The sequence below is a fragment of the Struthio camelus genome, chromosome 4, assembly GCF_040807025.1.
Source record: "Struthio camelus isolate bStrCam1 chromosome 4, bStrCam1.hap1, whole genome shotgun sequence".
In the NCBI taxonomy this organism is placed as follows: Eukaryota; Metazoa; Chordata; class Aves; order Struthioniformes; family Struthionidae; genus Struthio; species Struthio camelus.
In genome coordinates this window covers 29,377,923-29,450,011 of record NC_090945.1, presented here as the reverse complement: position 1 = coordinate 29,450,011, position 72,089 = coordinate 29,377,923, and the positions used below count along the sequence as shown (strand labels likewise).

The following is a 72,089-nucleotide window of genomic DNA, read 5'->3' as shown; positions in this document are numbered from 1 at the left end:
TAGAAAATCCTTTTGACAACATATTAATACATAGAACAGCTATAATCCAGTAGGTTAAACAATTTAAAGTGAATTAAAGTTCTTCATTCACAAAGAAGCTCATTTTCCTTTTTTAAAATGCCATGCTATTAAGTATTTGACTACACTGTTTGCTGATATAGTGTATGTTGCAGTAGAAGGACTGCTGAAAAATAAAATCCAAATAACATATGCTTGGGATTCTATGGTAAAGCACCAGAGAAGTTACTCAAGCTCATATCTCCACCAGCCTGTGCACCTTCTTCACAAGGTCAGTGCAAACTACTCATTTCCATCTACCCATAAAAATATGAGCACTCATGCCTATGAACAGCACTACAGCTTCTGTCTCCAATTTTTGGCCCTCCAGAACCCTGGGCCACTTTTATAAATAAGATCTGAAAACTACTTTAATTCATCCAAATCACACACAAAAACTTGCTAACACTGCTAACACATGCTATATAATAGATGCTATATAATGCTATATAATAGATGAATGCTATATAACAGATGAGTTAATAATGTAACCATTCTGCTGCTAGGGCCAAAATATATTTTGGTAAGGTGTTTAGCTAACAGTAAGCAGGGTAAAATTGAAAATTCTCTTCCCTAATCTGAGAGCATCATCACAAAAATCAAGAGAAGGATCAAGTTTTGCAAATTCTTTTTCTTTACTGTCAGGTAAATATAAGCAAGAAAGTATATTATATACTCCAAAAAAGTAGGCAGCTCTTTAGAAAAAGGTGAATTAAGGTGAATGAATTAGTGGTCAACAATGGAAGCAAACGTTCTCCAGAAAATACACGCGAGAAATAAGGAATGGGTTTTTTTTTTTATTTCTTCTGTTGCCTATAAGGCTGATAACAAGGATCACAGAAAGCGCAAAAGGAGCCCTTCACACTACATAAAATACTTAAATAGGTTGTTGGGAATTAGGTTCTGCTACTATTGTATCCCTTGATCATTACAAAAAGGATTTCCAGATGACTTCTCTAGTAGGAGAAGTGATGGCGAGACCAGGTTCGCTGAGGGTTAGTGAAGACTCACGTAGCCCACACCTGAACATTCAAGTATCTGCAAAGATCTGGGCTTACTTCTCCAGAAGTGTGGCGTGGCTGTGACACAATACGGGGAAGACCAGATGTAGAGGCAAGAGCATGTATTTCATGCCATCCATACTTCAGCCAATACAGCTTGATTCTTAAGGCTTATGTGGATGAAGTAAATTATACCTTTATTCAATAAAATTCTTATTCAACTTGAAAATCTCATCTCTCTCAGTTTCTCAGTGACAGCTGTCAGAATCCATCAACATCCAGCGCAAGAATATAAAGCTAATAGGCTTCTCGTAATATCAAAACTAAATGGACTGGTGAAACTCAAAATGAAATACTATTACTGAAAAGATTCTTTTATCTGGTGCTTTGTGCAGTGGGGAAAATGATTTTAATCTTGTCTCTTTTAAATGTTGGTTTGTAAATTAATGCTGACAAGATTAAATAAATGTACTTTTGACTTGAGCCCCTGCCTGCATTTTATTTTTAACTAGCTGAATGTACACTACTTGATTTTCTGCAGGTGTGGGTTCTTAACCCAAAGCTATTGGTGGAAGATAGCAGACTGCCCTAAAGCTACATCATTCTGAATTTAGCCCTTGTAATGTCAGTGAATTTCAGCTTGTTTTCTACACCAGCTGAATCTATGTAAAGAAGACTGACTAAACCAAGGAAAAGTGTGGAGTCTAGCGGTAAGAATGATCATGACTTCCATATTAAGTGAAGCTAAATAGACTGAGAATCATCATCCTGGAAAGAAGAAAAATGAGGGAAAATACAAGATAGGTCTCTAAAATCACAAATACTATGAAAAGGTGAATAGGGAATGGCTATTTACTCTCCTGTGAAAACAAGCCCTGAGTAGCTCTAAAAGATTTTTGCATCTCTTACAGTATTTGTAATATATACCTTATTTCCTCACTAATGTTATGGAATTGTTACAATTACTAGAAGTAAGAGATGTTGTCTTCCACTTACACTTGAGGAAACAAAAAGGAAATTGCTGTTTTCTCCAGTACAGAAAAACCAATCATATGGCTAAGATTAAACACTTTCTGCTACTTCTGACACAAGACATATGAACAATTAAACGTATTCCAGGAAGGATAAGCTTATTTACGATACGATGTGAAAGAATCCATCTCTCTCAGGCAAGCTTACAGAATCACAAAACCAGAAAATGTAGGCTTAAGGCACTAATGTAGAAAGAGCTTACACAGGTAACACTGAGCATCACCTGCCCTAATTTGTAAGCATCTGGCTAAAAGTGGAAAACTAGGATGCCTTGTTCTTCTTACAGTGAACTGAAGGAGAGAAATGCCTAAAATTAGGATTCACAACAACCCTCACCTTATGTGTAGAGGGTAAGGACACATAGAGAACTACTAAAGAAGCCAGTGGAAAATGCCATAAAGAACATGTCTAAAACCTCTTGAATTTAGGTACCTACCTGCCTAAGCCTAGATTTCACTGCCTCTGTGTGACTGACGGTCACAGCCTGGAACCCCCTCCTGGATCTGGGCATTAGCTCAGTCTTTGGGCTTATCATATTAGGGATGGTGAGATTAGTTATCTTTTTGCACAATGCTGCTTATACCAGTTCTCCAGGATGTCAGAAAAATGCAGGAACTCTTGGAACAGAAACTAGCAGCAGTACCTTCTCCCTTCAAGGGTGAGTGGGTGTAAAGCGGCTTTCATTATTGTTTAGCAGAGAGAGGTATGTATTTGCTTGCATTTCTTTCACTCTCACCTTGCTTCAGAGCAACAGAGGAATGGACTCGTCTACTTCTATCTGTTTCCAGCCCAGCCCTGCCTGGTGATTAGGGCACTCTTTTGTGATAGAGGCAAAATGAGGGATGGAAAAGATACATACTGAAACCACTTGAGGGTGAAAAGTCCTACTGCCTGAGGAGTGCTTAATACCACTAAGTTGTTATCTAAAAAGGTGACCATCATAGGCCACGGTTTTGAACAAAAATGACTAGACGCCGTGCCCAAATAGTGTGCTCCTGGGATTCTAGGCAAGCTCAGGAAGACTTGCCAGATCTGTCCTCTCAAAAAATCTCAGATATGGAAAAGTTTAACTTATGTATCCCCTGAGCATTTATCATTTGAAAATTGTATACTATACGAGCTGACACTGGAGGCAGTATTATGGCAAATGTAGAGGAAATATTTAAAATTTAAAAAGCTTTTTCTTCAACAGCTGAGATACTATCACTCTCTCTGTGAGCACGTCTAATGTTATTCCATGTAAACCGAAACAGATTAATGCATATAATTTTTAGCTAGGCCCTTCTATATTGGTAAGATACTCAGCGTTAACAAATAGGGAAAAATTTGCCTATAGGAAGTAGCAGAACTTTAGGTACCCAAGTAGCTGTGCAGGCGAAAATTGACTTGCAATCTAAGTGCTTATGTGGGTTTTCTCACCAGGCTACAACAGTTGTAGCTATTCTAATTTTCTTCTCAAGTCCATATTTGAGGCCTATGTGTTTTAGTCTTTTTTTAGATTACTTGCTGCTTAGTGAAGTTTCACTGGAGTACTTGTATAAACCAATGTCTTTTTTCTCTCTCTTTTTCTCTTTTAATTTCATTAATACATACTTAATTTGGACTTCCAAATTTTCTGCCACCTCAGAGAGGTGATATAAAAGTGACTAACTCCTACTCTGAACACTTACGAGGGGTATAAACCATGATGTTATCTCATTTCCACCTGAGACTGTTTGCAGAGAAGAAGAAAGGTGATCGACATCCAGAGAAGGAAAAGAGAATGAAAGGAATTAAATGAATAGATATTTGAAGAAGCATTTGCTGTTATGGCAGCCAACTTTTTAAGGTGATGTAAAAACTAAATAACATACAATTAAGTCTCCTTATTACATTATCCAGAGACTTTTGAAAATAAATAGATACTGAATTTTCTCCATCCATTCACACACATATGCTAAAATGAGAAAGTAACCAAGAACAGGTAAGATGAGAAAGAACTAACAGGTACCAGAAAGTATTCTGTAACATTACTTATGGCATGAGCTTCCATAAAGACCATGTTCTGCCCTGTAGGAAAAAGGATGAATAACAGAATTAACATTCCTGGAAGGAAGTTAAAAATGATGGACACTATCCAACTGCTACTGCAGGTATTTTGCTGCTTTTTCTAGCTTGAAAAACAATATACACCATCTAAACTCCAGTGACAACACTCTGTTGATTTTCCTAATATAATTTCTCTGATCTCATATTAGACAAATATATATTATGTAGTCTTACTTTGAATTCACTATTAGAGGAGAATACCGGGAATTCTCCAAGACAATTTAGTCTGAGACATCAGCATCTTCAGGAAATGATCACACACCTAAAACTAAATGAAATTATTACTCTTAGTCAAAGAGAATTCTTCCTATAGGGCAAGCTTGCTGAGAAACAGTTCCCTCTTTTATATATTCTTGCCACTCTAACTCAGGAAAGTCATAGGCTTCTCACTTTTACCACTTTCATATCCATTTTCTTGATTGGAATAACTGTTAGCAATTCAATAAATTGAAGATAAGAACAAAATTAAGCATAATATGAAGAGTGGAGGTTCTTCATGTTTATGGTCTGACATGATCCCCTGATTGTGCTCTACAAAACTAGGCACAGAGTTAGAAAGATCCCCTCTGTAATTAAGGCTATGTCAGCGAAATAAGTCTGCTATGAGTAAATGGAACAATGGTGACACTTCTCTCTCTCCCACCTTTGGAGACCTACCCAGTTACAGACTGGCAAAGGAATCAAAGTTATAGACAATACAGCAAGACGGAAGGAAACATTTCTGAAAGGACCAAGAATCAAGATAATGTAATTTCACTTGTGCATCTGTGCCTCACCTCTGTGTATATGAACAAAGAGTCTGCCTACTTTTAACACCATTTGAGTTAAAAACAAAGCACTCCAATATTACTGACATCATACCCTGATTCCCAAGAACTGTGAAAAGAGAAAGCATACAGAAAACACAGAAAGACTATATTAAAAATTGAGAGTAAGAAAAGGTAGAGATTTGAAGAGAAACTGTACAAAAGAGTCAAAACTAAAAAACACCAAGGAATAAAATGTAAAGGTTTGTTTTTTTCTAAATTGGAAATTCAAACTGAAAAACCCATATTCCAAAAAAAGGTCACTATTTTGGGCCATCTTAGATTTTAACTGAAAACCATAACATTGCCATTAGCTAAAATTTTTTTTTCTTTTTACGTGTACAAAAAACAATTAACGTCCAGATATCACTGTGTCCTTTAGAAAAAATTACCTAACTGTGGCAACAACTACTACTAACACGGCAACGTTGATGCAGTGTTGCTTTCAAGTGGCACTCATGACCACTAATGACTTGGGAATGAGCACGCAGGCCGTATCCTTTCCAACCTTTGTCTGACCAAGGACTTGTCTGAAAAAACAGCATTCAGCTCACACCAAAGATAAGATGATAGGAGCTTTAGTCTGAAAATCATGTTTGGTTTTAGCTCTTTTGTCGAAACAAAGCTGTGCAAACTTCAGTGAAAGCATGCCCCTTCACGGTGCAATGGCCAAGTGATTTAGTGATTTAGAAGTCCAGCAACCAGACAAAATCTGCCAAAAATATATCCATAATTTAAACCCCTGTGCTACATTTCCTGGATGCCAGGCAGAAGGAGAAAAACAAAATGCAGCTGTTAACCAGTTTTGCTATAGAAGCATCATCTCATCTGTGTCCCAAAACTAGCCACCTGTATTGCCAACAGTAATGAGGGTAAGGGTAGGAATGAAATACAGAGCCTCCATCGATTGATCAGTGTAGGCATCATGCTATCAGCCCTTCAAAATCCTTAGGCAGGCCCAGTCACTGAACCTCAGTTCCATATTCACTGACCGGTGACAGAACAGGGCTAATGAAACAGGCTTCACATTTTAGTCAAAGGCAGCACACAACATCCACCATTTCTCACTTTGCAAAGTGGGGCAGAAGGAGAAAGGGCAGAAAGAAACACAACTACGGAAAGCAGTAGGCAGACAAAAGATGGACAGAGAAAAACAGAGAAATACCTCACAAACAGCTTGTTGAGATTTCTCCCTTTCCCAGACTTTACAAAGGATCTTTGTTGTTCCCTGCCCCATGAAACTTGCACCCTGGCTATCATCTGTTTTCACGTGTATTATAAAAAGTAAATATTATGATTAAGGCTATAAAAGAAAATTTCACAAGTTTCATGTAAGCTTACAACCTTTTTCCTGCAACGGCACAGTCTAAAAATCTGAATATGGTCTTGTTTATCTATCTTCAAATGTAAGCACATAAAATGAATAATTACTATTAAGTACACAGATAGTCCTCTGAAAAGCAGAACTTCATCCTGCATTCTATATTTTAATTTTCAGCACTTCTGTCAAAACAAAACAGTTTTCTTTTTCACTCCATTTGTTTCTTTGCTATCGGAAAGATTTACATGTATCTTTCCCATGGAGAAGGTCACAAAATGATGGATTAAGCATTAAAAATAACCAGAAAGCAGAGCTGAAAGACAGCAAATATATGAAAATAATGGATCTTTTTGTGGCGATGTTTGCAGATGAACAATTTGTATTCAGGATGAGTACTTCTTAAAAAGTGTATTTAAAATCACATCACTGAACTCAAAAGAGAACAGTTAAAAGAAATTTGTGGCACTTCAGTTAATGCACTAGGTTTTCATAATTCCAGGTAAAATCAATTTTTAAACATAAGTTTAATGTGCTTGGTAGTCTTAGTATCATACCACATTAATATAGCATTTTTAAACTGAAAGAGATTTACAATATGAAGAATGAATAGACAAAAACAGAGCTTGCAGCTGGATACAAAAACATGGGCCAATGCTAAAGAGCAGATACCAATTTTAGGATGCCCCTTGTGGGGTATGTAGGTCTAATGGCTGTAACTCATGACGTGAAATATCTGATCAAGCAGAGGCACAGAAATATATATTTGGCTTTGCCCAGCTACAACAGAAACTCTGCTATTCTAACAAATGGTCCAGTTCTGACTTGGAATCACTCTTTCAGTCCAACGTTTGAACTACTTCTGAAGCTAGAGCATTTCACATGAATTGTAGCTCCCATAGTTCATTTCAAAGACTTATATCTTTCACTTTGAAATGGAAATTTGTCTATCTATCTGGGAAGAAAAGCTAGGCAAAGATATATATATTTCATGGTATTTCCAAATTAACTTGTAAACAAGGAATACTCAGCTAGGCCATTATTCTCCGGTTCATATTCAGCCTGTGCAAGATCAGCTTATTCAATCACTTAACGTATGAAAAGAATTTAATCATGTTTCGATATAAGGCAGTTTGAAAATAGCTTGCATTTAGGTTACTATTAAAAAGCTAGGATCTGACTTTTCAGAAGGTTGCCAATCAGTACCTTCTTTAAAAGTATTAGATTTTCAGTATCTGGAGCGAGAGACACATCTGTACGTAACACAGAACTGAAATCTCACTTTGTCTCTCCCACACCCACTTTCTCTGTTTTAACTGCACTTCTCATCTTCTATGGGATTGATCTAACTATTCCTAACATGACTGGGAACTAGACATAGTACAAAGAAAAGATGGGAAGAGGTGTTCTTTTGCTCTGTTCAAGTATAAACATTATGAAATCCTCAAAGATAGACCCTTCACTTATTCCAGGGGTTCCCTGCATGAACATAATAAAAATAACAAACCATGTATTTGGTGTTGGATCACTCCACTTATATCGCATATTTTCTGAGAAATCATCTTCTCTCTTGCTTTCTCTTTGATTTTTTCTCTCCTCATCTTCTTCCCCCTGTCTTTACAGTTGTTGGACATCCTTACATTTTCATGAGATAGATACAGTAAGATGTAGCTATTTAAAATTCTTTAAGTATGCCCTAAGACTTAAAGGCAGTAATCACAAAGTTATATGCTAACACCAAAAGAAAGTAACTAGTGCAAACTACTGGGATTATTGCATCAGTTCTTTTAGTAATCATGACTGTTAAAATACTCTTATTTAGGCTTTTTTTTTTTTATCCAATTTTTTCTTTCCCGCCATATAGAGGTATATTCCTAAACTGTTCATGATGAACAATTGTTACTGTATTTCACAAACCAGCTGGAAAAAAAAAGCATTCATGTACATAACAAAATACAGATATTTCAATAAACTTATGTCACAGGATCAGTGTTTCCTAGTCTGAAAATAAATTTGTTGATTTAGAGTTGAGGTTTAACTCTAGGTGAAGGCAGAAAGACACCATTATCCTGTTCCAACTTTGTATTTTACTATTTCTGTTTTACATATAGCTAAGTTTAGCTTAATTTAAACAAGCCTACAAAGATTACAATTTGTGTTTGAACTATCATCACATAAAAGGCAGATGTCATGGACCTGTTTTATTGGAATACGATTAGAATAAAGATCTTCAGAAGCAGATACTTGTATTCTAATGATAGTTAAGTGTACATATTATGATTACATTTATGATTAAATATAAAGAAACTAAGCAGACTTTTTCAATACCTGCCAATGCAGCAGATATTGGCTGACAGCTACAAGCCATCACAACAGATACGTCTAATTTTACTCAAAGGTGGTTCTACCCTTACCTCTGGAACCATAAAATATTCAGGATTATTTCATGTCTGTGAATATTTGTAGGAGTACTGGCTCTAAGATTCAATAGTTAGGTTACATCTCTTTGATAATCCTGGCTTTCTGATGGTGCGGGTTTAAAAAAAAAACAAGTCATTCTTTCCTTAAGAATGTTTTGTAGTTAATTAATGATGTATATAAAAAATAAGTGGCTTAGAAGAACCCTAGAGGCAGATATACAAAGACAAAAAAGTAGCCTAGCTATGCAGACAAGAACCAGTGGAGAGTCGGAGCACTTAGGTCCCCTATATGCATGTTTGACAGAGACTAAAAAGACTCTGAGAGACAAGTCACGGAAAGTCAAGTATAAGCTTAGTCATTTATCCTGAATATGTCCCTAAATCATATGATGGCACAAAGATATTTAGACAAGTTGCAAGAACAGGTCAGGGGAACCTTCCAACTATACTCCAAATTCTTCAGTCTTATGGTCGAGACAGGCACTGAGATGATCTGTTCTCCAACATTGATGTTATCTACCCTGGGACTTATAAAAGTCAGTGTCCCTGTCACCTGGGACCAGTTCCCTTGGGATATGCATGAATGCCACCACGGCAATTTGGACTAAAAGCTTCTTTCAGTCAATCACAAGGCATCAGCCCGTCCAAAGCTTCCACAATCCCAGAGAAATCTCTGCTGTGCAATTACATGAGCAGAATAAAATCATGGGCCTGGAACCAGACAATCTGAGATTTCCACAAGAGAGGCCTTAATCTCAAGTTAATACAGGCAGTCAAGAGGATCTACCTAAACATTATGAAAACTCCTATTATATATCACCACCTGCCCCAGCTAACAACCTGTATCACAAATATAAGTGAGAACGAGGTCAGAAAGTGATGGTTGTGTTGAAACTAACGCTAGAAGAGATCACTGACTCATTTCACTGACATTTGCATCATGCTTCCAGGGGTCTGTAAGTGATATAATAACTAGTTTTAATCAACCTCACCAGAAGCTTCAAAAAACGACCCTTCAGCAAATTCCTCTCCTTCGACCTCTGGCGTATCAGGCCGTTGCTTGGAAGAGTATCAACCATTCCCTTGCAAAACACACTCTTGATAGGATGAGCCTTTTTTATTATGCCACCTTAATAATCTGCATCCTGGCACAAAAAGGACTGGCTGTATCTTTGTTGAACAGCTACTTTCTGAGTAAAATAACTTGACACCTTCCTTTCACAGAGAACTTGGCAAAGGAGTGGGGGCACATACCTGCAGAGGAAGGTGGAAAAAATGCAAGTGAGGATGAGGATGTAGGTAAGGTACTCTCTGGGACTTAAGCATGACAGACATGCTAGAACTACCATAGATATCTCATCCATGGCAGATGTCATCTGCAGACAACAGCAACCCCTCAACAAGAACAAGGTGCCAAAAGCCACTCACTGTGATCACTAGCTGTTGGAAGAGTTGTTGGTACAGTTCTCTAAAAAGCGTACCTCATCAAAACGCTTCTAGTGAATATGGCACAACGGATTGGTAAGTAATAGGGAAAGGAGCAGGAACGGAGGAAATCAAACAATTCATTTACAATTTACAATTCCTAAAATATCTCAGAAATGGAGATGTGGGGAGGCATAAAGACCAACAGGTGACAGAAGTTAGTATTTGCCCTCTAGGTTGTCAACAGTTCTGGTATGGTGCAGCCAATGATGCAGCTCTGTCCATACACTGAAGTCAGTAAGAGGTAGTGGCACCAGGGGTGTCAGATGAGATTGCTTGTACCTCCGTGGATAGGGGCTAACCGGTGAATGCAAGCTGGGTAATGAGTAGGGAAACAAGATTCTGAATTCCCTTTAAGAGGAAGAATGTATGCAAGCTTATTCAATTGTTAACAATCATGCCACCACAGATCTTTGATCATATCACTGTAGTGGCTCAGTTCAACAAAAACATGCTGCGTGCATATGTAGTTATGATGCTGTCGATGCTATTTAAAAACTTATATATCACTTCAGTGATACATCCTCCCAATAAACAAATAACTCATAAAAAGTATCCTGTTTTCCTGTTTATTCTTCCAGGGTTTGGTTTTTTTTTTTCCTGACAATACCCATGCACAGCTGGAGCCCATTAAATCTAACAGCAGCACAGCCACTTGCAGAGACCTTAGAACTCCTCCTGCAATAAACTAACTTAAAAAAAAGAAGACATAAAAGCAATTGGCTTCCACGTAATGAGATTATAATGTGAAATGATGAAAAGGTGAATACAAGCACTTATTTTTACTCCTCTCGAATTAGCAAACATTGTTCATTCATGAATATTTGAAAGTGATATGATCCATCCACATCCTTGAAAATAAAAAGCTCTGTTTCACTTCCCTCTAACATCTCATGTTTAAAAGTTCCAAGGCAGTGTATGAATGCTTGTTTCCCACTAATCTGAATAAAAAGGGGGTGGGCAGTTTTTTGGCACCTAGCAAGGCTAACTAGACAATGAATGTATCTGACTGTCATAAACCTAAGTTCAACATTCACAGTTTAAGAATGAATAAGGAGTTGCATGAGAAGAGAGGGACTGACGTTCAAGTCCATCTATCAGTTACTTTGCCTAACTACTTTTATAATCTGTTTTCAGTAATCTGCTAGCGTTAGGAAGTTACTATCTTCTGGGAAGTTACTATTAATCTGAAAATTCTTCAAAGCTTAATGTGGCAGGACTCTGAGTTGCCAGGAGCTTTCAGGTAGAATATCATCTTTTAGAAGGAGATATGCCAAAAGGCTTCAAAATTCTAAAGCAGGTTGTTGTTCTTTCATATTACAGAAGAAAAGAAGTCACATCAGCATAGCCTTTTAAAACACAGAAAACTCCAATCTGATAGACAAGAGAGTATACTAAAGAGAACTGAAAACCAGTCTCTCCCCTACCACCTATTTCCTTGTTTTCTACTCTACTAAATAACTTTCAGAAGCTTTCTGAATTGAGCAAACTCTACACAACCTTCTCTTAACTCTCTAGACGTCTGTCCTTTCTATCTATCTTTTCTCAGGTTTGGCATTGGGCCTGCTGGAAACGAACACCCTGCTGGGCTCAGTCATGCAGCAGTATGCAGTTATGCTGCAAGATCTCTACTTGCCACGTCTCTGCCAATTTTCCTGGCTGAGCCCAGGGAGCTCTGCAATATTTTCCACCCAGAGTTCAGTTGTTCCAGTCACAGAAATACGCAGCCTGCTGCACTTGCACAATAATCTCTGAACAATCAAATCAAACAGTTCATTCTGCTAGTCATTCTATTACATACTACTGTTCATCACAAAAGGATAGTTTCTTTATTCTTTCATTGTATGTGGACCACAGGCATCTAGTAAAAGATCCCTGTTAGGGAGTCCAGGTCTCAAACTTGAAAAGGTAAGGGCTGGTTCAGCTGTTTGGACATCACATATTAAGACCAAAGTTTAAATGAGGATGGTTGGAATTCTGAAAATCTGAAAAGGCAGCCCAATAAATAACACACAATCATCCTGCAGGACACATCTTATAGTACGAAGATATAGCTGAAAAAACTAAATTCTGACCAGGCCCACAGAGAAACTGTAGTTTAAATACAGTTCATATAATTTCCCACTTTTTACTTCCTGTTGCAGTGTAAACAGGTTTATAGCACTTCTGATGGATGTTATTTACCAAAGTAAAATGCGATATGGCAGAATGCCCTGCTAACAGACTTTCCTAAACAGTCTTGTTTCTCAGGTGTCAACTTATGTCAAGAAGAGAAAAGGCCAATGAAGACAAATAGATAGCTACAGAGTTGACAAGGAAATTCCTCTGTTATAGTAGCAACTGAGGCGAGGGTTAAATACCTCTAGCTATACAAATACTATACTTCTATTAAAGATATTTAATTCTCATTTATATTAGCATATACATAATATTTGAAGTATAGAGTGCTTTTGAGAGAAATACTGTTAGAAAGTGTGAACTCCTATTTTAATGCTGTGAGGTTATTAGTTACAGTTACCAAAAAATGATAATATAACACAGGTTAGAGCCTGTTCATTAATCATACCAAATTTACTCTTACTGTTTTCCAATTTGTATTTAAATTGGTCCTGGAATCTCGACTGGAATTTTTAATCTGTATTTTTATTAAAATATCAATAATAATTAATTTTGCAAAAGCAATCCTGATGCAGGCAGAGGCCACAGATATGAGTGTTAAGTGTGGTTACAGGCTACATGATGTTTCATAGGCTGTTGAAAAATCATAAGCAAAAAAATATTGTAGATTGTATAATTTTCAAAAGGCTCTGTGATTTTCCAGTGTCTGATGTTTCAATTATTAAATCTGCTATGATTATAACAACTTTGCCATCTTCCATGTTGCTGAACAAGACACCTTTGCCATCTTCATGGCTATCAATCTTGATTTAATAGTCAAAGAAAATGTGGGTTTTTCTAGTTCATTCTGATTGAGAAGCCAAAAACATGAATTGAAAATAAAATATTGAAAATAAAAAAGAGAAACTCAAAGAGTGAAAGAGAAGTGAAATAAAGAAAAAAAAAAACCTTTTTTTAAATTATAGGCAATGTTAAAGAGACAAACTGAAACATCATTATAACAGCAGAAGAGAAAAAATAGGAAAGTTTCAGACCTTAACATCCAAAATTCTTCTCCTCTCATTATTCATCATTAGTAAGCTATTCGTTACAATTACCCTGCCCCACAAAGAATGAACCTTGTGGTCAAAAAGAAAATTTTAATTTCGAGAAAAAATATTGCCATATTCAAGAAAAAATGCCGTATTCAAGAAAAATATGAAAAAGTCCATCACCCTTAGTAAAAAGTAAAAAAAAAAAAAAGTACTAATAATGATGTAAGTCAGTGACAGAATCCTTGGTATTCATCACTTCTTCTCCAGTTGATTAAACATCTCATTGACTGGGCTTTCCTGCTGCATGTTGCTTCATTTAAAATCATGAAAGCTAATCCATTCTTGTTTCTTGTTCAAAGCTGAAATTCCTTATCCCTCCAGATACTGTGTATAGAAGCTCACCTTGGGTATTTTAAGGCCCTACTGAACAACATGGAAACTTCCAAATTGTAAATTGGATAGTAAACTTTGTTGGAAATTGTATTTTATCTAAAGGAATAACTTTTCTAGATCTACAAGAGTCATCAAAAGATTAATTCATAAAATAAAATGTACACTGTAAAATTATAACTATGAAATAAAGCATCAATTTAAAAAACACACAGCAAGAAATACTGAAAATTAATATTTTAAAAAACTTCACATTCATAAATGGTTGCTAAGTGACAAAGGTGTACTAATATCCTGTCTCCTTCACAAAGGAAAAAGGGGAAACAGTCTCAAAGAGAAAAGTAAAAGGGATGCTTAGCTGACAAACAACATCTGATTATCACATTAAGAGAAGTAGTTAACTAGATGAGGATGACTTGAGGAGACAACTGACTGCTGTGTTTGGCTAAGGAACCTTGCTAATCTATAAGACCAAAGACTTTTCCTCTGATGGCAAATTTAGCCAGTGAGCAAATTGCAGGTTATACCTTCATTACCACAGTATTTACTATCTGAAGGATTGAACTAAGTAGTAGAAATCATTTACTTTTCATAAAGTCAGTACATACTACATACATCGTGTGTGTGCGTGTGTGTGTGTGCGCGTGTGTTGATACGGTATTTTTGTTCATAAAAGCTATATGCCGAGGTGCAGTCCTTTATCTATATGCAGCTCTTGAGGAATTCAAATGGAGCTCCCATTCTGGAGGTAGATTGTATGAAAGACAGCAGACAGAGACTGCTAGCAAAATCTGAATTCTGCAGCAGGAGAAGGAAGAAAGGGCTGTTGGCACTCATACTGGTGCCCTAGCTCTCAGCTGAACTCTCAGTTTTATCTTAGAAGGAAGCAGAGGGGTTTCTCTGGACAGCCACATTTCCTGCCTGTAAACTCAGGAAATTGAAGCCTGATCCCGACCCTTTAAGACAGATACAAAATCTGCAAACTTCAGACAAGGGAAGATTTTCAAATGTGGCTCATAAGAGTCCTGATGGATGGTCATTCCGATTTCTAAACTGTAATGATTTAAGATGACATACTTCAGAAATTAAGGGGAATTGCTATGAAAAGATCCATTCCAGTCATCCTAAAAAAAAAAAAAAGGAGACAAATACTCTTTCTGGTATAATGAATTGTCAGTTAGTCTAAAGCTAAACCTAGGTAGACAAATCTTGTGCAATTTAAGATTCATCCCAAACATTTTAGGCACACTTAAAACATAAGGAAAACACAATAAATAATAAGAGATTTACATACATTATTAGTAAATATGCTCATTTAAGGCTTTAGGAAAAGTAAATTTCAGTCAATGAAACATCTGTTCATTTTGCATATAGTGATTAAAATAAAATAGGCAAGAAGTACAGTGAGCACTCTTTCTCATTATAAGAATACTTTAGTTATGAGAAGTTTCAGAAACTGACTTCTTTCTTCCTCTGTTCTTAGCTTCTTTTTAAAAAGTCTACTGATGCATATTAGAATTTAATTATATCAATTAGTACTGCCACATCAGACATATGATGTAGCTTCAATTAGGAGGTACCTAATGGATATTAGTACAATTTAGCTTTGTAATTAAAGTTCTAAGAGCAGTGCAAATTCAACATTTTGATTACCAAACATTAAGACAACATTGATGGCACTGAAATTGAGTATTTTTAAAATGACCTTATAAGTTAATGTCTTTAAAGAAAAGAAATATATGAAATGAATACTGGGCTCTCTACATCTGAATGCAAAAGAGGATGTTGCTATCTCTATTGGCAAAGCCATTTTTGACATTTAAAACATTCTTTGCTAAATAATGATTTTTCATGATTAAATCATGCCCACTGTAAGATATCCTGTCAAGTTGTACTTCTATTGAGAGGTTTCTTAGACACCTTTTGCATTTTCTATTATCTCCCTGTTAGGAATCAAGGGTACTGATGAAGTTCCCTCCATCAGAATCACGAAAATTTTACCCTTGATAGAACTCTGTTGTGGCAGTGAGAACAGGGAGGTCCAACTCTTCTGTTTCTCTAGCTTCTTCTCCTAGCACTTTCTAGAATCCACCTCTACAATGTTCTGTGATAAAGGAGTATTATGATTTTCCTGCTGTTGGACAAGGCAAGAGTGGGGACAGCATGAGATCAGTACTACCGTTCAACAACTTCCCTTGATAAAACTAATACTAAATTTAAAAAATGCCATGCATTGATTGTATTTCCTTATAAACAAGGAGCAACTTAATTTCAATTCTAATTGCTGATCAAATTTCTCAAGACATTATAGTGCATGACATTATTTTATAAGAACGGCATATACGTTGTCCATTCCAAAGTAACATTTTGCCAAGTGATACTAACTCAGAGACGATTTGACAAAAGCATTTAGAGAAGCCATAAATGTTACGGTAGTAATAAAAAAAAAAAATCACTGAAAAGGTGAATTATTGCATTATTACTGAGCTTGGTTGGTGTGGTCTTAAAAATTAAAATCAAGTGATAAACTGCAGAGGCGCTGCTAAACATTCAGTCTACCAAAGGTGTAGCTACTGGTGATGCTGGAATGGGATTGGTGGTTCTGTGCTTTCAGCTTCCACTGTCACCCCATATATGATAAAAAACAGTAGTACGAGGGAAGGCATGATGGTACGAAGCAGCTAAGCATGAACAACAAGGAGTCATCCTGGATGTGACATTCAGAAAGGCTAAGTTTAGAAACTTGATGGGGTAACACCTGGTATCTTAGTCACCCATACAAGAACCTGAGAGTTAGCACTGCAGCTTCCCTCTAGCCCACATGCCCACAGATTTCCTATGTGTGAAAACAAAGTCACAGAGGAAAAAGGCAAGGGATGCTTGTTACCATGCCACAATATGACATGGAGTTGGGACATGCTGGGTACTGGTGAATGTATCACCATCCTGTTTACAGAATAGCCAAGTGGTAACATCACAGTGATGCACCTCATATAATCTAGAGGATTTGAGGAATCTGAAGTTTCATCTTGTTTTCTTAAGAGCTCTTCTGTATCTCACCTGGTTCATGAGCAGAGGAAAGACACTCTCCTTAACTCCATCAGTCATAAATAAGGTTCAGGAGAAAACCGAGATCAAAGAGCTTAAAGAGCAAGAAAATCCTCCTGCAGTATGAAATGTTATGTAGGAAAGTTCATGACCTATATTCCCATAAAAACAGAAAAGTTTTCCCATAAAAGCAGAAAAGTTTCTCTAGGCTGATGCGCTGCAACACTTTTTAATGAAAGCATGGAACCACAAGTTTTATAATGGCAACCTATTCTTGTGGTTCAGAGTTAAGCTGTGCTTCCTAATTATGATATAATTTAAGTTTTTTCACTCAGATGTTGCATGATAAGCATATTAAATTGCCATGATGGGCTACAATTTATCATGATCATTAAAAATGAGAAATTTAGGCTGTGGTTGGTCATTAATCATGGTCAGTAGTACAACAAATAAATGGAGTGTAGTGCATCTTGGGAATCTATGAAACAATTAATTTGAATTGCCAGAAAAACAGAATAAATGAATATTTACATATGAAAGTAGAACATAAACAGATAAATACCATAAATGCTCTTAAATATAATTTTGGAATATTTTCACTGCTGTCAGTGCAATGTGTCCTTGCCTCTCCCCAAAACATTTACGGATACACTATTAACAGCTCTCCCAATAGAAGAATACCAACTAAGGTAGTTATCATTTTGCAAGGCGGCATTTTTACTTCAAGTCATTCTGCAAATTTTATTCATGATTAGTTTTCTCTTCTTCAAAATAGGAATACCATGTGGCAAGTTCTGCAGTTTAATTAATACTTATCAAAGGACTTTAAGATCTTCTGAAAATGGCAATTAAATTTTACGTGAAGACATTGAGACTTTAGGCTGGTATGATAGCTAAATGGGGACGTTACAAGTTCATTAACTTCAAACTACACTTTAACAAGAGTGAAAACTTGAAATTGTGCAAGCCATTGCATTGAGAATGTTTGGCAGATTTTCTCGCAAAATTTCCAACCTCCTCCTCCTCTGCTATGCGATGTGGAGAGAATTTCGATATAGAAAGACATACTTGCACAAGTAATTATTAAGAATATTGGAAGAATCAATATTTAATAGAGACAGGATTTAGTTCATTTTGGCCAAGAAGCCTCATATGAAAAATGAGATTAAAAATACTAAGAATAAAAAAACTTTAACAGCTCCCAAGGCATCCAGTTTGCATCCGCAATAAAAAGAGAAGCTGCCACAATCCATGGCTAAGACAGTCATTCCCATGTCTGATGCACAAATCCCAGGGACCCTAACATTTTTGGTGTCCATTAAATAGATATTATTCCACAGAGGCCTGAAGTATATCCAAGATCTAACAACCTACTGATTATTGGAATAGGCCGATTATCATTAAAAGAAACTACCAGGAGTGTGTAGTTTGGTTTAAAACTCATACTTTTTTGTGTTTTCATGTTATGTACATTGTTGTTGGGTTAGGAAGTAGGGACTTGTACAGGAAGGTTCTCCTTTCTCATAGAAAATAAACAGAGTAGTGGGTGTTCTAAGATTCTTCTTCTTTCTCAAATTTAGGTTATTATATCCAATTTTCAGAAAAGGATGCTACTGTAATTTAAACTTTATAAGATACTAGTCATTACTGTCTTTTACCCGTATTTGCATACATAGAACCCATTCTTAGATTATCTTTACTTTTAAATTACAGTATTTTTTACATTATATCCTCTGATAACGTGAAAAAAATCGGAGCAGAAATGGTTACTAAAGGAATAGGATCCGCTCACAAATTTTCACTTTATATTCCTTACCATGCATATAACATGCTCAAGCCAAACAAATTTCTACTTTTCTTAAGGGTAATGTGTGGGATACAGGGTGAAGAGAAGGGGCAGGGAAAGGTGGTGCCCTATTTTGAAAAGAAAATAACTTCTACACATAGAATTTGCCACCTAACCTGCAGTCCTGTGCATCCAAGACAAATGAACTGGGCTGTACATAACTGTTTACCTAATGCTAATTCACTGTCCAGTTCGGGACTGTGATGTTTGTGCAAGTCCAAACAAGACTTTTCTTTTGTAATATAGAAGTATCAAAAAATACGTAGTTCGTATTTGTATATATCGCAGAGCCACACGTACTGAGACTCAGCTTCTCAGAAACAATCATCTTGGGGTATGCAAAACATAGCAAGCAGGTTGCAGGCGTGCAGGTCGTGGAAACGTTAACTATTAACAGAATTCTCCACTGCTCCAGTTAAAAAACTAGCTACTTTCACAAACACGAAAACCACTCACCCTCCAAAAACTATAATTACCTTTCAATCAGTTATTGAAACCTTGTTCAAGAAGCAACGTTAAAAGCCGATAGCCATTGTTTTTTAAAAAAATTCAAATGCTGCTGTTTTGCAGATCAGGGTTATTTCTGGATATACAAAGATTCTCACTGCCTAGTTGAAAGTAAATGTAGTTGATACTGTAAAAAACAAAGTATTTGTGGTATTTTTTGGAACATTTTATGAATAGTTATGGGCTGTGCTCTTTTGACCAATCTAAGTGAATGCAGCTATTGTTAGAAGTTGAAGGCTTAGTGTAAAAGATAGCTTAATAATGACTGAGAGTACAAGTTCATACAAAAGGAGTCCATTCTATTGTCCTTTCCGTTGAGAAGAAAAATTGCTTCAGACTTTTGTTAAAGAAACATAGCAATGAAGCATATTTTCGCAGGTATTATATAAGCATGAATAAAAGGTTGTTTTCTAAATGGTGACGTGACATCTTTTTAAAGCACAAGAAGACATTTGTCTTTTTGAATCACACCCAATGCAAAACGATGTCATGCAGAAGTAAATAGAAGTGAGCATCAGCCACGTTTCAGACACGAATACAAGGTGTTCTAAAGTAACAGCTGTTCCTTGATGAAAAAACTGATGAAAAAATGGCCAGCATTTGCAAAGAAAAAAACAACATTATCACCCCCGCAAGAATTGCTGGAGACCAGATGTTAAAATCCAGTACGGTCTGTTTATTTCAGAAGAGAGTGCTGTAAAAAATGTTAATCAGCTATTTTTATGTGGTTTTAGGTTATTCTACTTGACTGTTTTATAGATGGATGTTACCAGTATTAAATCATCACATCATAACTAAAGTCAGGGTGTTACAGATCAATACAGACGTAACAGGTGCCAATATAGGATAAAATTATTAAATAAAGCACGAAGGTATAAATACTTCCATTTATATATAGCATATTGTAAATACAGACACAACATACAAGAAAATATAAAGAGGAAAACTGTAAACACGAATCAATATGAAATTACCCTCCCACAGTAATGATCTTGAAAAGCCTAGTAGAAGCTAATGGGGAAAAAACAACCTAGCAGAAACAAGCAGCGTCCTAAACTGCATACTTAACAATTTGATCAAGTGAAAACATGCAAAGTTCAACATCATACTACATAGCTGTACCAAAGTAAAACTAAAGTAATGCCAATTAAATTAGTGACATACCTGTGCAACTGCAAACACGACTTGGAACAAGATTCAAGCCTCCTAAATTACAGCTGAATTGAAGAGAGGGACAAACTAACTGGCATACAAGGAAGGCTGTTCCATTAGCATTTTTCTTAAGAAGAAAAATGCTTTGGGAAATAATTGACTGGACTTGTGACTCATTATGAGGTATTTTTAGAAAATAAGAAAGTGTCAAATCAAAACTCAGGTAAGAGATTACAAATATACAAAATCTATGTTCAGAAAATGTGGTACTAGAAGGCTTTGTCCCTTGTGTTAAAGGGGACAGAAAGCTTCTGAACAGGTCACCTTCATGATCAAGTTCCAGAAGTCAAGCAACCTGGGAAGACACATCCCACAGAAGTTTTTAAGACAGAGATTCCTCCTCTGAGACAGTAATTCTATCATTTCTGTGTTTAATAACAGAACATCAGCTTTCCTAAGGTTAAAAAATATTTCAGTTCAACTGTATCTTTACCTTATTCATAACAGTACTGATAAAAAAGCTACAGGAACACTTGCATTGGAAATATCAGAATCTTTGACTGCTAGCAGTAGCCAGAAATCTGAACTAAACCTGTGTTAAAATAGAAAGCAAAAGACAGTAAGCCTGACTGTACCATCTATTCAAAACCTCAGAGAGAGCAAATAGTGAATGAACACATTTTTAGATGTTTTTCATTCTATATGATCAAAGGACTTCACAAATAAAGAGGTCTGACAACATTTTTGCTTTAGGATTGGTAACAGAACTTTACAAACATAAGCATGTGGAGACATAGGGTCAAAAGCTACTGTTTTTTACAGCAGGGTAAATCCTAATGTTGTTCTGGATACATGAACAATGCCATAAATGAGAGAGCAGAGCCATGCCCAGCTGACAGTGACTTACCCTGTGTCATTCAGCAAACTGTGGTTACAGGGCTTAGAGACAGTCCCAGTGAGTTGATGCAAGCACTGGATCAAACTATATGCAAGCAGACACCTGGTGCTGAAGGTAGGGCAATGTCCTAAGATAAATCCCTTGGTGCATTAATTTAAGGAAGCAGTGGACACTATACCTTATCTTGGGTTTGGAGTTCAGGAAAATAGAGAATGTTATAATTGCCAAGCCAGTATTTTACATCTTCTGCCCCTGGGTGCTTTCCCCTTTAACCTTATGTTGATACTTTCAAAAAATATTCAAAATAGATAATTTTATAGATTCTCCCGACTGAGCTTAGCTGAAGAAATTTACCTTAAAACAATACAATACAGTTTACTGAACCCACAAGCAGACACAGACATCTGTGATACACAGGACATTTTTCCTGTAAGATTTTGCAATGCTAATCCTGAAATATTCATTTTCACTTATCCTCCTTCACATTTTGAAAGCTTCAAGATGCTAGCAACTGTTAAATATTATTTAAAATCTTTTTTCATTACGTTTTCAGTGCCTTCATTCCAAAGTAAAAATTAGTACTGAGATGGTAAATGAGAAAGCATTGGGTATTGAAAATAGTTTTTCATTTTCAGGTAGATCATACGGATAATAATTCTGCATCCAGACGAGCGTATATGTGCATGTATGTGCAAGTACATGACATGGGTGTCAGTATATCAGCAGCAGTCTCCCCACCCTTTTTTAATACATCAGATGCCTAACAACAAAGCTATTTGCAATGGTCCAACTTTCCTTAATGCTTTAAGAACTTCTCTAGTGGGTAGGCTCTTGTTTCTAGTTTTATCGCTACTGAGCTCTAGAGCAAATCTAGCGTGTGGCGCCTATGTGGAAATGATTAATATGATACAGATTCAATGAACTTGCTCTTGATGACCAGTAGAACTGGTAAGATACTGTGTGACATCTCCAGTGACACTAGACATCAGAAACCACAGCACAACACAAGATAGTTCTGGCTGCTATGTTAGGAAACAACTGTGTGGTAGCATCAGCATGCCTCTATTAGCTTTGTCCTTGAACTCACAGATTTGTCTGATAAGAGACCTTTCCTTTCACAAGCTGATTTTTGCTATTAACACTGTGAGAACAAAATGCTGGTGAATGAACAGCAACAACAGAAAAAACTCCCAGTTGAATTAAATTATTATTTGTAAGACATTCAGAGATATTGATCTGCCTCACTTACAAGTAATTCACGCAGCTTAGTGCTGAACAAAAGGTACAATTTTAAGAAAATGTGCTGTAGGGCATAACTTGTAGAATAATTAAAAACTTGAAATTACTTCTTTTGACTTAACACCTTCGCTTTCACTTCAAAATAATGTTACATGACTCAACAGTATAATGGTTAGAGGTTTACAGAGAAGAATTAGGAACTACTGTTTTGTTTTGTTTTGTTTTTTTTGCATTAGGCCTGTGAGATTTTCTGTTATTTAATCTGATCGATACTTTACCTCTCCCTTTGACTTTCATATACTGCAGATCATATAAAATAAGTAGAAAAAAAAGGAAAAAAGAAAAGACTAGCTATTTAAATATTTAAATGTAGCCATGCTTAGAAAATGTAGATTCAGTTATTACTCTCATCAAATCAAAGTTTCTTTTTTCAAAAATGTAAATGTGATAAAGTGGTCTGCTAAATGTCTCCCTTTCTATAATACTGGCCATCTAAATTCTTGCGTTGGACCTAAATGCATTTGTGTATGACATAAATATGGGCAAGAGAGGAGGAGAGGTGAAAGAGGAAGAATGATGGGAAATGTCCTTAATAAGCTTTATGGATTGCTTAGTTTCATAAAAAATAAGTTAGAAGGCTTAAGTTCCATTAGAAATATGTGTAATTTGTGGTTTAACCCTGTGCTTGACATTTAACTTGGTTTTACCAAATCCTTAATCTTTCTGGCCTTCGAGCCAAAATATCTTTTAATTAAAAAGCTATAAACGTGCCCCTTTGGCCATCTCTTAAATCTGCAATCCTCTTAAATTTCCCCTTAAAAGTATAATCCCCTTATTTCCTCAGAGAAAAATCCTGGCTCGGCAACACAATGGCACAGCGCCCAGCAGAGCTGAACAGCCGGGCGGCAGGCTGCACTGAGATTCTTCCCGCGCAGTATTGGGATCGTGGAAGCCGGAGCAGGGGAAACTCTCCTCCTCACCTCCCTGAATCTCGGTCTGGGACCCTTTCCTAACAAAATAGTGAGTCAGGAAAAGCACAAAACAATATGTAAAGGTCCTTCTCTTACTGACTAGTAAACTAGCATAATGCCACTACTTCTGCTGAAAATCAGGACAAACTAGAGGCACTATCTGGGCTCTACTGAAATCAGTGGCAGACCTCCAATGATATGCCTGGATTTCACCCGATGTTTCCAGAAGCATGAACAGAATTAGACTGCTTTGTGCAGCTAGATTAGTGCTGCATCTCTCCATCACCCAGCCTGGACCCTGGTGTGATTAATAAACATCAGTACGAACTCAGGGGAACAGCATGCACAAAGGTAAATTTCTGGTGTATACAACAATGAATCCTTTCTATCCATCATCATCTTTTTAGTAACAATTATACCAACCAGATACTATTCAGCTGATAAAACTGGAATAGCTGAGTCTTTGGATTTTTAATTTCCATCACGCATTTTAGTATTAATACGAAATAAAAACAGCCACATTAATTTCAAATTGTAGTTCAGAAAAACTGAGACAAAAAGTAATTTCCATTAGATATGCAAGGTAAAACTAGATCTTTCTGAAAGAGATTTTTTTCTGTCTCGCAAGAAAAAACATTTGTACTTAACAGGAAAGAAAAGGTTTACATGCTGTGCCAAATTATTATTCTGTCGCAAAATTAAAAATCAAGATTAGAAGCCAACCATATTTCTCAAACATGACATGTTCTCTACACCATATGCTCTGAGGAGAGATTCATTTAATTGTTTGGAACAAATCCATATAGTTGTCAAACAGCAGCACTCCACCCAAAGTCATGTAATAGGTTTCTTCAAAGTGCATGGCATCACATTACGCTTTTTTCTGGACTTGATTTATATTGCTTTACATAAAAGACATTGACAGCATCTCAGTCCGATAATATACACCTAACCTCAAAATGGAATGCGATCAGTGCTTCAGTGCTAAAAATGACAATGCAGAATAAGGTCCTTAAATCATTTGTATTAAATACAGAGGATTAAATACCTAAGAGCGTTCACATCAGCCAGTCAGCTGGGACACCAAAAGCAGCCAGACTAAGGCAAATTATGATTCAAAAGCCAGTAACTAAATTACCTAGCACAGAACTCAAATAATCCCCTTGGGAGGCTGTTATCCATGCCCAAGCAGGTGACTACTGGCTGCTGATACCCAAAACTAGAAAACCAAAGTCTGAGTAAACCACCACCTGTATGCAGCAAAAGTGTATCTAATACAGGCATCTTTCCACTCTGAGAAGCATCCGAGCATGAGCTCCTTGCTCCCAAGATAATTTATATTTGAGACAGGCAAGTGCACACCTAAACACTGACCAAAGGGGCCTGAAAGGTCTTTTAAGTATGTGCAGACCAAACCTAACACGTTAGCAGAATTAAGTTTAAGATAGTGGCATCTGTGGAAATGACGCTCACCTTGTATACGATAATGTACAGCTGACTGTAATGTTTGCAGCTGCTGTTTAATGTGAACTTTGAGTTGAATCTTATGTAAAACATGTTGGTCAAGTCCCCAAAGAGAAAACAAATGCCATGGCCCAAAGTTTCAAAGGGGACAGGGCTGCAAGAAAAGGAAAGGACTAGTGAAGACCAAATAAAGTGAACAGACCTAATGGGAGCCTCTGGAATGTTCACTTGCATATGTTACGTATGTTTAAAAGCCATTCCATTACAAAGGAGGCAAAGCAGAGGAAAATCCAAGTTACAACAGTGCATGCATTTCTAGGCCAATCAATTATACTTTAGAGTCTGTTTACTTATCCCAGAAACACTGATACAAGGCAACCGCTTCCAGCAGCAGGGTGCAAGTTTTTTTTTTTTTTTCCAAGTAGTTTTTTCTTCAGGAGTCTACTGTACCCTGTGAAGTGAAAGAACCTGTTTAAGAATCACCTATGAAGTATAAGAAGAACTTCAGAATCCATCTTATAAAAGAAGGCTAATTCCTAAATACTGTATGCACTTTAACTCAACAGCTGAAGTAACAGAAACTAACGGCAAATATTTAGCTAGAGAGGCTAGTGGAGAGAGGAACGGAGTGGCTAGTTGAATAGGCAAGCAAGTAAGAGCAGCTCACATCACAAAATCTGTGGTAACTTAAATTGTACTTTGTTACCCAGCAGGACAGGTTACAAAAACTCACGTCTTGCTATGAGTTAGCCTAAGTACACAAAAGCAGAAGCAAGCAGCTGTCCTAGCATATGCCTCAGTGAAGAAAAAGACTACATAATAGTTATACGTTAGGAATTAAGTACCTATGTCACCCTATCTATCTAGTTTGCTGCGGTTTTACTTCCCCTTTAATAAAATGCTATCTATTAATCAAATTCGCATTTGTATGTGGGGCTGTGTCTACATTAAACGAGTAGCATGGAGAGAGAGAAGCAGAACCGTACGTAGGGTGAAGCAGTTGATGCTGAGGACACAACGTCTGCATGATACACGTATGCAGTTCAGTGATTTTACCTCAATCAATCTGTAGTCTGGTTCCATGGACTTGGCATTCATTAACTATCGGGGCACACAGATGCATGCCTGGAGGACAGCTTTCAGTTTACGTTCTTCAATGTAAAATACAAGCCAGTAAGCGGAGGGGAGATTCACTTCCAAGTTCATGCCTGTTTTGAGATAAATTCTTAATGCAGACTCATCCTGAGTACTTCAAAGTTTAGTGCTATTTTTTCCAGTGCTTGTGGGTGAAGAGGTTCCCACCAGAGTTACACTAGTATTCCTTTTTAAATTTAAGATTGCTATTCTTACCCACCCATCAAGACCTAGTAGAACAGCAGCACTTACAACAATAATATTCATATTATTTATATTATTGAATACTAAAAGTATTTGTGAGGGATGGAAAAGAATCTGTGCGTATTTCAGCCAGTCTGCTCACCAACTAAAGGACAGCATCTGGCTGAAATGAGAGCTTTCCAAGGCCCATAAAAGGGATAACCACCATTTTCTCTCTTTTCAAAAGAATGTAGAAATAATTATAAAGCACAACACAAATAAAAACTGTTCCAAATCAGTAGCAAGCATTTCTACAGAAAGTGGAAGAAAAACAGGTTCAGACTCTCTTCTGTCTAAATGGGCTTAGAGCTACTACTCATAGCTTGAACTTCCCCTTAATGCTTGAATGTCCTAACTCCTAAGCTCTTACCTTTCTACTCCAGATTAATACTTGATGCTTTTTTCTGTAGCTGCCCAATGACACCACCTCAACAGGAAGGGCAGAAGATACTCACACGGTGCAGCAGAGGCCCTTGCTGCTGCAACCGTGTCCTCTTGGGCAGAGGAGAGTCCAGAATTCAGTTCTAGTCCTTGCAAAGTCCTCAGTGCCAGACTACTATTCAAACAGCACGCTGCAGTTGGTGAACTCAGTGCTGCCAGTAGGCTAGCTGTGCTCTGCACCTTGAAGATTACCCGACATAGACATAGGGAAACACAGTTCGTTAATCCTATAAGGAGGCCTTAGAAAGGAGAGCTGAGCAGAAGAGACAGCACAGCTTTAGATGCCTATAGCTCCTCTGGCATGTTTTGCTTGTTTTATTTCTTTGAAGTGCTCTATTGAACATTAATGCCTAAATTCCACATAAATTGTTTTAGATGACTACATACCATTTCAGATTTGCCCTTAAAGTCATTACCCAAAAGTCCTAACTGCCTGAAAGAAAAACATATTTTTGAAAGGCAGCCAATCAATCTCAGTCCAGAGAGGAATGGGGAATCGCTACACAGAGCTGACTAAAACACTGACCCCACTTTCTAGGCCCTAGTCCAAAGACATTCATTCTGTTTAGTGAGTTTTGAGTCTTTCACTCTTGATGGAGCATCTGTCAATCTGTAAATCCATACTGAGGCCACTTTAGATTTCTTCATTTGTACCATGATAACACTTTACTTTCCCACACCTCCCTGTTCCAGGTGGCCAAACTGAAGGAATTTTTAAGGCAATCTTACACTCAGAATTTTGTCATGGGCCAAAGGGGGTATTCCTTATATAAGGAGATAAGAACTTGTTGTTAGGCCAATAAAGTTTTTACAGTCCAATAGTCCAAATTATCTAATTAATAAAAAAGCTGCATTAATTAGTTAAAATTCCTACACAAAAAATCCTCCTTTGTATCTACTCTTCTTTCCAGTGCTCTAGTAATATCAACGATCATACTTACAGGGTTACAGCAAGTGAGTTTCTATAAATTTCTGAGAAGTTCCATTTTTATGTAGTTCCTTTCCTAAATATTGTGTTGATTGAGGCTAGAACCTGGTGAACAGTCTTCTTTCATTATGTGAAGACTTAATGTATGCAGTCATTTTGTTCCAGATTAGCCTACTACTTTCTTTCATAGATCAAAATTAATATTTTCATTTGTCTGTCTGAACATCAACAGAGGAAAAATGCATTATATCATACTGCTAATCTCTGCCATATGAGCTAGAAATTTCACTATAAAAATTAGAATTTCCGTTAGGGAGCTAAAGAAAGTTTTTCATAATCCCTTTGATTTACTTACCTCAAGATCTGAGGAAAGCAGTTGAAGAAGAAGGTTGGATGGATACAAGGAAGAAACTGGTGACAGACGGCTTCCTGCAGAGTAAACGGTAGGATTTTTGGTAGGGAGTACGAGCCGAACAGACAAGGAGCAGGATGGTGTCTGCCAGTGCTAGAATGGGGTTGGCCTGAGGTTGCTAGAAATGAAGGTTGTGTATTGAAAGAGGGAGGGGCAAAATATGAAAGAGAGAGTAAGATTCTATCCTCTTTATCCTATACAAAGTCTTTCAGAGGCCTCCAAACTTTATTAACTCCTGTTAGCCTCACCATCAAAAGGCCCCTCAAAGCTCTACTTCCCTTCTCCCACCAGCCTCTCATTCTATTCTTGTCTCTCTAAACCCTGCAAGAGCCATGTCACACCTCTCTTGTCGAGCTTGCTGTGAGGGCAGGATTTCCTCAACAGCTATAGTTATGCTCACCTGGTAACAAAAATGTAGGCTACCTTTGTAGTTTAATCTAGTTTTCTGTTTAATCGTTAGTGAGAAAACCTCACCAAAGTTGGACGCTTTTCTGTAATTCCATTAGAGACTCTGGGTAGTATATATACACAACACAATCACTAATAGCACCATTGCAATTGAATGTGCACCGATGATCCTTTTCTCCCATTATCTGTAGATAATGAAATCATTTGGGTGCAAGGATAGTGTTTAAAGAAAATAATAGTATTTAGAAAGCCTAATATCAGTTCCAAGAGTATACGCTTCCCTTACCAAATATTATTATATATTAAGCTTTGTTCTCAGTTAGATTGAGGAGATATATATGCATTTCAGTTTTAGACTTCTCTTTACATATTTGCGCATATCGTTGTCCTTTTGAAATTTAACAACGCATGTACTATGCTAATTTACTTTATGTTAGGCTTAATTCGATAGCACTAGGTGCTAATGAAAAAAATCTCAAAAGAAACCTCTGCGTCATTCTAAATGTGTGCCTCTGCACATCAACATACCGATTTAGAGCTAGACCTGGGCTGATATTTTGCTGAAAGAAAAGCACAAATTTAACTGTGTAACTTCCTTAATTTCCTTTGATCAAACCTCTATTTGTGTTATAAAGAGTTTAAAGATAAACACCTTGGAGAATACTTTTTCTATGCCTAAATGGGAACGACCTTCTCTGAATTATAGACCAATACCTTTCCTCTTTTCTTTGCTCGTTGTATGGAAGCTCTTAAAAGCATTATAAATCGTTAAAAGCTAATGGCTCCCATCTAGCTTTTTACCTTCAACATAGCTCTAAAAAAGAAAGTTAAATTATATTTTCTACTTATGATTGTCAGTTGAACTGCATTCATCTCTTTTTGCTTCTTCTTTTGTAGTTCTTCCCATAATTGCCACATCCAACTTTCATTACCTTCAATATTTCTCTGACATAACACATACATATTTATATTTATCTTAAAAGACTATGATTTGGAATGCTCCAGACATTACTGTAAGTAACTTATTCACTGCACAACATCATACTAGTACCTAGTACAGATCAAAGTAAAATCTGCACAGATCCTTAAAAAGAAAGTTATTACTGAAAGAACTGTAGGTCACTGAATTACAGGTGAATAAGAAAGGCTTTTTGTAACTGTAGAAGAAGAGCTTGATGAGGTCTGAGATGAAGTAGAGGGATAGATCCATGGTGTTACAGAGAAATTTTACATTAAACACCACTGAAAAATTAATGTTTCTTCACTACCATAAAAAGATTTTCCCACTCTTCTTAACTTTTTCTTGATATTTAGCACTAAATACAATCACAGATTAATGCTGAGATTAATTATATGTTTTTTAAGAAAGGATTGCATTCCGTTCTAAGTCTGCACAACACCTTTTTCAAATGGCTTCCAAAGAGCAGCTTATATAGAGCTGATACTACTGTTGACTACATAAGCATACAAATTACTAGAATATATATACTTATGTATACAAACATAAAACCTAGATATAAGTGTGTAAATATACACAATCACACTGGTCATTTATACTCGCATCTACATTTGCATGTGTTCAATAGCATAATCAACCCTAATACATTACTTTTCACTAAACAAAGTCACTCTCTTACGTCACAGCAATGTAGGATTCTGTTTCCCTATCCAAAGTAGCACTTTTTTCATAGATGCTTCGGACAAATTCTACATCTATACGCACTTAAATCCTGTGATATCACAAAACATGAATATAAGCAAAACCATCATTTGGCCCATTTTGCTAATTCACATGCCATGACAACATCAAGACAGAAAAGGAAGTTGAAGGAGAGGTGTGCATTTTCAGATGCCTAACTACACAAACATGTTCCTCTTTAGCATCTTAATACTTTGACCATATGTACTGATTAAACTCAAACTTGAAAAAAGACAAAAATATTTTTGGTAGATTTACTATCTCACCTCAGGGAGAAGACAGTTACCATAATTTCTTCTGGGAATCACTGGGTAGGGGACTGGTGTTATAATCTTGCTCTGAACTTAGCTAAAATTATCTATTTTTTAAAAAAGTATAAAGTAGTAGATCTGAATTAACTTGTCAGTGCATTATCTGGGGATAAGAGACATAAATTTCCATGACCTCCATAAACTGCAGCGGTTTTCATGTTACACAGTTTGAATGATTTCCCTCTGCTCTAACTGTCCTAGAAACCCTTTTATTGAAACAGTACTCTTAGGATAAAATACATGAAAAATCTAAAACGCATTAATCACATAACATCCTAAGACACAAACACCGATTCTAAAGAAACTCAGATAGCACAAGGGATTTGACATGTAACTCTCTGACATCAGTAGAGTAGGGGTCCATACTAGCAGGTTCTCATACATGATTAAAATCTTTAAGCTACTGGTCTGAGAAACACAGCATGCCTAATGTATGAAAAGCTGCTACCACTCTGTGAATGCTACCAAAATCTGATAAAAAAATCTAAAAATTAGAACTACCCATGCTATGCAAGAAGAATTACAATTCTTTTTGACTAAGAATGTCCATAAGAAGTACACTATAGGAGCACATGTGGACAGACTATGTCACAGAGTCACAGAATCACAGAATCGTTTAGGTTGGAAGGGACCTCTGGAGATCATCTAGTCCAACCTCCCTGCTCAAGCAGGGTCACCTAGAGCAGATTGCCCAGGATCACATCCAGACGGCTTTTGAATATCTCCAGCGAAGGAGACTCCACTACCTCTCTGGGCAACCTGTTCCAATGCTCTGTCACCCTCACAGTGAAGAAGTTTTTTCTCAGGTTCAGATGGAACTGCCTGTGGTTCAGTTTCTGCCCATTGCCTCTTGTCCTGTTGCTGGGCACCACGGAGAAGAGGCTGGCCTCATCCTCTTGACACTCCCCCTTCAGATACTTGTACACATTTATGAGATTGCTTCTCAATCTTCTCTTCTCCAGGCTCAACAGGCCCAGCTCTCCCAGCCTTTCTTCATAGGAGAGGTGCTCCAGCCCTCTCATCATCTTGGTAGCCCTCCGCTGGACTCTCTCCAGTAGTGCCGTCTCTCTCTTGTACTGGGGAGCCCAGAACTGCACACGCTACTCCAGGTGAGGCCTCGCCAGGGCTGAGGAGAGGGGCAGGATCACCTCCCTCCACCTGCTGGCAACACTCTGCCTAATGCACCCCAGAATCCCATTGGCCTTCTTGGCCACAAGGGCACACTGCTGGCTCATGTTTAACTTGTCATCCACCAGGACTCCCAGGCCCTTCTCTGCAGAGCTACTTTCCAGCAGGTCAACCCCCAGCCTGTCCTGGTGCATGGGGTTGTTCCTCCCTAGGTGCAGGACCTTGCACTTGCCTTTGTTGAACTTCAGGAGGTTCCTCTCCGCCCAGCTCTCCAGCCTGTCCAGGTCCCTCTGAATGGCTGCACAGCCTTCTGGTGTGTCAGCCACTCCCCCCAGTTCTGTATCACCAGCAAACTTGCTGAGGGTGCACTCTGAGCCTTCCTCCAGGCCATCGATGAATACATTGAACGAGACTGACTGACCCCTGGGGGACACCGCTAGCTACAGGCCTCCAACTGGACTCTGCACCACTGACCACAACCCTCTGAGCTCTGCCATCTAGCCAGTTCTCAGTCCACCTCACTGTCCACTCGTCTAGCCCACACCTCCTGAGCTTACCTAGGAGGATGTGATGGGAGACAGTGTCCAAAGCCTTGCTGAAGTCCAGGTAGACAACATCCACTGCTCTGCCCTCATCTACCCAGCCAGTCATTCCATCAGAGAAGGCTGTCAGATTGGTCAAGCATGATTTCCCTTGGGTGAATCCATGCTGACTACTCCTGATCACCTTCTTGTCCTCCAGATGCTTAGTGATGACCTCCAGGAGGAGCTGTTCCATCACCTTTCCAGGGATGGAGGTGAGGTCCTCTTCAACTTTAATATATTTTCATGTTCTGAGATCCAAGAAAAATATCTGCTCATTTTGTGATACACTGGACAACTGAGATGATTCAAGGATTAGAGTATATGACAGAGGAAGAGCAAGCAATGGAACTTTGTTATATAGATTAGAAAAAAACATGTTAAGGGGATGTAAAACTGTACGATCTTTAAGGATTCAAGGAACTAATATCAAGGCAGGAAAGGGATTTTGTATGTTTTAACCTACAAAGGGTTAAAAAAAATTAGTATCCTAAACCTATAAGTGGAAAGTTTTGGTTAGATATCAGGAAAAAATGGCTAAAGAGATAAATAAACAAAGCTTTCAATCAGAGAAAATAAGTGAGGTGACTGCACCACAAATGTAAGAAAACTGAATAATGTAAAGATTAGTTGTAACAGTACAGAACATAGAACAGGGACCAGATACTTACAGCCAGTTTTCATTCTATTAAGATGTTTAGGAGAAAGGCCTTTGTAACTCCAGAAAGCTTTTCTGGCTTGCTGTGGGATTGTTTTTGTTTATATGATAGATAGAGAAACCCCAAAATGACAACTGCTGCAGTTTTAATCTTGTTTTGCGGTAATATCTAGAGTTTCTTCTTAAAGTTTGTGTATGTGAAGATCCGATAGCCTCTTTTTCCACTTCACCTTTTTGAGCAAAAGGAGGAAAATACAGTCTAAGTGTTTTGGAAGGACTTGCAGAACTGAAATAAAACAAACCCCACATTTATTATTCAAGATCTGTCTGCAATGATTATTGAACACGTAAAGATTTGGCCATGTCGGAAAACTAAAGAAAACAACTCAAATACACACGTCAAGATAAATCCAGGAAAGAATAAATGTTAGTGAAAATAACAGTGCTCTTAACAAAAGGGATATACTGCAGCTGGACTTAAGTCAGCTTGCTAAAGAAATAAGGTAGATTTGTCTATGCTTTTTTTACCCCTACCCCACCATAATCCTATTAATTTTTGAAACCATGTTATGATTTCAAGTAAATTTGATGAAGAGGTAATTCTTCAACAGAAACTAAATTTCAGTAAGTTTAGTGATAATCAGCAGCCAAGTAGAGAAGAGGGACTAAAATAGGCACCCTCACTGTGCAGAAGGCCACAAACTAAGTGCAACCATTAACTGTTCTGCTTAGCTCTCCAGAAAGCCAACCATCGGTGATGAGGTTGCCCGTTAACCTCACAGAGCTCTGGGCTGGGTGCTGCATGAGCTGCCAGGTAGCACTCCCAGGATTTGAGAGGCAGCTGTGGGAATGGGCTAATGTGGTGAAGAAGAGATTTAGTGGAAGATATTCCAGAGGAATGTGGTAGGAAACTGGATGCATTGCAGCGGAGGACAGAAAGGATATAAATGTATAGGGAATAAGACTTGAAAAGTTTCACTGGCCACAGAATGAACTTCTTTTTGTACAAACTGGGTTATATACAAAATAACAGTTAGTCTCATTTGTTTCTGTCATGTACTGAGCCTCCTAAGTAAACCCTTTGGAGTCAACACCCTTTAATCTAAAACCTTCTAACCCACCTTAAAAAATTAAGGATCTGTATTATATTGATCTTTCTGCTTAATTCCATGTTTTGAATAATACATCACAGAAGTGGCAATGCTTTTGTGATATGTTAGCATCATACATCATAACTAGCACCACTGCTCTAGTGATGTATTATCCACACAGTGGCACTAACCAGAAAGATAGATGCTGGTATATGGACATCTACGTACATCTCTTGAGAAATAGGGATAAAGACAGATTAATCTGTACACACTCTAAAATCTAGAAATAAATAAAAAGTGTACCCACTATAGATTGCAGACTACTTACTGCAAGATGGATGTGCATCTTTACAAAAGAAGAAGTTGAAAAGTCATATATTTGTTTTTAAGTCAAATATTCCGTGAATACATCTTGACTCTCTGACTGAAAGGAGCTCAGATAGGAAGGTATATTGAACATCTTTCCCTAATTGACAGGAGAATCCAAATCAAGGATGGATTGTTCCACACTTTATTCCTTGTCTCAACCTTTTTTCAAGACTTATTGAAAACTTATTCTTAATAAGCGTCTTATGATGCTTATTCTTAAAAGCGTCTTCTGGATCATCATATCCATGATATCCAAAGAAGCCCCTTTCTGCTACCTCTCGTATACATTGCACCAGTGCTATATGTTACGCTGTTCTGTCTTTGCTTTTCTGTTTTTCTAGCAGGAAGAGTAGAACTATGTCATTCTCTCACTCACATTACATTACAAAAGCTTGAGGCCATTATTGCCTGCAAATGTACAACATTGTTGCAACTGCATGCCTTCTTCACTGAGATTCTTGAAAGTCCAACACAGAAGGGTGTTTTGCTAAAGGCTTACTTATTCAAGAGCATTCACAGCCCAGTCTGTTTGCCCATTAAATGACCTGTGCTCACACCCTCAATAGCTCATACACAAAACAGCAACCACTCATACCAGGATAATTTAAAAGATCCCTAGCCCTTATTGCCTACCTCACCTGTCAGCTAGAAGAACTTGGAGAATGACAACAGTTGACAGTCCAATCTTCTAGTTTAGTTTCAGATCAGCGGCAGTTTCAACAACGTGCCAGGTTGCCAGGTGAAGCAGTTTGAGAAACAGGCACACATTTGCTTTTACCACCCTAACAGAGGCATAGTAATCTCTCAGAAAGGGTTGGAGCAAATTAACGGGACGACATCTTCAGAAATTACTCCAGCGATCATGGCCTTACGCATACTTTTCTGAGCAGCGTCAGCTTACAGCATTAGTGGTCCTCTCCGCTCACAGCCACTCAATTCCCAAGCCAAAGCAGCCCCTTTAGTGTGCCAATACCAGTGTCTCGATCGTTCTAACGCAATCACAAACTTGCAATTGAGAAAGAAGTGCAGAGGGATGGGCAGGCATGAAGACTTCCAAGGTGGAACTGCCACTGAGGAAAACTGCATGAAAAACCACAGAGAGAAACCTGAAAGATATTTTAAACTAGCCCCGTCGTTTATCAGTTCCTTTTTACTTTTCAGAGCAAACACAAACAGAAGAACACGATATGAGAAAAGAAAGATTCGTCTTTACAACATTTGAGACATATTTGTCAGACAAAATAATTGCAATATATTTTTGTCACTAACACATGATTATGTAGTAAACATGTTAAGCATTTGTTCCACTGACACATCAGCTTCAAAAATTTCAACCTGAAAAGAGAGATTTAAAATCGCTCTATGACTTTAAGTTTCCTCTTAATACCTGCGTAAATACACTTGAAGAACTAAGCACGTGCTGTAGTAGATAATATTTAATTAGCTCATAAACAAAAATGCTTATTCCAGGTTCCATAGTCTATGAATGAATCATATTAATTAGGGCAGAATGAATTAGCTTAAAACTAATGGACTTGAAATGATGCCTATCCTTTCAGCAGAACCAAACCCAAAGCGCTTCTGAAGCTCAAAATGTTTTGTTTGCTTTCGCTAAGTGAATCAGGACTAGACATGAAAACATGTCAAGACAGACTTAATTTTCCTAACTTAGTCAAAACTTAGTCACTACCATAATAGTGATTACAGAGCAAGAACATCAGTTCTTGTGAGATTTCTAGCCTGACTTTCTGTATTTGTATCTCAGGATAAGGTTATTCTCTTGGCTTTTAGCTTGACATCTTACTGTGACATCATCAAAAATTCTTAGGAAATGCAAAAGAGAACCACCAATAGAGGGGAGAAATAAAAAAACGTGATTGAACAATGATATTCTTCAGCAAACTTTTGACTACTGAAATTTCACCGTGTTTGAGTAAAATCAGCGGTAACAATTGATTTATCAATCGGTACTGTGCAGTGTGTAGCATGAACAAGTTGCTCTGCCAAGTCTCTTAGCAACATTAAATCAGCCAGTCCGATGATATGAATGATAAGATGAGGCATATGATAATGGAATTTTCCAGATTTGTTACACTTGCTAGGTTTTATCTTGCTTTGTAGAACACTGCTTCCTGCATGATTAAAAACTATACATCCCCTCACTATCTCACAGTCTGTAAAAGATTCCTTAACTACTTTTGTTACCTGACAAGTGGGAAGTGAATATATGTTGGAATACTCTAGATCAATTGAACAAATAAGAATGTCGGTCTTTAGTACCTGGACTCCTCTGTTGCGGTTTTCATCGTGCCTGCACTGGCCAATTTGCCAAGCGCTTTGTGTAAAACAATCAGCATGCACAAGTTGTAAGACCATATTCTCATGCTTAATTACAGCTACTGTAGCATCAGCACAGGTTAAACACAGTGGCTTTCAATTTCCAGTATTAATCAGAGGAAAACAATGAAATTCAGTCCAGTAGGCTTTCAATTCCCTGTCCTCAAATTGTGTCATCATCATTCTCTTCTCTGGAAAGGTTTTATTCAGCTTCTGGCTTTTATATCAAGCTCTGTGAATCATCTGAAATAACACACAAGCCTGATAATTTGTTATAAAGCTGAGACTGCATGTACATCATCAGTCCTATTGCAAAATTATTTTGTAAAAATGGCTGCTGATGTCAGTTAGTTTTGTATTTGTTATTTTTTGCTTCTCTTTATGCTTTTGTATATCTGTCCCCAGAAGATCATAAAATTATTTTAATTAGGGATGTCAACTTCTGCCTGAGAAGCTGAGGGGGTAATTACATCATTTATATGCAAAATGGGTAATTTTCTCCCTGCTCTTCACCATTCTCTTCTTTCCATTTATTTTCCCGTATCTCCACTCTTCAGAGTTGAGCTATTTAATTTTATTTTGGTCCATCTGGAATATCTCTGCCCCTCTTCCATTCAGCCTCAGCCACAAAAGTAGGAGTTACCTTCACTCAAAATCTCCACAGCTCTATTCTCGAAAGTACTTCTGACTCTATTTAATATCTACAGGGAGATTAAGGTCCTCCACAGTCACACAGAAGTGGCTTCTGACCTCTTGTACCAATCATCAGTAACATTTTACTTAGTCTTACTAAATGAAAAGAAAATTGCAGAGAAACTCGAACTGAAGATGGGGAAGTTTCTAAAAAGGAAGAAGTAGAACGTGGAAAGAAAATTTCATTTAGAAAGAACAGACCTAATAAATTCCAAAATGTCTGTAACAGGAGGGGAAAAAAAAAAATCACACAAATGGTTCAAGACTGCACAGCTACTAAAATCACTGTTGACTGGAAATGCAGGGTAGCAAAGGGAGAAGTGAATCAAGTTGGAATCAATTGTTCATTATAAAGAGGCAAGGCAATGCTAAACAGTTAGCATATACTCTGAATGAAGCTGAGAGCTCACTGAGATTTCCTAGCTCTGAATGACTGCTGAAACACAAGTGAAATGTATTTAAAAGGTATTTTCAGGAAAAGAATGTGTAGAGCTAAAAACCCACAGATTTGTGATCAGTATGTGAGGAAACTTTAGACAATGTTTGCCTCTGTTCTTGAAACAGATGTTGGCCAGAAAGACAGCAGGTCAGAGAATAACCTCTGACATGAGGTCATTCTGAAGTTCTTGACTTCCTTTTACTTTTTTCAGTTGATTGTGGTAGAGGAGCTAAGCTTTGAAACTTATCACTGAAATTTAAGAGATACAATAATGTATATTAAAGAGGCACAAAATGTGTCACTTAAATGTAAAACATGCAGAAATGTGAAATCACTGAATTTCTCAAGATTTAAAAACAGGTCTTTGAATTCAGGGGGTGATTTAGTTCCTAGTAAGAAATCAAAGACTCATTGGCGTCTGGTACAAAATACTTAGAAAAAGCCTATTGAAAGATTCAGAATTAATATTTGAATGAAAACTGAGTTTACCACAGTATCACCTAATCGAAACTGACAATGTTTTCATACGACTAACATTACAAAGAATTTTAATATGACACAAAAAGAAGCCAAAGTCATTACGAAATGCAGACAACTTCTGGCACGTAAGAAGAAAAAGAAAAAAAACAAAAAATAAAGAGCTTCAGTGAACTATTATTTTGCAAAAGATTGCAAAGGCCATTATAACATGAAGTGGAAAAAAAGGGTAATCATTAGTTCAGAAGACTTTTTCACAGGAGCAATGGATGTAGTCATGACAGAAGAAGATTAAGCTACTAGACTGGAAGCAAACATGCTTTTAATAACTTCAAGTTAGACTCTAGGGCTTAAGCCAAAGTCGTAGCAGAAACCATGGTAAGCCACAAGTAGGAGACAGTAAATGGTGAAATTCAGGACTATATACATGTATGAATGTACATATGTATGTATGTATATGTGTATATATGGCAGCTATGTTAATTTCTCATCTGCATGGGAATTTCCTCTCTTCTCCCTCCAGGGAGAGGAAAGATCGGGAAACGAGCACCATAAAACATACAGAGAACAGAACTACACCACTAGTTAGGTGAATTGAAAGTGCTCATTCGCAGTAAGGGAAGATGAAAATAAAATGTTAACTAAACAAATAGCACAAGACACAAAGAAAATGTACTCTTGGGTTAAAAATATACCCCATAGGCTTGGTTTCGTAAGACGCATACTCTTAATAATAAAACACAGGACCAGAACAAAGACAGGAAAATTGAAGAACATCTTTTCATGCATAAGGTGTTTCTTCACAGAATTTCTCCACTATCCCACTGTTTTTGCTTCCTGAAGAACTGTCCATACGCCAACCTAGCAGCTCAACAAGCTCTTTCTCCTAGAAGTCGTAAAGGACGTAGAATAACCAGCAGTCGGGATTAATGCTTGTACTGATCACTTCAGAAAGGAAGAAGAAACTGGAACTTCTCATTTATGTACCTACCAGGGGCACCTGGGAGAGAGAGCATACAAGTTACTTGCGCTGAATGTTTTCTGTATCAGAGGGGTTCCAAGAGGTGCCCTAAGTTACATTACTGTACATTCAACAACACTGGAAGGAAGTAATTTTTCCTCAGACCGTTACTTGCGTTATTGTTGACATGCAAGTTGTTTCACTAGACATTTTAGTAGCATGTCACAGAGCTGTTCAGGTGGTGGATTTTGACGCAGATCTAGATTGTACTTGTGAGTGAATCTTACTTGGAGTTTTTCTATGCTAATGCAGGAATTCTGTATCACACAATTTCTCGATTCTCCTGAAGAAATCATTGGTAAAAGCAAGAGGAGAAGGAGATATAACCAGTTGTCTATTGAGCACACAGGACAATTACTCAGTAGACAATGCTAAAAATTGAATGTAAGCTCTACATGGAAAGTATCTCGAGAAATAACATAAAAACTTTAAATAATTAATTAATTAACTAAAAAGCTTTAAGCTTTTTAAAAGTTTTAACAAGTTCTGGAGAGAGCCAGACTGCAAATCTAACTTTTTTTTTTTTAAACACATTGTATTAAATTTTAATTTTGTTTAATACAGTCAAGTCGACTGGTGATATAAAATCATCACAAATATACCTACCTCAGACAAGGAAAATCTTTCAAAGGGTGAAATACATAAAGAAATAAGAATCTAATCCAGCAACTCAAACCAAAACTCATAAAAAGGTCCTGTAGTGATATTTCCAGGTTAGTAAAGATTGTCAGTATTCGTTAGTCGTGAAAACACCGCTCACTGCCAATGGAGGCCCTTCACCGTCGTTTACTGGATTTACCCCCCTCCACTAGCGGGGCAGATGTCCCAAAACGTCTCAACCTTCTTACAACCTAATAAAAGGCTATTATTGTCATTAACCTACTGATCATAAATATGGAATTCTTCTTTGTGAATTCATTTTTGCAACTTTGCCTCAGAAAAAGAATGCAAACAACCTTGGAGATGCCTTGCTGTGAAACTGCTGGGGCTGGTTGTTTGGTCATGCCTGACAGGCCTGTTGTCACCTAACCGTTACACAAGGCCAACCAGTTAGAACATATAAAATGGATGTAACGGTCCGTTATCAGGTGGTTTTTTTTCTAGATGATTTCTGAATACTTCCAGTGTAGATGTTGTGACTGTCTTAACAATAAACAAAAGAGATCCTTCTCCAAAGACCTCTCCCAGTTTAATATTCTGATTATTTATAAGATGATGATTATTAATAATAATTTCATTAAACTGCTCTTCACTGAAATTAAAGCAAGATGTTGTTGTTGTTCTGTAAGATTTAAGTTTATTTAAACTTGAATTTAAACTACTTCTGTATTCCAGCTGCCTGCTCTTGTGCAGTCATATCTAAGATTTGCACACTTTAAAACACATAGGCTAGGGGACTAGAGTATTCTGTGGATTTGCTGTTGTTTAAAACAAAACATGGCATCACTATCTGCAAACCTCTCAGAGATTTTCTGATATGGGTATTTCTGAACCGATCTGGGCATCTGATGTAAGGCCCTCCTAAAAAAAACAGTATAAGAAAATCTGGAGTTCTTAAAAGCTAGCGCCAGCACCTAACGAAGCAGCTTTCTTCTATTTCTGTTGTCACCAGGAAACCTTCCCACAGAAGCACGTTGAAATGCAGTGTGCTAGTACTTCAAGGAGTGCCCTAGTAGAAAGTATCAAGCTACCAGACCATCCTTACCAACAGGAGAAGCTAGCCTGAACTCAGTTTTTAAAAATTTCCAGTTTAGATGAAGCACAGAGCAGGAAAAGCTAGCCTGTTTTTTAGATTTCTTTGCTTTGAGGACAGCACTAGCTTTGGCAATTGTAAGGGACTACTCTGTTGCTTTGTCTTCAGAGACCATTTCCATCTACTGAAATTGTTATGTTATGCCCATTAGCATGGTATCTGAGGCTGCTGGAACCAGCTGGAATTTTTCAGAACAATTATTTGTGTAAGTCCGACACTGCAAACACAATCAGTGATTATGCAAATGACGGCTGTAATTCAGCAAAGCACTTCAGCGTACGCTCGTAGGTGCAGAAAATTCTGGCACGTTTATGCAGGTAATATACTGAGAATTTGGTCCATTATATGGAACAGAAAGCTTACAATTCATTTGTGTCTATTCAAATACTTCAGTGCAACCTCACCTATATATGTGTCATGCATGCCCAAGAAAAATCAAAAAATAAACATGCCAAAAAAAAGAAGTAAATGGGAAAAATTAGAATACTTCTCTACCTTACTTCCAACTATTTGCATATGTTCAAATTATTTTGTTCAATCTCAAAGCCATAAACATCCAGTCTATCATTAGGAAAAATATTTATAAAAAGCACAGAGAAAATGAAGCAATTCCAGTATCCATTCAAGTTGAATTATGACTTTCTTAGCCTCACATCCTGAACTGCTGATCAGTCAAACTCAACTGTCTTTTTCACAAAGAAAAGTCTGTAAATTCCATAAAGGATCGTAACCCAAATTAACTTATACTTTCCTATGCTGTAACTCAGATAGATTAAATTAGAACAATACCAGGAACATGAATCTTTTGTCAAGTTCATGTTGTTTCTCTTTAACATGTTTCCTGGCCTTCAGAATTGGAGCTCATACGTCTAATATTTCCAGCATCTCTACCCTGAGTAAGAAGATACCACTCTGCTACTCAGTTCAGATTCTAATTACCCAGTCTCCAAGGTTAATTTCAATGGGGAACTGTAAATAGATTAATACACTGTGTTCAAATAAAGAAAACATTTACAGAAAAATCACCATATGGACCCCATTTAGACAGATGATCTAATTATCATAATGCCCAACGAACTGATGCAGGAAAGGTTTTAGAGCAGGATGTTTCTTTCTGGACTTTGCCCTCCCATCTTGTACAACAGTAGAAGTGATGCTATTCTGTGAAACCTTGTGACCAGTATGTTCTCACTTACATGATAAAATTTGTCATTTGTAACATGTAAGAGATGTCCTTCAACTATAAATGAGCTTTAACTCTCAAGGAAAGTTGCATTAAATAATGAGAAAAATAAAACTGCTAATGAAGACTGAAGAGGTAATTCTTTGAAAGAAACGGCTTTAAGAGAGGAAGGAGAAGAATGATTACAATATTGCAAGTGACAGCCAGATGTACATGAATATGCCTTTTTTGAACTAATCACTTTAAAATCTGGGCCTAAATTGTGTTTGTACTTCTTTTCTGTTTTTTCTCCCCTCTTCAAATTCCCACAGAATTTACTCATGGCTTAGCCTTTTTACATGGACAACAGAAAATGTATGATAGATAGCTAGTTATTTTTAATGTCAGGCTAAATTATACAGATCTCTGGGAAACATGATAGTTTGCAGTATTTTACAAGTCAAACTATTTTTATCACCACAATGTATTAAGCTCTAGCAAAACCTCCCAGTTCAGCCAATCACATAACCTTAACGCGCAGAAAATTAATACATAAACATCCACAGCATTCTTATCCCTATAATACCTGTTCGCTATATCCCACAATATCAGTGCAGTAGCACCTTACCCATTGTTAAAGTATTTGCAGTATATCATGGCAAACAGAGAACTAAGAAGGGATTTAAATAATAATAATGAGTTGATTTTGCAGAGCTTCCCATATATAAAGGACACAGAGACTACTTACTCAACAATGTATGTAAGCAGAGAGCAGCACAGAGCCAGGAGCTTTCTGGAGGCTTGTTTTTAAAAGGCAATGAGGGGGTAAACATTGAGGTATCCTGCCAAAGTTACTGAGCTTGGAATTGAGTTTATCCCATCTAAAGTTGCTTAGTGACTGTTGAACCATTGAAGCATTTCAGCTGGAATACACAAAATATGGGTGCAATGACATCAGGTGATGAAGAAAAATATCCGTTCAATTCAACATCTACCTTAAGTTACTCCTATATGCCAATAACCAAAGTCTGTGTTTGGTTCTGTGTTCAAGTACTCAGCCATCCTATTTCTTGTCTTTTGGCTCCAGGTTCTTTACTTGTATTGCGGATCACAATCTTAAGCCTAACTACAGCCATGCCTTAAAATACACTGTTGTACAGAACACATTGCACTAAAAAGCCTAGGAGCTTTTAACAGCCATAAAATAGCTTTTAACAACAACTGACGCATACCTCTTAATCACTATAAACTGTCCTTAACAATCCATGTTACCCTAACAACTACATAAGGTATCTATTTTAGCAGGAATAAACAAGGAGAGTTTCACTCAGAAACAGAAACTCCTTGACTCCAGTAGGAGTACTTCTGAGTATGAGTGGAGATCTGTGGGTGGAAAGATTTATCCTCATTAGAATAAGCTTTTAAATTAGATAAAGATAGTTCAGAGGTAATTAAATGAATCATCAAGAACAATATGCTCACCGCTCACTTGGAACTGTGAAGATATAGGTGTAAAGTAAATAACCATTTTTTGTTTATTGCAATTTTTTTTTCAGTATCATCACCAACTTTGTGAGATAACCTAGGACCACATATGTAAATGACTTCAATTGTTTATAAAGCAATCGATACTGCAATTAACCATTTTGACAATGTCAATGATTAAAATATATACAGACATATATATATATATATGTGTGTGTGTAAAAACAGAGCTATCATCAGGTTAACGGAGCATATAGCTTAGATCTTTGAGATTAGTCCAATTATTTTATAGTGAATGTTACCTGGGTCACTGACTTCCGTATTTCAATAACACTAGCCATTTGCTTAACGTTAAGCATATGCTCAAGTGTTTTGTCAGATTATTGCCTGTGGGCAGTGTGGGTCTACATGAGCTGTAACCACCAAAAGAGAATAAAAGAAAGCAAGTAAAATAATTGGTAGGAAAGGCACAGATTGCTGCTTTCTACATGAAAACTATCTCAATGCCCAGGAAAGTTATTAAGATTAAGATATTAATGTATATGCTAAAAAGCAGCTGGATTTCCATCACAGAGCAAAAGTGACCAATGTAATACAATAGAACTTGTATTACAGATGAAAGGATTTCCCCACCACTGAGAAATTCTAAAAGTGGCTATACAACCTTTGCCATTGGCCTTACCAAATGGAAAGGGTAAGTCACTGTGAAGGACAAAATTCTGCTTTCGCTTTGTCAACATACTGTTCCGTTTCTTAAGAGATTTTCCTACAGCATATGTTTATGGAAGAATAATATAACATATGTACAATTTTGTAACAATCTTGTTTTATACACACAGCTATCTTTTTAAACATGCAAATATTAATGCTGCAGTAAAAGCAAGTGGCGTAAGTGGATGAAAATATTTACAGGAAATATTGTTAAACATGGTCAGTATATTACATTATTTGGCTTAATTTATAGCCCTAGCTATAAGGAAAATAGGTTATTGGGTGAACTAGTGATTTGTTTTTAAACTAACATACAGAGGTGCTTTGAGATGTTCAGATTTTATATAATAACTAAAAAGAGAATAAAACATTGGCAAGAGATGCACAAAATTGCTTTCATCTTTTGTTTCCACATCTGCCAGCTTGCTGTGCCCTTTGCAGAGATCATTGTACCAAAATGCTATTTCACAAGTTAAGATGATTCACAGCAGGAAAGCACTTTCTTATATTATTTTCATCAAAAGGAGCTTATACTTCTTTTGCCCATCTGAATATTACCATTAGACTGCTAATTTACACTTTGGTAAAAGGGTCAGGAGTATTCCGATTTTGATGACTTGATATTAGCTTGAAAGAGAATTTTTAATAACACCTCTAATTTGCCACTGTAGTTTCACCATCCAGTGCCTTTTGAATTATATATGTTTTATAAAACAAAACTCCAGAAAAATGAGTATTTCAAGGTGTTACATCTTTCAATTTTAGGAATAGTCTCTATTACCGTCATCAGAAAGGAGGGTCTGTTACATCTCAGTGATAAAAACCTTGGTATACTTGGTATTCAATACTTCTTTCAAATAAAAATGAAAATAATGATGCCTTTTACATTAAGTATATGTAATCTTAAACAATTAAGCACACACATCCTGCTTAGAGTAAGCTATCCTTCATGACTGTTTCCTTCACCAAAAATAAACTGAAACTCTTAATGGGGTGAGTAGCTGCAAGAAATAAGACAAAAATGTTTTTTCAAGAGACTGTAAAAAATTACTGCCAAGGACTGCAAGCAACTTGTTTAATGTCTCATTTGGGTAGTGTCTCAGGAAGAAACCTATTTGATTAGAGGCTCTTAGAAAGTAAGGATCAAATCATATTGGTTGATGAATTAATTGATAACACTTGGATGATGACAGTCAGTCACCTGTGGTCCAGCTCAAGCAAACAGTGGAGCTTTGCAAATATTTACTGTGTGTTGAGGGAAAAGTATCACATAAAAGTGCTGTATGTATTGACAGTGAGTATAATGATGAGACTACAATACTGTTTTTTCTATTGTATTTACTTTAGGTTAGATCTTCCACCCATGTAAATTGTCCTAGTTACACTGCCCATAACAAAGTTACAGGCAATTTGCAACTACCGCAGATGATATGACCCATTAATTAGTTAATTCTGAAGATGTTTATTATCCAAAAGGGGACAGCATCATAACCGGGAATTGACAGGCCTTCTGTTTGCTTTATTCAGGTAATTACAGAATAGGTGTAAGATAACGTTACCTTCTGCCCTTCTCACGTGTGAGGCGCTTTACGATACAGTTAAACCTAATTTTTATTCCATCTAATGCTCACTTATATTGCTAAGTGGCATAAAATATTATCTGTTCACTGAGTTTTTACAAGGCTGGGGGGAAGGGCCAGGAGGTTCTTCCACAAGCTTTCGTCTCTCTCTTCCAGAAATGGGACTGAAGGATAATGACAATGAAAAAAACTAAACGTGATTCTTAAAATCACAGGATGAATTCACGGACAGATATCTTACCAGTTGAGAGATAAGTATGCAGACACAGCCAAACATGTGAAGGCGGCTCCTAAGATATGCAAAAGGTATTTCTATAACCAAAAATTAAGAGGTCTCACTGCATAGAGTAAAAGTAGAAGAAACTCAGCACAATTTGGAAGTGCAAAGAATGCGGCAGTTAGCACCATGCCAGCTCCTTACCCACGCAGACTGTGGCTAAACTAAGGAATCCAGGACTATTTCTGTGTTTGGATAAGTGTCTTTGCTCCTTCCATACCTGGTTATTGCAAGAAAAAATCCTAAATATGAAAGACAGAAGAGAAGAGAACTGCAAAGTACTCCCACCACATCCTAACCTGGACAGGCAGGCCCAGAAAGCATATAATGACAAACATGCTGTTTGCAAGCAAGATGTATTATTTGCACAGGCAAAGTTTAATCCTGTGATAACACAGATAATGGTCATTCTGAAGAGGAACCTGCCCATCTCCCTTGAGTTTAACATGGTCTCCCTGGCAATAGTTCCAGTTCTCAATAGGCTGCTGCACACCGTGATTTTACAGTATCTTTGGCCAGAGGTCAAAGCAGGGAGGATCCCCCTTGCCCTGCCATTTCTCCATTTTGAAGTGCTTTTAGAACTGGATCAGCTGAAATGCTTTTTCCTCTTGTAAATGATTCAATATAAAATACAAAGACCACCAAAGCCTCTAGGCTAGAATTCCTGTTCATTTTAAATCTGGTTTACCTCACTTAAAAAAAAAAAAAAATAAGGGGGAGGGGGGAGAAAAAGAAGCGGGGGCAAGGAGAACAGGGTTAGCTTTTCCTGTGTATATCTGCCTAACATGATCATTATTCTCCTGTTTCTGGTTCTCCTTTGGTTCATTTAAATGAACCATTCAGTTCCATCCCAGCAGCTCATTTCTTACAGTCACTTCTTTTCCTTCCTGATTTACCCGTCAATATCTTCAGCACTTCTTGCTTTAGCCTTGACCAACTCTCTCTGCTATTCTTCTTCCCTCACCAGCCACTCACCCTGATGCACAGATTAACCCTTTGACCCTAATTCTAGTGTTTGGCCCAACGAGAAACAATGACACATATTGACTGCTGGATATGAGTCACTCCTTTAATCTTGCCTTCAGATCTTTACTTCTATTGTGTTGATGACTGAATCCCTCCGCTAAGCTATTATATGCGATTAAAAGGGGAGAGCATTATTTGGATTCTCCAGACAGTGACTGCAGGTGCTTCGGTTTCTTTTATTAGACTAAACTGTTCAATGCTGAGGCGGGTCAAATCAACCAAGAAAAAGCGTACTTGACTGACCTGCCACTGTCGATAACATTACAGCTCAAGAGGAAATCTTACTCGTGAGTATGATGGTATTCAAAAAGATAAAAGCTTTCTGGAAAGAGTACTAGACTGTAGCTGGAGCGTACACTGATGCATTAAAGGAGAAGCGCAGGCAAATTCCGTCCCCCTTCTAAGCTTACATTGAGTGCACACAGCCGTATTTGCGCTCCACGCACTCCATGTATCACAACTGTCCACCCGTGTACCTCCTGAGGCATAGGGAGTAGAAAACTGTGAGGAGCCACTCACAACTTATTCTCTGATAGTGTACATGACGAAGAGAACAAAGACATATACCTAACACATCTAAAGCTGTTAATATCTTATCCCCGATTCCTGATCGGTGGCAATTCACCAGACTCTCACATGTAGGACCAGTAATCTTATAAGTGTGTCCTGCCCCTCCCAGATAATGTATTGAGATGTTCACTCTGACTGTATTAGGGACACCACAAAAGCTTTTGTTTGGAAATTCCAATCCCAAAGCTGAAATCACTGAAAAAAAACTCCTCACAAATACTGAGCTCAGTATACAGTGTATTATCTATTTAAGTAAGAAGTTTAGTGATTATTTTGGAAGAAATCAAGAATTCCTGTGCTTGAGGGCATGCATTAACAAATTTATTTGCATTTATCTATCGGAATAAATGGCAGAATATCAGGTGAAAGATTTACAGGAATTTATACCGAGTGGTTTACTTTGAATTGGAGATGGTCTTATAGAATCAAAGACAATTGGAGCCAGAAAGACATTAGTCTGATAGAGGTAGTCGATTAGAAAATCAGTTGTCTGACAAATACATTTGTTCAAAAGATTGTGTTAAAACTTCATCTCAGACTGCTGAAATCACTTAAAATAAATATTGCTGGATAATATTGCTGGGTTAATATTAAACTGCAGCTTATCTGGCATACAGTAAACGCTTTTTTACTATTACTCCTATTTAACACTCTACAACTTTTCTGACCCTGTACTCCACAACTTTTCCACGTTTTATAAGAAAGGCAGCGCTGCTATAATCAAAGATCTATTTGAAATCTCTAATGGTCCCATTCATTTCCTCTATTGCATATTATGCTTGTTTCTTTGGAGTGTGAATTTAGCAGGGGATAATCTTGTTATCCTGGAGACAATCCTATTTCCTGGATATGCTTTCGTCAGTACAATCTTACCAATAACCCTGTTAAGGATCACCTCACACTCACCTTTGGTCCATTTTGTTAAGTTAATCATATAAAGTCTACAGCTCCGCTCTCCTGAGAGCTATAATGGCTGTACTAGTCAGTAACTGAAATATTTCACTAAACTACTCTCAAACCTTTGAACCCCATTTTACAATACACCATTGTTATAAATACTAATTAAGTAATATATTTTGAGAAAAGGAGTTGGAAATAGGTACTAGTAAAACAGGAATTACCACAAAAGTAAAAGATGAATGGTCAATTTTCCTGCAGCAGGAGGCAATGCTAGATGTTCCATTAAGAGACATTAAACTTCCTGGCTAATTATAAGAAGCAGCTGAAGGAGGAAATTTCTTAGTGAGCTCAATGGGACATTGATTAAGCCAAAAATCCTCAGAACTCCATCCCCAGCGCAGGTGAAGTACTTAATTTTAAGGAAGAAGAGTGACTGTTTTACTCAGCTGGCCTCCATACAAGCTTTAATAGATGAGAGCGAAAGTATTCACACCTTTAAAACTTCAGACTGGAATGTAACTTCTTTTTATTTCAGTCTTGTGTTTCTGTTAAACATGTGAAAAAAATCAAAAGCAGATTTCTGTTACAAACTATGACATCAAACTCTGTATATGCAGAGAGACATCCTGCTTCTTTGTTTAATTTTAAATTCTCATTACTTATTGTTTGGATTTATACACACTATCGACACTGTATCTTACTTTGAAGGAATTAAACAGGCCTCTTTTCTTTACATTTGGCCACTGCATAAATACTAAAAACTATGTCTAGTGGATGGCACTAGAGGGGTCCCCAGAAATCCTGATTTCCTATACATTTTGTTTAACTATGCTACATGAAATCAGGTATTATGACCTTCAGAAACAGAACAGTTGAATGAAAGCAAGATCAGGCATTATGTCCTTAAGTTACACAAAAATATTTATGGAGTCATTAAACTTATCTACCATAAATTATATACAAATTTCAGCGAAAAAAAAAAAATCACATTTTGTCTCCTAAATTTGAAATACTCATTTCCATTCAAGACCTTACGTTCTTTTTTTGTTGTGAATTGTAGTAGAGTTAGAGGATGAAAGTTTCATCTACTTCAGAGAGAGTTTCTTTCTCACATCTTCAATTGCAGGAAAAAAACCCCACTAAAGTGGTTTTTCATACTTGCCTAAAAGTACGAATGGAAAGTTTTTAGGATTGAAAATAAACGAGTACATGTTCATTTTGTTAGATGAAATGTCAAAGAAGTGAAATCTATTTTGTAGAAGCAATAGGACATACAAGAAAAAGGAGTGCATACTTTCAACAGTTTTTGGCCCAAGTGGATTCCTAAATGCTACGTTAGTATCAATAAATGCAGGCACCTAAAAAATAATAAATGTATATCAACCTGAATGATATCTATTTTAGTTTATGTTGCACATTCAGTTACGATTATTTTTTGTCTTCTTGACTGCTCTTACAAATAAGTTTTTAACTCAAATGTTTGAGGATGAAAAAGGCATACAGATGTCATCTTTCTCTGTTAAATACATGTAGACAATTTTCTTCTGCGTCACTAATTCTACTCTAGTTCAGAAGATACAAAGACAGACAAGCACGCTACAAACAGACACCGGTTTGCTCCCTCCTCAGCCACTTTAGCACATGCTACTGTTATTTTTTAGCTGCCTGATTAAGTGCTCCTTCACCTCTTCCAGTCAAAATGAGCTGTGTTAGCTGAAAGGGTTTAACTGGTAAGTTTTTTTTTAGCCATTTCATTCTCAGTTAAACAGCTTAGAAAGCATTCATACCTGAGCAGCTTGCCAGCACATCTGAAGAAATGATACTCTCTGGCAGGGAAAGGGGAAGAAACCTCCTGACTGGATCAGCTGCAGCTCAATGAGGATGTCTGCTCTCAGCCTTCTTAGACTACTCAGAAGTTTACTACTGGCTTTGAATATACTATATTTATAGACACTACTGTGCTAGGCACTAAAAAAATACAGTCCCTGCCACAGGTCCCATGAGATAAGCCCTCATAACTAAGACTTACTACACATCTGGCATTCGAAATGGTTGTACAACAAAAAAGTCCGATCTTGCTGTCCGTGGGAAAAATCTCATAAGCAGGATATAAGGAATGATGTAATACTTCAAAGACATCCCAGAGACAGAACATCTTTTATTATGATCTTAGGCTTAACTCCTCCCTGATAACTGCCAGCATTAATCCGCTCATTGTATTTATGTTATGAAAAAAAAATTTCAAGTCACTTCTTTAAACCATACCTATTCCAAGCTATTCTATTTAAAATTTTTCAGTTACATAATGGGAAAGTATTGCTGCTGATGTCAGCATTATGATCTATTAAAATTAAGAGATTGCGAGTAAAATAGTATGAAAGACCAACCACTGCACAAAAGCACGAGAAAAAGTGAATGAGTATTTATCCCTTCTTATGCCTCAGCTGCTGGCAAAAAATGTTGGAAAATGGGAAACGCTAGTCTTATTTGTACAATGCAAGTTCTAGTTGCTTGAAATCAGGCAGAAAGAAAGGGCACGCTCACCATTTCTGGTGCAGCAAACAGGCTACACCCTTTGTTCCTAATAATACAATACAATCACTACACAAATAACAAGACAGGAGAGCTCTGTACTATTAGTTTCATTGTCAGTTCCTGTGAAGAGCAAAATTACGTGACTTCTTTCCAATTAGACAACTCTTTTCTGTTGAGAATGTTATGCTCATTAAACTGTTCTGGTAAGCCACACGCTCTCAAATTTTTCCATTTTGCCAATTCCAGTTATTTGCTACAATAAATGTTATGAGAACTTTTTTTTTAACGTAAGATTTTTTTCAGCCTGAACACATTGCAAAATCCTGTCAAGAATCTCATGAAGATCGAAATTAGACACCTCGAAGACACACAGCTTCCTTTAATTAAGTGAATATGTTGACTATGAACAAATCATATTCAAGCAAATTATTAACTTGATAGAAATACTCGTATTTTTTGAGGGAGACTCCCAAAAAATGGAATGACTTTCATGTTTTTTGTTTGTCCTTCTTAGATGAAAACAGTACATATTTCTCTGAAATGTGTATCATTTTTATGCTTCTCTCCTGGTAATCATACAGAATTACAGTTTACACTATCTACAAAAATGTAAATAGGGGAAAGCTTTGTTGCTGGCAAAAGCAAGGATCCACAGTTTGACATTCATTTCATTTTACCTTGAAAAACTCCTGGACTATGACTTAGCAATACTAGCTTTTAAATGCTAAATTTCTGAAACTTCCTAGTTAGAAAATATCAACCAACGACAGCTGTTTAGAGACTCACAGACTGAAGCAAGTTATGATCGTGACTTACTGAAATAAGGACAGATGAATAAGGCAAAAATAACATATACTGGATATCAGGCTGATATAGAAAACAAGAACAAATACTTAAAGAATGCGGTGCTTGTTCCGATGGTGACAGTAATTATTGGTATGAGTTGGGCAACTAAAATACAGGCTACTATTAATAAAGAAGTGCAGTAGATTTAAATACTACAATGCTGTTATTTTATTAAATTGATTTAATTGATTTGAATGTTGAGATTTTTTTTATAAAATTAAAACATACTGATAGCAATAACACCTTGGAAGATGGGAAGGTACTGTCACTTACCACATCATTTGCTCTTGTTGGTGATATTATTTGTTATAGCAGCTTTGTCTAAAATGTCTTCCTACTGAGGTCTGGCTGATCCATAAAGATACCCGAAGCACATTAGTTTCTCTCTTTCCACTAGTAAATTGTTCATTGTGGACATTGTATTCATTAGAGAAGATGTAATTTTTATAGAACTCTTCTCTATTGAGGATGTTATTCTCATTATAGAAAACCGTTCTGATAAGCCATAGGCTTTAGTATTTTTATGTTTTACAAATCCCAACTGCTACCATTAACGTGCACTAACTTTTTTTTATTTCCCATTTTTTTCAGCGTGAACACATTTGGATAATCCTCTCAAGAATTTGATTTAAGTAGCCTATCAAATCTCATTGAAGTCCTTGTTGTGCCTAGTTTATATGCCAATAACGTCTATGGATCATATTTACAATGGTTCATTAAGTAAGCAACAGATTACTTGTGTCATATGTGCTGTTGTTAATCTACTTTTATTTCTTTCTCATCTACTGCTGTTTTAATTAGTGGATAAAAGAGAAATTTAAAAATAATCAAAGTTGGATGCAAAACATATTCCAAATTATATCCAAGTTTTCATGAACTCACTACAGAAAGACATCAGATATGGTGAGAGGTATGTTAAGAGGAACTGGAAGCAATAGGGCTACACATATCACTGGAGTACTGTGGCTGATGATGGCAAATATGAGCTAACTAGGAGCCAAAGTCCTGACAGTTACCACTGGTTTATAAATGGATTCTGCTAAAGACTGAAATAACCTAAGCATAAAACATAGATAGTGAGGAGATCAGATCATGCCAGTATACCTTATCGCTAGCTTGCCAGGGACTTGCTGCTTACAGGACATAGTTAAGACTTCCTGGTAACTGCAAAATGGTTGCACCAACAGTGAAGGTTAGTTGCACGTAATATGGTGCTTCAAAAATATATGGGTAAGCAAGCAGGGGTAAAGATAACCAAATTAATAGTTGCAAGAACTAAGATACCTGCGCCTTATCAATCTCTGACACCAAAGAAGAAAAAAAAAATCTTTACCTAGGAGCACGCCTGACAAACCATGGGGTCAAGAACCATGCATGGCTGACAAATGAGTTTACGGCAGATTAACAAATAACAGAGAAAAGAATTACATTGTAATACCATCTGTTTCTCCTGTTACCTTTCAAATATACTGACTTTTTTGTGGCGTTTGCTGCTTTTTAAACAATTTGACACATCACAAAATAACATCAAGGAAATGGCAACTCCATTAACAAGTAAAATAATACTAACTTTACAGATATGCAATGAATTTTAAATGAATAGCATATAAGATACAGAATGGTAGTATTTGTATTTTGAATTTAACAGAGAGAAAGGGTTTGTTCATGTGGAAATTCTACATTGCAGCTTCCTTCTAAATGAAAAAGAGCAGTATTGCAGTTGGGTTTTTTTTTTGTTAACTATGGGACTCTAGAACCAGTAAATTATCATTACATAAGCAACTCAATTAAAGCAATCTTTTGAGATTTAATAACTATTTTCTGTAATGATCATAACTGTGAGAGAAGAAGACACAAAGTGTTCAGTTTTACTGCAATATTTTACACTCTGCTTCACTCTGCTGCCCCACTAATTTCTAAGCTATATGTTCAAGACTGAAAAAGGAAGCAAACTCAATTATAAACTATGCAGCACAAGGGATATTCTGTTTTATATTTATTCTGGTCTAATTCCAAATTTAGAAAATGTAGGAAAACACTCATTGTTTAAAGCCAGACAATGCTATTCTGTGTAAAGACATAAAATACATTTAGTCCTCTATCATAAATATAGCTCTGTGTGGAAGCAGTTGCACGACTGGCTGCCTAAGAAGGCAGCCTGAGAAAAGCCCATGCAGGGAAACTTGGCACGACTAGCATGCAAATGAACAAGTCCCTAATACAGATGTATGGAGCCTTTATTACGGCCAAAGGTGGACTCTAGGCTAGCAGAATCCTATTTCCCTCTCCAGAAGGAAAGGTATATATTCGTCCCAGCTACGTCTGTCTCAAGTCAGTGGCCACTTCACGTATCATCTGGTGCAGGAGCAACCATCTTCTGTACGCCCAGGAGATAATCTTCCTCACAACTAGATATTTGGCACTAGAACGACGAAACAATTAATACTTGCTTATATAGAATATTCTAATATTGACTGGCTGCCATTCTCAGCTGCCTATTAAACTTATTCCTCCCCCTCTCTCGTACTCTGTACCAGCCCTTCTACCCTCAGGCTTTTACTTTACCTTTATCTCCTCACCACTCTACTTCTCTACTGTTTTACTCTTCACCCTTCACTATCCTTTATTCCCTCGTGCAGTATCTTTCTCCTCTTCCTTCTTCAGCACTTTGTCCAGAAGTCTGAATGGTGCTGATTAGCTGACTGACCACTCATGCTAAATGGCCACCCAACCAGACGAGTCAGCATATACTTCCTCATTGATTTGTTTCTTTCATCTCCAGGCAGGATCGAAAGAATTGCTTAACATGATAGATAATCAGTGATCTGTCCTAGGTATTCCTGGAAGCAAATGAGGCTGCGTAATGGGACAAGAGCATCCCACAGACTATCGAACAGTCACCTTTGAAGTAGTCTCACCTTATGTTTAACCATTATAATAATAGTAGCTACATGGAGTGTGTGCTGCTCAGAGACCTCAGAAACAGTATCTTCCATCCCTAGAGCAGGGTTTCCTAACCATTGTAAGGAAGACAGGGAGGAACTAAAGAGAAGAATTCAGAATTCATTCAGGCAGAGGAAAAGTCCCAAAGGTGTATGTTTCTGCTTTGCAGCAACTTGGGCACTTGACAAAGGCGATTCCTGATTTCTGTAAAATATTTCAGAGCCAGTTCCTACATATTGGTCTGGGCAGCTGTGAGCAGGAGCAGAGGGTATGAAGCTTGATGCACTCAGCAACTCCCTTCTGTGAACAGTTCTGTGTTCATATAAAACAGTTCTGTGAAGGATTACCAATAAAAGCCTTTGATGTTATCCCTGCAGCCAGAAGATCACTTAAGTGACTCACTTTCACTCCCAGCATCTCACAGAAGGGTAGATTACAATTAGCACTAGGTACAAGAAAGGGCAACAGACATTCAAAAGCTTCAAATGGCTGCTATAGAAGACTGTATAGTCAGAGAGGAGACAACTGAGAAGAGATCAGAAAAACAAGTTGTTCACTGTGTTTTCTACTAAAAAGCAGGAAGCATGAAATAAACTAACAAGACATACGTTCAAAACAAACAAAAAGAGGTATTGCATCAGGCAGTTACGTATCGCACTGTGGAACTCACTTCCATAAAACATCTAGATACTGGAACCTGACAAACATTCAAAAAGCAATTAGATAATCTAATGGAATAAAAATCTAGTGAAGGCTATTTAACGCAATGGTGTCACCTCTGATTCAAGAAGTCTGGAAGATGAGAGAATTCTACGAGCATCACTACATACTTGCCTTGTCCTTACAACCTTCCCTAAGCACTTGTTTTTAGTTACTGTAAGAAACAGAATCACCTAAAAGGCCACTGATTCCATGTGGCTGTTCTCATGCTTTGAAATGTAGTGAAATTAACTCATTCTGTTTTACACATTTGAGAGTAATCACCTTCCTGCATGGCAAAACAAGTGCCCTGAATAGTTAATAGCTCTGGCTAACCTCCCTATGTCACATTTCCTAATGGGAAATCTTGCAGAGAGAGATGTCCTATGTGCAAATCACCCAGCTCGGCATCTGAGCAAAGTAGGTGTATAATACACGGTCAGGGTTGGCTTGGAGACTGCTATGGGACTATACATGAGGCTGCTGATTGTTACTTTTCACATTCAGAAATATGATGGTGTGTGTTTTGTAACAAAGTAAGTTATATTTGAGACACCTCATGCTTATTCCCAACAGAACAGTGATCTGCAAAAACACAAAAACAAAAAATCTGCCATCCAGAGGATGGCAATGGTATCAAAGAAGCTCATAGGAAGGCCATGGATATAATCTCCTGTCGCTAGGAAATTAGACTAATATAACCCATATGATTTCAATGCCATTCTCAGACCAAAAACCAAACCAAACACCACCAGGGAAATGTGAGGATTGTAAATCCTGCTAAAGTTGTTTTTTTCCCCTAGAGAGTTATTTGAACAGGCTGGTAAACAGCAAACAGTCCTTTTGAAGGGATGCCTTCCTCTCAAATGGGAGGAACTGGCAATCTCCCAAAACTAGGCCTACTACTATTGTACTGACTTTCTTCACTTGTAAGTGAGAAAAATACAGTCTGCAAATTGTGTTAGGCATTTAAAGGGCATTGAAAAACACAGAGAGTCATCCTAGCTGAATGGAAAACAACAGACATTGCATTTTGCCTCCTCAAAGCAAGGGCACAGAAATCTTGCTCTTTTGATCCAGCAGTGAAGAATGTTGATTTCTATCAGAAGTTTTCCTGGTCACTCAGCTATTCCTGTAAGCATATCTTCACAGACTCACATGCCACATCACGAAAACAAACAACAAAAGAAAAAAAAGGAAGAAGAGAGCAAAAAATTCCCCCCAAACTCTACTAAGTACTAAATCAGACACATGCTTTTTCCCTTAATCAAGTTTGCCAAATTCAGGTTCTGACACCCCCACACAGGTATAGAATGAAACGGTGCTTGTGATAATGTCAATGGAAGTAAACATGCCCAGATTGCAAGGTTCTGGGTCTTCACAACAAACATTGTGCCACTGAGAACATTAGCAGCTCTAAAGTGTCAGATCTTCAATCTTTTTAGCTTTCTTTAATGATGCACCTAAATAATGTATCTGTCATTTAATATTTCATTTACTTTTGTGATCAAGTTACATAAGGCACACGTCAAGTTACTCAGCCTGATTCTTCATTGACCTATGTACATATTTTTCTAGTCAAATTGTTATTCATATGGTGGATCAATTTGCATATTTTAATAATCAGGATGTATAACTTACTAGTTTGTTTTGCATATTTTAATAACAAAGATCCGTATTTTGTTGATCCATTTCTTCTTTTAGAGTCTCAACTGACTGCACCTTCCAGATTGAACTACTGTATACACATTAACTGTTAAAATTTTGCAAAGCTTTATTTAACAGAATGCATATTTCAGAGGCTGGATTGCCACTTACACGCTTGCTAACTGTATATCCCATCCGTAGAACATGCTCCACCAATGGAAAAGTCCAGTTATCACAGAAGTTTCACATACTTTACCAACTAAATGCATATTACAGATTAATTTACATCTGTTTCTCATGAAGACATATATGTTACAAAACAAGACTGAATAAAAATTCAAGAGCCAGCTCAGAGATTTATAACATCACAAAACAGTTTTCATTACTGCTGTTTCGTTTTGCTTATTACAAATGGATTCCACTGTCCATAACCCCATAAAAATCAATCTGCATTTTACTTGTTTTTTTCTTTTCTCTCACAGACCATATCGTGCACACTAATATGATAAGATCACCCAGCAAAACTTCACACATTTTCTTGCAGCATACCTCTGGAAATGTGCTCTCTCCCTCACACACACCTTTCACTTTTATGTGGCAGAATACCTTTTCTCTAAACATGAAAAATATAAAGAAATCTAAAGTCAATATCCTTCATCATCTCAAGGTGATCCACCCAACAGGAATGCTTTAACTCCCAATACTCACAGGTAAGAGAGAAGCTTCTGGTTGTGATGCAGCCTCTTCCCAGGATAACGCATATCTTCTATATCTTTAAGTCCGGTAAAAAAAAAGCACTACAATAGGAAACTGGATCGAAAAATACATGGCTTAAGTAAACTAATTTCATATATAATTTCAAATATCACTATATGTTGTAGGTAGTAAAGTTTAGACTACATCAATAAATTGTATGTGTTCTGTGATTTCAAAAATCTGAAAACACCTCTTCTTCCCATAAGAAAGTAATTATTATACCTTGACAGCCAAAACAAAATGTGCTGAACTTCATTTAAAGCTGCTATTTTTGCAGAATAGTCCTATCTCTTTGCAATTCAAAACCAAGTGTAATTGAGAGACCAAGTCCACGGCCAAAAAGCATTACCATTACGACTTCTTTAAATGTTATTTCAGATGAGCCAATCAAAAGGTTGCAGCATAAGCAGTAGAGCTTTCAAATTTTGAATCTCTTATCAGTTTGGCTAAAACCCTGATCCTTATTACACACCCTGTCTACATGATACTTCCTATATTGTTTAATAGGCATGACAGAAAATCATATTTCTTAGTATAAACAGAAATGGCCCAATATGAAGAAGCATGTGTGTATACACATAGAGCAACATGAGCAGCTAGTCAGTAGCGTTTTCCATGGTCCCCTCAACTAATTGTTTGGAAAAGAAAGATTCATCACAAGGTAGCAGTGAATGTAGCTCTTCACTGTGTGGCAATGGCCTCCTTAGCATACATTGATTAAATATATAATTTCACAGTATGTGACAAACTCCGTCCCTCAAAAGACATTTGCAACCTGAAGGCCTGAATTAGTACTTCTTGAGATGCGGGAAAAGGCTCTCATTTCCTTCCGTATCTCACTCTGAAATGTCTCTTTTTTCTCATGTTCTGCATGGACAGCATAGAAGCCTCTCAATTCTTACTTTTACTCTGGGACCAGACAGAGACTACTGAGGACAGCACTTATCTTCTGTACTTTGTAAGTACAACGTCCTGCACGACAGCATAGTTATAAAGAAAAGTAAGTCCTTGAGTATTTTTCCACATTCCTCAACATTAGATGAACTCTTTCATGCTCCAAATAGTCCTTGCTCCAAACAAATGTTTTACTTGCTCAAAGCCCAGGCAAGTGGCTGCAGATGGTTTAGGGATTTTTCAGATGACAGTTTCAGAACTCTCAGCACACCAGATCAGTACATTTTCAGTCTGAGCTAAACTCAGCTCAAATGTACATACAGGTTCATTTATATTTTGCAATTGTTTGTGAGATTAGATTGAGGCTTTCGTAAATTCGTCAGGCCAAAATCAATAAAAAAAGGAGTACAGTGATAGAAAGTTGTGCAAACTATCTTCACAACAGAGTTCTAGTTTACTACATTTGTCCTATTATTCTTTGGACTAAACTGATACTTGTATTTTACTATGTGTGCAATAACTCCTGGGATCATCAGTATTTTCCAAAGAAAGTGCTGAATTTTTAGAAAGTTGATTCCTATGTCCCCCCAAAATTGCAGAGTAAAAGAAAGTAACAGTTCTGATTGGGTAATCGTATGCTGTGATTTTCCTAACAAACAGATTGAATGATCTTAAAACAAAAAAAGTCCTATTTTTTCTTTTAATAGGATGGAATGATACCTATTACGATGAAAGGAAAACAGGAGCTCAGAAATATATAGCAATGAACAGAGAACAACCAGCTATTCTCCCCAATTTCACTGAATCTAAGATTCAGGCATGTATTATTGCTGCAGTAGTCTAAAAGGTATACAGTCCAGGACTAAGTCTTGAACAAATGAGGTCAGCATCTAACTCAACTTCAGTCTATGTCGCAGTTTTTTTTTAGGTATCTCTATTTCCAAACTTGATAAATAAATAGGAGTAGTAATACTGTGCTGTTCATCTACATAATTAAATATAAGTAGGTCTCAAAAGTCTCTTACAGAGCCTCTGGCTCAGAACATTAACTCCTTGCAAAACTGGGCAAGCCAGCATGTCAGTTACCCACCATATCCACCATTCGACCAAATCTTACCTGTTTTAAGTGTAAATACTCATTGTTTACTACAGTAGGCATATATAAGTTCATAGGTAAAATGAACTTGCTGATTCAGCTCCTGACAGAACACTAGGTACTGTATTCATATCTACAGTTATCATATGCTATTAGTTATTAGCAATGATCCATAAGATAAAACTCCAATAACCCATATTGATATGCATCATAGGAATTAGAAAAGAAAAATAAAAGAGTGAACCAGCTAAAAAGTTATCAGTACTCTCACAACTCCCTCTTCAAATTCAATGCAATTTTTAACAGTATCACCTTTTTTTTTCCTTTTTTATGCTTGCAACACAAAGTTCCACTGCAGAAACAGAACTCCGTGTACCAACATCAAAATTACCCAGACAAAGACAGAATAGGTGACATCACATCTCATGCATTTTTGTGTTATTTTTAATTGGCCGATGCTCAGATGATACATGACGCTCAAGTGTCAACCTTTTATTAATCAGGCAGATACATCTTTCTCTAAAGTATTTGTCTGAACCCTGAGAGGGCTATTACGTCTCTTCAGCAGCCCACTACATAATTATATGGAAAGGGGAAAGACAGAAAGAAAAGGCGTTCCATCAAGAATTAAGTCAATGCTTTTAAAAGGCACCCCAAGCCAATAAAGGAGGCGTGCCAGAAAGAGAAGGATATGAGCCTAATAAGCCTTCCAGAAAAAAGAAATGGGATCAAGATATATTAAATGTAAATGGAATTCCATTTTTTAGCATGTGGTCAGTGATGTATGAGCTCAGAACTAAACTCACACTGTGTGAAAAATAGGAATGGCTCGAAATCAGCTGTGCTACCAAATGGAAAACCTCGAAAGAAAGTAACACTGTTGCTCAGCTCAGCAGATTCACATAAGCAAGAAAACAGCTCTTCTTTTAGGAACTTGCATCTATTTTGCTCAGCCTAGCCGTTTGCACCAAATATTTCAATCTGGATGCCAAAATCACTAGCAATAGAAAACGTGGATCCTAAAACAACAAAAAGAGATGGAAAGACTTGAGGTAAAATTAAGTGCTTAAGACATTTCAATAAATGAAGCCACTATCCAGCTATGTATATTTTAGTATCTCCGCTAAAACAAAAAAAACCCAAAACCAAGCTTGATTTTAAAAAACACTAAGGATAACACACCTCACTTGGAAAATTACAACCTAGATGCTGACCTTTAAGTACTCAGCCCAAAAGCCTTAATCAAATTTCATATAGTAGTTTAATAATTCAGCTATTTGGAATTAAAAAAAGAAAAAAAGAAACTAACAGTAGTATGATTAAAAGTAACACTGGTAACTTTTATAATATGTGTATGTTTATTGCAATCTTTGTTTTAAATGGGCTGAACTCAGTTCATGTTCTTACAGCAACTGTTTTTGTTAGAAATTAATCTTACTTTAAACATTTATTTAAAAGGATGTGCATAATTCTTTATAAAAATATTCAGTGTTAAGCATTTCTTATTACCATTTGTCATTCTACTCTATGAAAGCTAATTATAATGCCTGGTCGTCTTCTATTTTCAAAGGTTACCAAACACAATGTCTAATAAATCCTCCCTGCTGTTTCATATTCTACTCTATCTATATTTATCCCTCTTTCAATACTGAGCTTGAAAGGTTCAACACAGGAATCTACAGACTCTTTCTCAAAAATCAATTTTAAACTGAACTACTATCTTGGGGTTTTTTTGACCCAACACCAAACTCGCAACTTCCCTTCTCTTTCGAAGCCAAAATTGAGAATTGGCTTCATCCGCTTTAGAAAAACTCCTTATTTCCGTAACATTTATTTTGCTGTTCGAACGCAGAACTCTCAAACGAGGTTCAGTATTCCAGGCTATGTGGAGTTTGTCTACCACATCCTGCATACTCACCTAGAGCAGAGTGGACATAATGTAAGCATTTTAAGTAAAAGAATGTAAAATGTGTTTATATATAATCATATAAATCACTATCTACTCCTGGCCTTCTAAGAGAATCTGGTCCCTAAATTAAGCTTTATGTCCTTCAGATTGCCCTGTCACAGGCCTTAGTGTCCTATTTTATCACCACAACGTTTAATTACATCACAACTCTTAGTAGAGGGTGAGGGGAAGTCACGCTGCCCTTGAACAAGTAGGAGCAAAGGGTTTACTTTAGCAACTTGGAAATACAGAAGCTTTCAAAATACTTAGGAGATGTAGTATATATGTCCTTGTACAGCTCTCTGAAAATAGAAGTTCATCACTTCCTACACCTTTGCAGTAATTAGTACCTAAGTGGATGCTTAGTATGCAGAAGCCCTTATATTAGCATAAGCAAAAAGGCAGCAACGGCAGCTTATCTGCACATGGAAGTCCAAGTGAGAGGAAAATTTTGTATACTTTCTAGGTCCTGACAGGGCCAGTTGTCATCTGACACGATTTTTGGCAGACATCACGGAAGCAAAACTAATTCCCAACCTTTGTGCATAAAATGTCTGACCTCCAGGTACTGCAGCCATTATCTTTTATAGTAAATACATTTAGCATGCTAAATTGAGCACTCAGTAACAATGGGACAGTTCTGCACTTAATGGATTACTCTTATTGGTATTAACCAGTTTTCACTAATACCAAAAGCATGCCAGTCACCATTTGTGCCTGTCTGGTGCAGAACATTTGCTTTAAAGTCTACAGTACATTAAATGTGGTAGAAATGCAAATACAAGACAATGGGAAAAAATGTGTTTCTAACTGAGCTTTGTGAAGTTGTTCTTACAGATGAGTATACCTCCCTGAGTAACTACTGAAATCTCTGTCCTTGTGTCCGTTCTACTAATTTTGCATGCTAAAGAACAGTGCAAGCAAAAACTTCTTATTGGGGGCAACTATTTTAATATTTTTAAAGGATTTTGCTGCCTTTTTAGGCCATCATTTTTGTGAACCGCACCGACTCAAAGACCGTTTCTCAATTATAGATGGTGCTTTCATTGTTATAAAACTGACTCATGCTGAGACATCTGAAATAATACAAAGGAATGCCACACAATGAAACAGTGAAAATCAGAAGAAATTCTTACATTGACTGTCGAAAGAAAATCTTAAGCCATTTAAGAAAGCAGAAGGTCAATGCTTAAATCATCTTTAAATTGCTTAGCATGTATTACGGAGAAAATGTAGCAGTCAAATTTGATGCAAGTATGTAAAAACTGAGGAAGATTCAGAAGAAAAAAAAAGGAAAATAATGGATGTCTGCTGCCATATACAGAATCATTTAGAATTTAGTGTTCAGTTCTGGAAAGTATTTGACTAAGTTGTTTGATGAGTGACTTGAATCGCTTACTAGTGGTTCCATCAAATCCCGTTAATGTGGATGGGTAAATAAATGTGCTTAAAGTTATCCTTGCATACCAGTACTTTAAAGAATAGGTAAGGATGTATGACCTTCTATACACAACATGTCACCTAGTGGGCAACAAAGCAGCAATCAGATCAAGAAAAATGTGAAAACAGTTAAAGTTTAGATTGTGTCAAAAATCATCGCTCAGTTTATCACTGTATGAATTAAATTCTTCATTCATAAATCATAACATTAAAAATAATCTCAGACCAGTTCGAATATAGTACAAGAGGAATTATATATATATATGTGTATAATTTTCTGATATGTGGCTCATCCCTTCATTTCCTTCTTCAGTAATTTAATTCCCACCTTTGTGACTGAAGCATGACTATGTTTCTCATTAAAGGGAGTCTATTTTTTAACTTTCCTTTTGTTACAGATTCATGAAATGCCTTTTGAAATCTTTAAAGACAACACACACTTGAAGAACAGATTAAAAGCAGGGAGAAATGAACAGTAATGAGCTCATTTTCAAAGAAAAGAACTCATTATCATGCAGTCTTTTTGATTTCTGTCAAAAAAAAAGGTCCTGGGTGCAGTTCCTTCTGCTGCCTTCAGGAAACAGTCCTGTTGTTAAATGAATGTGCGTGTTGGGGAGGAGAGTTAGAGCCTTTAATCAGTATTTCTTTTAATGAAAGATCATATTACCACTGAGAATTCAATTTAGAGGTGAATTAGGGGAAGCAGTTCTACCAGTGTTTTGAGTCTTCTTTTTTCTACCCTCCTGCTATCATAATCTCTCTCTTTAGGAGGGTAGTATGGTAAGTGGTTACATCACTACCTGGGGGAAAAAATGGGATGAGGCTAATTTTTCCATTCTGCATTTGGAGAAAGTCATGTACTCTCAAAAATTTCATGCGTGTGTCACTTCAGATTAGCCAAGTGTCCACTGGTTAAGTTACTTATCTGGGAGGCAAAGGGAACAGGCTCAAACACCTGTTTGAAGGAGATTGATTCTGGGTAGTTCCTTTTTTCATTCAGATGTGAAATTGTATCTTGGATGAAGAAAGCTTTCCAGTAGGTGTTTTTTCAAGACATACATTTTTTGAAAATATTGACTACTAAAAATAAAGAAGTAAAGGGAAGAAAATGGTTACACTGAAACATTTGCCAGTAACAATCTCTTGTGGTGAAATATTTCCTATCAACTATAGCGTGAAGCTTACTGTCTAGACCTCGCATTACAGACTGAGATACTGCTGTCTTTCTGTACATCTCTGAAGCCATGTATAATCCACAGTAATCACATTTCTAACTGAGGAAAATGTCAGGTTTTTTTTCCCACATATTTGCATTGCTGAAAACTAGGAATTACCTCACTTAAGGCAAAAAACTTTGACTAAAATATCTCTAATTAAATTCCAGTTTTTCATAAAATAACCATATTCCCCTCATATATATTACACACCATGACAATGTAACTGTTTCTTCCCACAAATAGATGAATAAAATTATTTCCTGCAAACAGATTATAAGCAAAATTCAACTCTATGGAAAGTTTATCACTGACTTATTTGAGATCAAGTTCAGAAACAGTAAAGATTACTGTTATTGTGAACAAGCTGTGGACCAGAACGCATGTCCTTAGAAGGACAGAAGACTATTCTCAATAATATGAAAAACAATAAATAAATAAAAAGAACAATTCTCCCTTGAGGTGCTCCTACACAATCTCTATCAGATTACACAAACTATTGCAAAATTAGTGTATCACTTGTAACACCTTAGTGCATCACTTTGCCAAACAGCTATTTAAAATTGCTTAAAAAAAAATTAAATCCCAAGAACAATAATGCTCACAAACGCACATCTTTCTCTCATCCACTTTGTAGCATGTCTAAAACACGGTTCATTGGTATTCACGTAGTCTGTTCCCTTCATCTTCTTAAACAGTAATCGGTTTTGCTGTTTGTTCTCCTCTTGGCCAAACTGTGTCCTAACCTAGTTAACACAGTTAGCATAGACAAGATCAATTAACTTGTTTTTATATTTGTCTATAATCATGCATTTTACTGTTCTTCCATTTTTATACATTATTATTGTTGAATGTATGAACCGTATTGGTACGCAATAACTAAAAAGGTGCTATTTTACTTATTTGGAGAACTTAGACAGCAGATGTTTCCAAAAAAAAAAAAAAACCACCCCACTTCTTTATTGTATTAAATAGCTTTGCTATTCTCTACAAACAAAATCATGTTTTATGAAAATAAGTATTTGATATTAACTTTCCTTCAATACTCAGCTGCATCACTAAGTAATTTATGAAAATCCATAAAACAGGAAATTAATGTAAAGTTCACTAGGCTGTCAGAAGAAAAAGTGACTTTTGATGCTGGGAATATTTCTCCAAAACTTCATAAATAGCTTTTCTCAAGAGTTTTTAATGCTCTGTGTGTGTGTGTGTGTGTGTGTGTGTGTGTGTGTGTTTAAATATAAGCCACATACAAAAGTATTCTGTCTACATAAATCCCTTATATCATTATAATACTTGTGAAGTGAAAGATAAGACCATATATGCTTTTCCAAAATAAAAATTAATTACAAATGTGAAGTTTTATTAATTTAAATATCCTGAATACTATTTTATCATTTGATCAGCCACCAGCAGACAGCTTACTTCAAAAGTGAAAATGGGATTTTTAGGATTTTGCCTCAACCACAACAATCTCAAGAAAAGGGAGGAAGGAAAAACACGATTTTGTTATATATCACAATGAGTATACTCTCTGTTTGAGCAATACTTCTTATCTTCCTCACTCTCACCTAAAGTAAGAAGAAACATTTAGTGTAAAATGAAAGGTTTTCAGTTGTTTTTTTTAAATGTAAGAACATAAAACTAAAGTAATATCATCTGCTAGTCAATTGAAGTCACTGCTCTTTTACACACCAATTTGCTTGAAGTGTAACTTCTCATTGCTTACTCAAGTAGCAGAGACAATGAATACTTTTGTATCTTCACTGTCCCTATCTTAAAATACAAGAAGCCTATGAAAACGTCCATCTATATAGCTATATCTAAATAGTTCTGCATTTTTATCACAAGCCACAATTTTATAGGAGTCCTTTGTGTTTATACAACCAGCTCACTATGGAAAATTTGGCAATGTGTTCTTTTACATCACTCCGATAGCAGAGGTCTTTGAAGAACTTTCAAAGTACATTTCCAGTTTTATACATTACACATAAATAGGTATGGCATACTAATATACTTTTATTGATAGTGATATCACAGCTACTTTATCTATCAAAACATGCTGTGTGATAAGATGATAAGATAAAAACAACATCAATACTGTTTCCTTAAAAATACAGGTGAGTTCTCCTAACCTTCTACATCACTCCTTCAAAAGTCATTAGAAAACAGATTTCAGCCCTTAAGTTAAGATAAGCAGCATCAAGCTATTTTTTCCAGAAAGGGAGAAAGCTACTGTAGCAACTTACACTTACTGGTGAGAAATATGATCGCAGCTACTGAACAGAGGTCCTCATAATTCTGAAAACAAACCAAAGCAACTGTACTCTACATTGATATTTGACGAAAATAGTTAACATAAGAATAGTGGGTTTCAGCTTTTCAATCTGCAAACTCCCTGTACATTTTCCAGAAGTGTGGCTCCCTCTATAACAAATTCAAGTCCATGAAAAGCCTTAGGCTTTTTCTTCGGCTATCTTTGCACTCTTCTCATGAATTGTCCTTACATTGAAACTACTGAATAATAACAAATCAGATTAAGTCAAAACTTTTTTGACTTTCAATACCCACATGGAATTTGGGATACAAAGCACATATGAATGGAAGTATAGGACAGCTAAACATTCTTGGGGAGAAAGAGTAGTTGGAAATGTTCGTTAACTTAGATATGTTCAGACTATTTATTTTGAGGAATTTTACCTACTGGATTTGCTAAATTCAGTACATAAAAGAACTAATTTAGGTCATTAGTTCGGTTCATAAGAACTAGACCTTCCTTTTTTTTTTTTTTAATTTAAAAGTGCGAGTGACCTTATTAAAGTGAATGGGGAACAAGAAATCTGTGAATGAAGTGGCTGAAATAAAATTATTACCAGTGTATTTTACAGGACCAAGGAGTCCTGACATAATCTGTAATCTTTCACATAAAATGAGTCTGACTTGCTGCCACGAATGATTCACACATTCTCCAATTCTTTACATGAAAAGTTTTCTTCTTGGGATCATTCCAGCTTGTCATTCAGTGACCTCAGCTATAGAGGAGTCAGGTCTGTGCAAACTGTATGCAACTTTCCATTTCTTTAACCAACACATTAGGTCAATCTGTCTGTGTCAGAACTATATCAAAAAAGATGTTATCTTGCTACATCTCTGGCTGTTGTTTCTTGACAGATGTTTAAGGTTCAAAATAAAACTCATTCAACCAAAGCTGTGACAACAGGAGTAACCAGCCTCAGGGTCATGGAAACTATCTGTTAGTTTACTGAACACTTTCACTAAGCACTCTTGCTGCGTTATATTACAGAGTCTTCTTTGGTACTGAACATATAACAAGGTCTGTTTATTTTACCGTGAATACTCTCTTCCTACTTGTCTTTTCTCAAGGCTCTGCCATTTTTGCTTGTTGCTTGGTGCAATCACGTTGCCCACACCTGCACAGAGCCAGCCAGCTACATTAACACTGCTTGTGCTAAGCTCATTACATTGTTTGTTTTTTCCTCTAAAAATCAATGCAGAAGAAAACTGTAAAGGCTCTTGTCTGTAACATTGGCTTTTGTGCTACCACAGGTTCTAAAAAGGCTATATAAATATGCAATAAGTTTTCTTGGGTATGCTTTCTTTGATCAGTGTTCCTTTGAACTTCTGGTTACCAGCAGAGTACCTCTCTGCTTTTTCCTGCCATTCACTTCAGCTCTGAGGAAAACTACAGCAAATAGTGGTAAATGCTCGTAGGCACCAATAAGACCAGAAGTTCACTCTTACAGAATTATTGCGAGACTCTGATTGTCTGCATTTTGATATACCATGCCCCTGTCCATTGCTCAGATTGTCATTTTATTACTCTGCCTGTGATGCTTCCATTGAAGCTAGTGAACCAGACAAAAGGCAGTAGGCAGGCAATTATGCTGCCAAAGACCTGAGCAAGATCATTTATTTGGCCTTGCTCTGAGCCTGAATACTTTCTAGGAATGCAAAACACATGATGGGGAAAAGCTAAAGGATGAGCCATTTGAATATAGTGCTTGCTCAACTGAGGGAGGTACTTTCAGATTCAGACAACCCTCCTTCCATTTCCTTCCCTTGGACCTAGAGTTCCTGACCAGCTGACTCCTACGCCTTCAGAGCCATCTAGCCAACCTGATGTCAGCGGATAAATACGGCCTAAGGAATTTTGGAAAATTTTACTGTGGGTCCAAGATCAGCCAAGCATTTAAATTCCTGCCTCATTTTCAGATATGAATGATGGTATTTGTACATGGGATTTATATCGTCCATGACCTCAGCAACATGACTTTCACCCTAAAGCTCTAAAGGGAAAAGCATTCTGAGTGAAATCCTGGACAGTAACTAAAAAATCCCCCAAAATTTCACTTGGGACAAAATTTTTATCAGCAGTAGTTTTTTTTAACGTGTGAGCATTCATTTTGAATACAGACATAAAACAGATCTATGCCACAGGACTCCAAGAAACCTATTCCTCAAAATTTCACACAGCCGTGTTCTCATCAGCCATGAGTTGGTCTGCCTGCATAACTCAGGAATCATTCCTTTTTCTATTTCTGTAAATTCAAGGATACAACATAAAGGCCAGATCACTGGCAAGTTTAATCTTGGGAGCTCTCTCCTGTTTACAGTTATCTCTAAGGAAATGACAACCCCCCTTGCAGAGCAGAAGAAACCCCAAATTCCTCTTCGGATTCCAAATCCAGAAATATTCTGATAAGCAGTGTAAAAAAAACTTATTTCTGACCTTCTCTTCCTGATTTTCCTTCCAGTCTTCCTGATTTTTCTTTCAGGCTTCTATTTCTTCTTTCCTCTGTAAAGCATCAAGATGCAATCTTTGGTAATTCCAGCAGAGGGCAACATAATCAAACCATCTATAAAAAGCTTCTTAAGGCAATTGCTGCACGTCCTCACCAGCATGCCTCAAGTTTTGTTGTTGTGGGTTTAGGGTATTTTCTTCCTCCTCTATTTTTTAAATTAAAACTGCTTTTGGTCCCCAAAAGGTTCATAATATTTATTTCTCTTCTACTACCTAAAATGCACAGGTACATTCCCAATGCCTGAAAACATATCTTCGAAAATCAAATCACAGCCTTATTCACAACCATTTTTTCTTGCCCTCAGCCACCCATCTGAATGTAAATGTACTTACAGTATGCCTCACATCCATAAGAAATCTGCACATTAATATGTAGTTTTAAAAAGATATTCTCAGAGGTACCTCTCAAAATGGATTAATGGGCAAATTGGAAGCAAATCAATTGAAAGTACATGATAAATGTTATTTAATTCACTTTATGGCTTTGCTATTCACACACATTCATCTATGCAGGGAAACACTCACATACATATGAAATGAAACCTCATTTTCAAAGTATAACTGCAGGGAAACTTGCACTGAGAATGAACAGTAAAGCACTATTTTACAGTGTCTAAGTTTATGGGTCAGGAGAGATCATGCAACATTTGTAAAGATTATCCCAATGATAGAGCTCTGTGGTTTTATTTACTAAGTTCTAGCCACATTTAGACACTTAGGAAGGAGTTCATAGAAAGATAACGAAAGCTCTAAAACAATACCAGAACATCCACCTGGCAGGTTTTATAAAATCTCACAACAATACAATGAACTGTATTAGAGTTTCATAATTCATGAAGGAACAAAATCCCCTACTGAGCATAGTAACTAGTCAAGATAACACCAAGAACAGCTGGTAAGTCTGTCAGTGTGCTTTCCCTCTCCTCAAGTGTAAAGAGACAAAAGTACGAAACAGCTGGAAAATATATTCAAAGTATGACTGACACAGTGTCACAATAAAAGTGACAGGTAAGCTGACTGCAAAATAGTAGCTTTACTTATTTCTTATCTAATTTGTAACAAGACTTGTATGTAGACAAAAATGGTAAACAGTGTTAGTGCATCTCTCTCTGTATGTTTATGCAGACACCATAAATGCAAAAAGAGTGGTCTTGCGCTAAAAGTAATTCATTGCTTTGTAAAAACTAAAAAAAATCAGTGTTTGATTCTTCTCTTCACTGCTTTTTCAGTAAGTCATCTGGCATCTTTAGTTCCCTATGTATAAAACGGTAACTGTATTTCCTGTATGCTTTGTCTGTTCACAGTTTGTGCAGCAATAGAAGATTGCAAGTTTTGCCATGGATCAGATGTTCACTATAAAAAAACTGATTGTGGCTGCATGTTCTTTAGAGAAAGAAGTGGCTTACGTTCTACAAATATTAACTTATATAAAAAGATAAATAAATGTACCCAACATAATTGCAAGGTCAGTTGATAGCTTTCAATGTTACTGTGAATAGAGCAATACATGTCAAGAAACTGAAGTTGTTAAAAGACAGAAAACCCTTTGTTCAAAACGTTCTGACTTTCCAGTAATTCATAAAAACGTTAAGGATGAGCAACTTTACTGGAATGACACAGGATACATGATGCCATACAGGAAACTACATACTTTCTCTCTTTGCATTTTCAGTTAATTTCCTCATCAGACTGAGAGGGAAGGCTTGTGAAGAGACAGAAGATCTTCCCTGCTTTTATCTCATCCCTTTCCAGACCACAGAATTCAGCACCCAGCTGCAAATATAAAATGGCCTGCTTATTTTCATGAAGATGGACATAACAGAAGCACAAGTTTCTTCTATGCCCATTTATCTGTAGTGTTCTGCTAGTTTGTGTTCACACAAAGAAGCCAGAAAGGATTAAATGACTCTATACAGTAGAGGTTCATAGTGGAAAAAATGTTGACTTCATTGTATCAGAGAGTGACTGACAAAAGGATAAAATTACCAAAAGGATAAAATTATCAGCATACTTGTATAAGCAATAGAAGTAATGGAACCTGACAGTTAAGAAGTTTTGACATTGTAGAAGTAGTGAAGTACTGAGGGAACAGCGAAGTTTCTATTCTTGCAAGCGTTTTAAGGGTTTAGCAGGTCAAACAAACATCTGTTAGAAAAAAGAAACATTGATTTAAATAATCCTGCTATGGGACAGGAAGATGGACTTGATTTCTAGAGATCCCGCTCTGTTTCTCTAATTCCCCTAGATCTGCGTCTCTCAGTTGGATTCTTCTTCTTGGGTAAAACACCAAAAGAATGAAAAAAGGGTTTCTTTTTTTTTTTTTTTCCTGTTACTGTGATTCTTGCTGTATCTTCCTTTCATACAGATAGATATTCTAGTATCTGTGGGTATTAAGCTCACAGATTAGCCTGAATCATGAGTTCTTTTTTCATGAATCTTGGTGGAAACTTAGTAGCCTTGAGATCACTACCCTTTTTAAGACGACAGTCAGTTAGCAGAGCCTCATGCTTTTAAGTCAGTCTATTAGCATCACTCCCTTAG

The 72,089-nt window shown here is 36.8% G+C and overlaps 2 long non-coding RNA genes across 2 annotated transcripts; both read right to left on the bottom strand.

Annotated features, from left to right (window-relative positions):
* Positions 1-19,991: 19,991 nt before the first annotated feature.
* Positions 19,992-28,140, bottom strand: LOC104153409 (uncharacterized). The gene is made up of 3 exons (XR_696239.2): positions 27,976-28,140; positions 25,931-26,082; positions 19,992-25,325 (listed from the first exon to the last, which is right to left on the bottom strand). It is a non-coding gene; the product is annotated as an uncharacterized lncRNA (long non-coding RNA).
* Positions 28,141-32,960: 4,820 nt separating this feature from the next.
* LOC138067175 (uncharacterized) lies at positions 32,961-43,049 on the bottom strand. The gene is made up of 3 exons (XR_011140940.1): positions 42,908-43,049; positions 34,916-35,357; positions 32,961-33,047 (listed from the first exon to the last, which is right to left on the bottom strand). It is a non-coding gene; the product is annotated as an uncharacterized lncRNA (long non-coding RNA).
* Between the last annotated feature and the right edge of the window lie 29,040 nt (positions 43,050-72,089).